This window comes from Lynx canadensis, chromosome C2, assembly GCF_007474595.2.
Source record: "Lynx canadensis isolate LIC74 chromosome C2, mLynCan4.pri.v2, whole genome shotgun sequence".
Lineage (NCBI taxonomy): Eukaryota > Metazoa > Chordata > Mammalia > Carnivora > Felidae > Lynx > Lynx canadensis.
Window position 1 is genome coordinate 45,315,481 of NC_044311.2, and position 72,089 is coordinate 45,387,569.

The following is a 72,089-nucleotide window of genomic DNA, read 5'->3' on the forward strand; positions in this document are numbered from 1 at the left end:
ATTAGACCCAACACTACCACACTGCTAGGTGATAGGAAGGTTTAATGACCTCCTGGTTTAAAAGCCTGATGCATCTGTCTTTATATTAGAAACATACCTATCAGCTTGAGCCTTATTGTTTACCCTAAAGAGCTCTTGGTTATGAGCCAATCTTTGCCCCTCGGGCTTTCCTTTTTCAGTGTTTCCAGGTTGACAGTTCTCCCTTGTTGATCAATTTTTTTTTTCTCCTCTGGATTTTACTTCCAATTATCTTCTATTCATTTATGCACAACTACTTCGTGAATACGTCTATTGTAAAAGATTCAAGCAACATATACATATAGAGAGAACAAACACATAAAAGTTCTCATCTTTCCCTGTCACATCCTTCTGCCACCCCCCCTCTCCTGTCCCATCTTCAGTGGGATACCAGGGAAGTAAAGCTACTGGTATACAGGAAGGCCTCTATATGGATCTGTGATCATTTCTGGCAGAGGAATTTGTGAGTGATTTTTATGTTTTCGTTACATTCTTCTGTATTAAAAAGGGTTTTTGTTAAAAAAACAATAGCTCATATAATTTATAATAAAAAACATATTTCTTATTAAAAGGTGAAAACAGCATGGCCTTTGCAATCTCACAGGTAGGAGTGTAAATTCTGGCCATAGTCCTTTCTCTCTCTGTGGCTGTGTATATGCTAATTTACCTCCTTGAACCTCAGTTTCCTAATCTGTAAAAAGTGAATATAACACACTCTCTCTTGCTTGTATGTTGTTATGAATAAAGTAGGTGAAAGCACCTGACACATGACTGTCACCAAATAAATTTCCTTCCATTGAGAAGAAAGTGCATGTCGCCCTGGGACCCCTTTTCAGATCATTTCTAATTATACAGGTGAAACATTCCAAAGCCCCAACATCGTGAAGATATTGTGTATGTATATGTGTAGGTGGGCGCAAGAAGGGAAGGAAATGTAAGAATAAAACTGTGAGAAAGATGCCCTATTATGTGCAGGTACCTAGTATCACTGAACTGTACCCTTAAAAATGGTTAACATGGTAATCTTCTGTTGAGTATATTTTACCACAAAAGTTAAAAAGAAGAAAGAAAGAAAGAAACTAACGGGAGAGTGAGAACACCTTTCCTTTCCCACACTCTTTGAGCCCTGGACTTTCTCAGGTAGAGATGCAAGCCACATTTTGTGTTTTCTTAGTTTCAGCCACAGTGAAGGCATTTTTCCCAAGGGGCTATTTCCGCCCATGTTAATTTCCTGTTGTAATAAATACAGGTCAACATGTGATACAGAAAGTGGCTTTTGTTTGTATGTTTTAAAAATACTAACTAAATGAAGAGACATGTGATGGCTGGCACATGCAGGTTCCGCAGTCAGGGCAGCAGACTGGCAGGTGGAACCGTCGGGGACTAGAGGCAAGGACTGGGAGTGTGGGGAGCACATGGAAGAGGAGACCCCTTTTAAGTTCCTTCCCTGCCGCCTGGCTTTCCACTGCTTCTTCCCGCATGCCTTTCATCATAGTCTTAACAAAAGTTATTTGAACACATTGGCTCCACACTTGGAGATGACTCTGGGGGAAGGAATTTCAGTGCTTCAGCACTTTGTTCCTCGGACAGCCATCTGCTGCCCAAGCGATCTGACGGGCAGTCAGAGTAGCCGCCATTCATCAGGGTCCATCTGTGCACCAACGTCTTCTTCGTCTCTGAGCTTTGTGTGTATGTTCCTCACAGTGATCCTCTAAGGTGGGTGTTATTATCTCCACTTTATAAATGTGGAAGCTGAGGCCCAGTAAGGCTAGTGATTTGCTGAAAGTCTCACTGCTAATTAGTGGCAGAATCAGGATCCAGATCTTGATCTGTTTAATCTCTAAAGTCTACACTCTTCATTATACTTGGTAGGTCACTTTGCTTTGCATTTTAACAGAAGTATAAAACAAGGGAAAAAATAAGATGGGGGTTAGACCAGATCAGTGGTTCTCAACTCTAACTGCTGTTGGGTTCTCCGGGGAGGCTGTAGAAAGCCGACAGAAACTCAGCCCTACTGCCAGGGATTCTAACTCTGGTGCTCTGGTCCCCAGGTGATTCTGAGGGGCAGGTGGGTTGAGAACCCTGATCTACACCAGTGCTTCTCAGACTTGGGATCCAGATCAGCCAGGATTGTGTGAGAATGCAGATTCCGATTCAGTAGGTCTAGGGTATGATGGGAAATGCTACATTTCTTTCTTTTTTTCTTTTTTCCTCTTGTCCTTTTTCTTTTCTTTCAGATCCAAGTTAGTTAACATACAGTGTAGTGTTGATTTCAGGGGTAGAATTTAGTGATTCATCACTTACATGTAACACCCAGGACTCATCCCAACAAGTGCCTTCCTTAATATCCGTCACCCATTTAACTCCTCCCCCCACCCACCTCCCTTCCATCAACCCTCAGTATGTTCTCTATTGTTAAGAGTCTCTTATGGTTTGCCAGGAGATGATACATTTCTAACAAGCTCCCAGGTGACGCTGAGGCTGCTGGTTCATGAACACACTTTGAGTAATGAGGGTCTGAATGATCTCTAGGTTACTGTCCTCTTCTAACATGCTGTGACAGTAGAGAAAGCAGTTCTCAAGCACAGGTGTTCTGTATCCAGCAAACATCTGCCTCCCTATGTCCTGGTCATCGCTATCTGTCGCAAACAAGCAGTATTGCTTTTGGTGGTCAAAATGTGTGAAAGCCAAACATCAGTAATGGTGCATCGTGTAACATGGTGAAGGGTCATGGACTCTAGAACCTGCTCATATCCCGGTTCCGTTGCTCACCAGCTGTGAACTTAAGCAAGTTGCTTTGTCTCCCTGAACTTTAATTTCCTCAACTTCAAATTGAGGCTAATAAACTCTTATCCTCTTTGGGATGTGGGGAGGATTTGATGGGTTAACCTAGATGAAGCACTTGGCACAAATAGATGCCCAATAAAAGGCAACTGCTGTTATCTTGGTGAACTTTGCAAGCTGATCTAATCTTCTAACACAGTTCCTGTAGGCCAAAGGGATCCTCATCTGTGTCCTCTGCAAGGATCATCAAACACTTTGATATGAATGTCAGGTGACACTATGACGTAAGAAATTTTATGATACAGGCCCTTCAGGCTAGCATTTCTGCCGTTGCCTAGGGAATGACTGGGACAGAGAGACTATTTCCTCCCTTCTCTGGACTGTTAGATTATCTCTCTATCTCTGTTGCCTGCCTGTCCAAGGCAAATCCCCCAGTGATTTTTGCTATAAAAACAGACAACGTTAACTCTTGAGGTGTTTTCTTCAATGCTGTCATCAGACTAATATTGGTAGTAACTTATTCAATCAGATATTCATGATGTGCCCAGGTACCAGGGATACAAGGATGAACAAAAGGTTCACAGTTTGTTGAGGGGAGGCAGACACTAAGCAAATAAAATATATAATTATGACTGTAGAAAGTGCTATGAAGAAAAAGAACAGGGTACCCTGAAAGAAAATATTAAAGAGCTTGTGCCACTAACAACTTTCATTTAAAAAGAGCCTCTGAAGGGGCGCCTGGGTGGCGCAGTCGGTTAAGCGTCCGACTTCAGCCAGGTCACGATCTCGCGGTCCGGGAGTTCGAGCCCCGCGTCAGGCTCTGGGCTGATGGCTCAGAGCCTGGAGCCTGTTTCCGATTCTGTGTCTCCCTCTCTCTCTGCCCCTCCCCCGTTCATGCTCTGTCTCTCTCTGTCCCAAAAATAAATAAACGTTGAAAAAAAAAATTAAAAAAAAAATAAATAAAAAGAGCCTCTGATTGCCCATGTGTACGTGTAGAATGGACTGGACCGGGGCAAGAGGGAGGACAAGCAGTTAGAAGCTCTTACAGGTGTCCAGGCCTGGGTGGTGGCAGGGGAGCCTGGGAGAAGTTGGTGGGATCAAGACTTGGAGCAGGGGCGCCTGGGTGCCTCAGTCAGTCAAGCGTCCTGTCTGACTCTTGATGTCGGCTTAGGTCATGATTCCAGAGTTGTGAGAGCTAACCCTGCAACAGGCTCCACGATGAGCTTGGGATTCTCTCTCTCCCTCTCTTTGTCTCTCTCTCTTTCTCTAAAAGACTTGGAGCAAATTCCCTTCATTTGCCTTATCATAAAATGTTGGCTTGTAGGTTTAATAGTTTTATAATTTTTCCCCGTTTGCTCAATGTAGAAGACACCATATTGTAGTCATGAAAAATTCCAACCGGTTCTGTGGCTTTCCCTTTGTAGGCCCCTCCCTCCCTTCCTCCCTCCCTTCCTTTCTCTGTTTCTTCTGTAAAATAGCGGTGGTGATAGCAGGCATTGGTATCACAGGGTCTAACATTTTTCCTTGCCCTGTCATTTGAGGACTCCAGTACAAATTAAAAGAATGCACAAGTACAAAATGTAAAGCTTCAAACTTAGTAGCTGAAGCAGCTTTAACAATACAGAGAGTTGGATTTCCTATTCTTTAAGAACTCTTGATTTCCTCTCTTTCAGGCCAGCATAGGTCAGTGAAATTAGAATCGTACTTCAAGCACAGGCTGCGTGAGTCAGGAAAGGTCAAGGCCACAGGATGCTCAAGCCAGAACTACAAAGCAAAACAGGTCTCTGTCCCCAGGCACTGTACCTGGCTCTAGACTGTGGGAATCCAAGAGGCAGCTGGAGCATGAGTCACCAGCTAACACCAATTGACACATGCTGGGTCACAATTATCCCAGAATCACCTCATATAAAACCTGGCTGGAATGATTTACACACCCTAAATAGCTCAATTGTCTCACAGAAATGAGATAGTAGAAACATTTCTACTAGACTACTATGATCGTGTATTTAGTAGATATAGAGTAGAAACATTTAAAAAACAAACCTTCTAATGTTGCAGGTTAGGAAATATGGGACCAGAGATGTGGTCCCAAATGTGGGACCAACCTAAGGTCACACTGCTGTCACTTGGCAACACCCAAGAACCTGAAGTTAGGCACAAGGAAAATGTCCTTGGACAATATGGTAGAGAAGTTGCGTAATTCTGCTGACAAGACAGAGACGCTCAGCCATTTGTTTGAATCTGTTGGTAGTTCTAGGTCCAACTCAATTGTTGATGCCTCAGTGGCCTTTCCTCGCAAATTCCTGACAATGTGCACCGGATAGTTCACTGTAGGGACATCACCTTCTTAATCCCCTAGATGTTAAGGAATCAGGGAAACCAAGACCTCATCCTGCTCACGGAAAGGCTGAGAGCCTCTGATCCCAAGGTCAGTTGGTTTAAAAAAAATTTAAGTATAGAATAATGGAAATAGAAACATGACATACACTCAGGTTCTTGCCACCCAGAATTAATAACTATGAACATTTTCTCCCAAAGAATTTTGAGCATCTCTTTTTCTTCAGAATGGCTCAGGCATTGGAAGGCACAGGCCGAATTTACTATCTTGCTTGATCAGCCCGATTTCTGTCAAATTAGAATATACAACTAGGACATGAAAGGGAAAGAGATTCTTTTTTTATATGGTGCAGAAGTGGACCATGTGATGAGTTTTGACAAATGACTACCACTGTGTTGTAAATTGCGTTTGCAACTGGAACTACATAAAAAGGCGCTTTAATTTACATAACCTTTTTTTGCTGTTTTCACTTCCTCTTAAAACAGGGAATAACCTGGGGATTTTTGTTTACGGGCAGAAAATGCTTACTTTCAAAAAAGAGAGTTAAAGTTAGGTTTACAGATTTCCAGTGACAGAGATTCAAGGGAGCTAAGTAGCTCTGGAAAGTAGATGTTCAGAGTTTTGTTGCCTAAAACTTTAATTTGTCAAGTTTTGGAAACATGTTTGAACTGGGAGTCAGGAAGTCTGAATTCTAGAATCGGTGTTGCCACTAATGCGCCGTTATGGCCGCTAGCCCATCACTTTACCTCCCAAGGCTGAAAACCTAACGTTTTATGCTTTAGGAAGAACTTGATTCCATAATGTCCGTCTTCACAGGGCTTTTGAACGTAACTTTCTTTACCTTTGGTACCTTGTTGACCAATTGGTCCTGATTTTCCCCATCACACATCACAAGAAGTCTTGGATACGGACACGAGTGGTGGTGAAAGAAGCTAGTGAAGCTGATGCACAAAACACATTGCCTGGGCATCATGTACACAATGGACAGCCAATCTGGACCAGCTCCAGCTCTGAGAGTCAAAGTCCACCTGCTCCTGGATCCTAGTTTTGCCTCCACAGATCCCCCCCGTGTAGTAAATGTGATTTTCTTGGTAACAAGAGCTATAGTTTTCATCCATTTACCAAACACGTTATAAGCACCTTCTTTTTGCTAAGGGCACTGTTTCTCACCTTTATTGGAAGAATAGCCTAGAAGAGAAGTTACTTTAGCAATTCCTAAGCGTGTCTGGTATTTTTGCTGTAAACATCTTTGCCACAAGCATTGTTGTCATGTAACTAATTGTCCAGAAGGCAATTTTTCTATAAAAGCCCAAATAACTGGTTTCATTCCTCCATTGATGAATCAACTGTCTCTGGCAGTTAATGTATTGAAACTACCTATCAGTTTCATTTCATTTCTCCATTGACAAAGTTCTCCTATAAATCTTAGCTAGCCCTCATAATGGTCTGTACAGGGCAAGTAGATGAAATAGTGAGTCGTAACAAGTACATGTATTGACTTAACAGAAAGTATGGTGATAAAACTTACAGGAAATGTGAAATGAGCATAAAGCCAGATGACATCCTATGTTAGAAAGTGATAGCCTATCACGATGATGACAAAGCTCATTTACAGTGCATCACAACATTAGCATTTCTTTAACATTTCCCATATAACTTTGGAAGGTCGGTCGATGAACATGTGACAATATGCCAAGAACAGACAACAGCACAAAGGCTTTCAGAACACAACACAAAGCTCCATTACAAACATGTAATCCTAGTATTGGGAAGCTGATACATTTCTTAATAAAGGAAGAAATTTTAGCAAAAAATAAATAAATAAATAAATAAAAAGCACAATGCCAAATGAGGAGACTAATCAACAAGCAAAAAATGTTAATACTATGAATGAAAGACTTGGGGACAAGCGTTTAGGTATAATCCACCAAGTAAAATCAGTTATTTGCACAGTATTGCCATGAACCTACACACATTTTAAGGGTATTCAATTATTTTGTATTCCACAATGAAGTCTTCTTAATTTTGTTATTTTTCATGTTTCATTATGCCCTTTTTTTTAAATTTTTTTTTTTAACGTTTATTTATTTTTGAGACAGAGAGAGACAGAGCATGAATGGGGCAGGGGCAGAGAGAGAGGGAGACACAGAATCTGAAACAGGCTCCAGGCTCTGAGCCATCAGCCCAGAGCCTGACGTGGGGCTCAAACTCACGGACCGCGAGATCGTGACCTGAGCTGAAGTCGGACGCTTAACCGACTGAGCCACCCAGGCGCCCCCATTATGTCCTTTTTAATGAATGTCCCGCTTTAATTTTTTGTCATTTTTGTCTCTTATGGCAAAATTGCCTAATGGCCAGTTAGTTATGCAGTGAAAATGTGGCAGAAACACTTGTGGCAGAAACATCTATGGCCATGCTGTGTATGGTGAAACTTTCTAGAACCTTCCTTGCCTGCCAGAACTCTATCCTGGATAAAAACGCAATACCACATCGCACCTAAAAAATCGAAACAACTCTAAAGCCATCCCTTCCACGAGGTGCTACTCTAATGCCATTGGGCTGCTAAGTTCAGGCAGTCTTTAGTCCTCATCAGGCATTTGGGGCTAATATTCCGAATTCCTTGGAGACTTCAGGGTCAGGACCGAGGGAGTGGATCACCCTGGCTCAAACCCAGGACTCTGGACATCAGCCCTGGCCAAGCCTCTTCTTCTGATTCTGTAAAGCAGGAGAAATACTCTTCTTCCACGGTGCTGGCACCTAAAAGAACATCTCCAAGGGAGAGACCTGTAACACCAATGGCAGTCCATGGTTCAAGGAAGTGAGTTTGGACCCCAGTTCTATCTAATATGGACCCGTGTCATGACCTTGGGCAAATGGCTGTTTCTTCGTGTGGAAATAGCGATAGCTCCAAGCCCAACGTAGCCGTGAAGTTTCATGTGCCTGCACGTGGTAGGCACCCACTAAATAAACATTATTCAATGGGGAAAAGAAAGCCGAATATTCATTTTTGGAAAATATTTATTAAAAAACTAAAGTGAATGTGGCAAAAAAACAACAACAACCACCCAACACATACCTTTAAATAGCAAGCATATGACACTGGTTATAAAGCTTTTCCAACTCTACTGATCTAGTCTTTCCCACCAGCTACAGTCAAGGATGGCCTCTGAGGGAAGCCACGTGTAAACAGGTCATCTGTACTAGTGATGAGCAAAACCTAATTAGGTGAGAACTATCAATGGCCATACCATTCGCTTTCCTAGGCAATCCACCCCAAACACAAGACAGTGACCAAATCTCAGGAGTGTGCTCATGGGGATCTGCAGTTCTGGTTTTAATTTGGGAGCGGCAGCTCGGGGGTGAGGAGGGAATGAAGCCGTAGAAAGACAAACGGTATCAGTAGAGGGCAGTCGTAAAGCACCTTTAAAATCTGGACCCTTTCCACAATTTAACTCAGTAATTCTCAAACTTTATTGTCGAACAGAATCACTTGACGAGATTGTTAAATGCACAGGCTCCACAAATCTGCATGTTTAAGATGAGTACTACGGGGGGCTCTGTGCATATTGGTTAGCCATCAGCCATCCAGTTTGAGAAAGACTAAAACAATTCCTACTCCCTAAAAACAAGATAAAGGTTAAGGTTAAGGAATCTATCGACAGTCACTGTGCTTTTGTCAACTTGGCGAGACCAATAGAGAGAGTCAGACAGGAAGGAGCCTCTAATTCCTAACATACTGGCCTACAGGAGCCCTGAGCAACCTGTCAAGTGCTGTTCAGGAAGTAAGTACAATTTCCTAAGAAAGTTGATTTCAGATCACAGAACCGACTCCAAATGACTAATAGGTCAACCCCATTCGTTCCTGTTTAGTGAACTTTGTTGGGCCAGTGCCAGATGGGAAGCTGCTGTTCAAACAGAACATGGGGGGTAACTGTGGGTCTTGACTTGTGAAGACACAGTGAATAAAACATCTATAAAAACCTTTATTAACCACAGAGCACTGCGCCCAAATAACCTCGGTGCCTCATGGACAACATGTAGAAATGGTCACGTTGATTCCAAGGTTGCCATTATCTGCAAACAGATGCGCTATGGCTGTGTCAAAAACAAGGCAGTCGCTGTTCATGATGGCCGCGGCCACCCCGTCGTGGATGGACCGGGGCGTGGCCTCCCAGGTCAGTCTCCGCCGGTTCCCGTTCAACTCCAGTCTGTAGGCAAAGTTCTCGGCTTGCTTGCGGGTGCCAATGAGCAGCACGATGGCGAAGAACTGCTGGTGGCCCTCGTACTTCTCTTGTTTCTCCAGCACCAGCATGAAGTGATGACCAAAGCACGACTGCATCATCACCCAGTCGACAGCCCCCGGCAGGTTAATGTCTGTGGCTAGAAAGACGATGTCTTCTCCCTGGAGGGTGGTAATGCTTTTGTGGGCGTGCATGAGATGGGACATCACGGCTTCCAAGGACCCCTGCCACTTGCAGGAAGCACCGGGACAAGGGCAGGAGTAGGGACGGTATTCACAGATGTCTTCGTGTTCTGGCTTCTCCGTGTGGTGCAGGGTCAGGGAACAGCCCGTGGTGGCATACTGCAAGGACAGAAAGATTAACACGTTGAGCCATCGCGCCTTCTCAAAACTCCTACTGGTGCAAACCTCTAAGACGATTCACCCACTTAGGTTTCCGGGGCTTAAACTGAATTCTTATCTCAACTACTTTCGCTTGAGAGGAGTTAAGACCACAAGTCTCAGTTCGTATTCATCCTCAGTCTTGCCATACATAAAACTGGGAATGTCCACCACCAGGAAGGGACGGCGGGCCATGTCCTCACTCCCACATTGTTGAAAACGTGAGAACTGAAGTGCTCCTTACTATTAACATCTCAAACGGCATTGCTGAGCCAGCCCTAGGAAACCTGGCCTTCCCCGTATTTTCTGTGAAACCTAAAGAATTTTTGAGAACTTCAAATTGCTTAGGTGTACGGCTGGGCAAGGAACAGGTTACCTCCAGACTAGTTTTCACCCAGAGACAATTATGAAAACAGTTTAATTCCTCTTGGTTGTCCCCTGCCCCTTCTTCCTAGCTCAAGCTGGTGACTGAGAGGCCGGCTGCGGGCCGGCTGCCCCCGCAGTTCCCTGCTCTTGCCTGCAGGAGTGAGCAATCAGGGCGGAAGGGGGCTGAAGGCCCCCCACATCGCTGGAACTATGACCTCACTCTCCTCACCTTTTGCCCATCCCCAGCCCCAAGGGGCTCCACATACACTTTTTGGGTGATGGGAAATCATACCCAAGAGCTACTGTACCAGCTGGGGAACCTGCCGGCCAGGTGGGTTCCAGCCAGTGGAGGTTAAAATGAGGAGGGCCCAGACCACTTCCTCAGGTTCCAGGGCAGGCACTTGTCCCAGACAAGCCTTCTGATAGTCTGTCCCTCAAATGCTGCCTTAATAGGGTAGGAACAAAACCTTTTTCTCCCTTGCACTTGGGATGACAGTCCTGATGAATAAATCACACCTATCTTGGGAAAAGACCACATGGCAAAGAACCAGACTTCTCCCAACCCTCCCAAGAATGACACTGTTAACTCCTAGATACCAGATGGGGCACCAGCCCACAGGTAGACACTTCCCCAGAGAGCTGTGCTGGTGTGTTGTAACGAATCTGGAAACCTGAATCACCTTTCTGGGTGAAACTAGAAGCCGGCCGCATCCCCCTCAAGCTCATGGTGGCAGGTACATCGGCTGCGTGACCCCGCTTGGATTCCCCCAGCCCGCTACCGAGACATAAAGAGAGCGAAGGTGGGCAGGGCCAGGCCATGTGTCTAAGACGCCATGCCCATTTGCTAACAAAACAAAGCCCCGTGTCTGTTTGGATGGTCGCTACACTGCCCAGGGGTAAACCCCTTATAAACTTGAAGTCGGTCAAATCCTAATCTCCGCAGATGAATCTGTCACTAGCAACAAGCAGGCACTGGGGACCTTCTCCACACAGGACCCTAAACTGGACTCACTGAGAGGAGGGCGAGAAGGCAGTCTCCATTCTTAGGGAGAGGAGTCTCCCCTCATGAGGAAGTGGGTGGCTTAAAGAAAGAAATGCAGCTGGTTTCTCCCGCACACCTAAAGTGGATTACAATAACCTTCAAGAGAACTTGGCAGAAATGTTTTCATTATTTACTTTGCCCATAGGGAATGCTTATTCATCTTTTTAAACCATGGTCTAATTTTAAAAGCATGGGTATAAAAAAACTTTATAATCAGAAGGAGAAACAAACTTATTTATCCATATGTATTTCTACTTTGTGTTCTTCACAGTTTAAGGCCCCTAAAAAAACAAAATCCCTACTGTGTTTTAAATCTAGGGTGTGGTTAGGAATACAGAGCCTTCTGGTGTTTTTCTGTGAGTGATGGGTAAGGCATTTCTGCCCAGCTTAAAAACACACATTACCCACAATAAAAATAGCAAGAATTAGTCCAGATTCTCTGGCAGATTCTCTGGCTGAAACAAGTCCCCGATCCTTGGATCTGAAGAAGTTTCGGAATGGGCCATTTATCGCAGCTGCCCACGAATCATTCCAAGAACGAGATGAACTCTGGCAAAGAGTGTAGGGAAGGATACCACCTGTATCCCTGACCCGAAGCCCCAAACCACTCCGTGTTCACGAACTCAGATGTACAACAAATATTTATCGTCTAGCAATCATTTTAGAACTTTTTCTTGTGTGGCTCAGGTAGGAATTTTTACATTCTGAATTATTTGGTCTGCCTTACAAACCACTCACTCTTCCTTCAGCCCAATATAGAGAACAGGGAACCTCCCCCAAGCTACACAAATAGAAAAGGCGCTACTTAGCATTCATGTGGAGAACGACCTTACAAAAAAATATCTTGCTACAGCCTCTATTAACTTAAATAAGTATATTTTTAAAGTGTTAGGTGCTTACTCTGCTTTTTCTAAACAGGCTGAACTTTAAAGGCAATCTATTCCTTCTCTTTTCCATCATGGGCGAGGGCGTGTCTTCATGACCACTGGTGCCACTTTTATGACGACTGGATAAGAGATGATCTCTAAAAAGAAAAGATCTAAACTTTAAATATGCGTGCACTCACACGCACACAGACGCATGCGCTCTTGTGCTACACTGCATACTTGTTGCGGCATTGTTCTGGAATAGGGGCTCGCATCCGGGGATCAGAGGGAGGGTTCAGAGTCTGAATTCCCTGACGCTGTAGGCTCTGTAGGTGCCTCTGAGCAGCAAACCCAAATTGTACCGGCCCCTCGCTTGTGTCTTCCTGACCAGCTCCGAGGGTTCCTAAGGGCTGCCAACCTCTGTCCTGGAGCACACAGAGGGAATCTGCTGCAGATCCCGCTCTCCTGGGGTTTCCCGTCGAGAGGGGCCATGCCATGCAACAACAAATAACTCAAGACTATCAGAAGTACAGACAACTATGCAAACAAAGATTGGTGGGGCGGGGGGGGGGGGGGGGTGGTGGTGACAGTCGATTTCAAAGTGGGGATGGGTTGAGGAGGAGATTGGGAAAGCTTTACTGTAGGCAAAGTGGACTATGGCTGGAACAGCTCCAACCGGTTCTAGCATTGGGGGAGCGGAGCAAACAGTGGGGATAAAACCTAAATGAGAAGGCAGGTCCAGATACCCTCGGGGACTTTACTGGCAATTTAGTTTGTTTTCTGGGTTCCTGTACGGTAGCACTCCAGGTTTTCCCCGCTATCTGAACGTACAGTGTTTCTACAAAACCCTTTGTGAGACAAAATGGCATAAAGCAAAGTAGCAATTGCCATTAACTTAGATGAAAAACTTTTCCAGCATTCCTAGTGCCAAGAAATAACCTCTCTTGGGCTTCTCTGATACCTTAGGACACATCTTGATAACAGATGCACAAAACCAATTGAGATAAAGCACAGATGCTCACAGATGCAGTTCAAAGCTATGGAGTCCTGATGCTGAGCGTAGGTCCCAGGGAAGAAGCTAGGTGAGGCCACTCCTGCTGCTCAGGATGCGCACTGCCCAAGAAATGCTGAACGCTATTTTCCCTTTCCACCTTCTTTCGTAGATGTGAAAATCCTCTTCGGATTTCTTTTGGTTAGCAAAAACAGGTCTTTTGTAAAAGCAAAATGATGTCAAATGGACTTTGAAAAAGTGGGGGATACCTGTACTGACATTTTAGACCAGATCATCCTTCATGGTGGGGGCTGTGCTGTGCACTGTAGGATGTTTAGCAGCATCCCTGGCCTCTACCCACTCGATGCCAGTAGCAATCCTCCCCCATTGTGACACCCAGGAATGTCACAGGCATGGCCAAATGTCTGGGGAAGGGCAAAATGGCCTGGGGTTGATTCTGATGAATGACAAAACCTAGCTGGGCAGCCACAATGCCAGTTGTGAGAAGGGGCCCACACCAGTAAGCAGGTCAGGCTGGTCATTCCCCACCCAACGGGCACTACCCAGGACAGCTCGGGAACGCCAGCTGCCAGTGACAAGACACACAAGGAGAGCCTGGTGGTTTGCAGATCCTGGAGGTAGGCCAGGGTGCTAGTTCTACCCGTTCTACAGACTGACTGACTCATCATGGCCACGTGGCCATTTCTGACCACACTCGGGGCACAGCCCTGCATTCCCGTGCTCCTCCTCGAGTGCTCTTTCAAGGTAGGGGATGTAATTCTGGAGTCAAAGAATCAATGTTCTCAGTAAAAGAAACAAAGAACTTACATCTGCCTTAACCCCCAGTCCCCAACCCGCCCCCCACCCCCAAACCCAGGGTCCGCAGACACACTGCTTCTGGAAGCAGGCAGGTCCTAATACTAACTTCTTCCTTGGATTGCAAGGAGAAAAAACAGCCCTTCATGACAACGCTTCTCCCTAAGGAATGAAGAGCAGAGCAGCACTTCACGAATAAGTAACCAGTAAGGAGGCCCTCCCATCTTCTCTGGTACCTGGCAAGAAAGTCCTGAGGTTTCACTTTTCACACCCTGGCTGGGGCTTGCCCCACCAAACAGTAAGGATCCAGAGGACGCCAGCTTTCCTTGAGATCCCCGGTTCTTGTTGCACACTCTCCTTCCTGAGACAGCGCCGGGGCTGCCTGTGTGTCCTGGGGACACGTCCACACCTATAAACGAGATTTCTCCACAGGGCCACAGCTGCTCACGGTCCCCCAGGGGGTGGGATGAGGTGAAGTGGGAATTCCCTTTAAGCAAACCTCTTTTGGGAGCGAGGGCGCAGGGATACACCCGCACACGGAAGCCCCAAGCTAAAGCAGAATGTAGGGAGGGGGAAGATGACCCGGCAGAATGAGAAACAAATGCTGACATAACATTTCTGACTGCTCTTTAGAAACTTTTCAGGTTGCGGTGGCTCAAAAGTCTTGTGCAAACGTGTTCTGCCGTGAGAGGCGACGTGTGACCTGGTGCCTCATTTTTAAGTCTTTGCAGAAAGCAGGAAATAGTGCCATTTTTTTCCCTGGGCATGGGGTTTGAAGGGTGTATTTAAGTTGGAAATTAGGTAGGGTTTTTCCTTTTCTGGCAGAGGAACCCATTCACACGCAAATCTGATGAGATACGCCAGAAAACAAACACTAGACACCTGTTATTTACCTAATAAACGCAGTCACATTGTATTTGTTTATGGAATGAGCACATAAACAGAATAACCCTGCTTAGCCAGAGTGCTAGTCAAGGTCATGGATCCTGGGACTGGTTTAGAACAGGTTACTTAATCTATTTCATTAAATGTGAGTCCCTGCAATTCAAGAACAATTTCCTGAGCTCCAACAACCAACAAGTTACTAGAATGGAGGCACCCTGAGCTCCAGCAGAAGCATGTCCCTGCTCAGGGACTGTGGGGTCACCGCCCCGCCCCCGCCCACTTACACCTCCTAGGAAACTGAAGTTTATTAGCAAACCATCTGCTGGCGCCTCAAAGGAGAGTGTCTCAGGAAAAACAAAGCACAATCAATATTTTGTTGTTGGTGCTCGTAAACGTTTGAATTAGAGAACGTCTTAGAGTAAGCAAAAGCAAAGTGCGCTCTTCTGTCCATGTAATAAAGTGTAATGATCACAAAATGCACACAGACGGCTAAATGCAACGTAGGACCCCAGACCGGGAAACCAGCACTGCCACACAGGGCATTACTGGGGCAGCAACTGAAGTTTGAATATGAACCGTGGATTAGACAATAGTATCTACCGCAGGTCACATTTCTTGATTTTGATAACGGGACCATAATTATATAAGAAGACCTCCTTGTTTTTAGGAGAAACAGTGCAGTATTTGGGGGAAAGGGGCAAGATGTCTGCAAATTATATTAAAATGGCTAAATAACTGTATGTATGAAGTAAGAACACACAAAATGAAAACGCAAATGGGGCAAAAAGGAAACAACTGCTGAGTCTGGATAAAGGGCATATGGGACTATTTTTGTACTATTATTACAACCGTTGTGGAAATTTGAAATCATATAAAAATAAAAACGTGTTACAGAATTCAGGGACTGAATTAGCATATTTATCCTCCATGGGGCAGAGATTCTTTCTGCAGGGTTGGTTGAATGAATTAAATTTTATCATACTAGGGTGTTGTTTGTTTTTTTTTTCAAAGAATATATACTTTTAACTGCATACCTACTGGTAAAAGCAACTAAGTTACTTAATTTTTCTTTTTTATTTACTAGAAGCTCTCGGGAATCATTTTAGTGAACCAATAAATTTTTACAATGAAGACATCAGTTGTTATAATAACCAACACTTCTTTGCCCTCTCTGCCCCTCATGGAAGACAAAGCTTTCTCCATTGCTCCTCTGATCCTTTAAAAGTTGTTGGCCCTGGACTACAGTCTCATTGTTATCCTAACTAGCCACTGCAGGTTCATTATCTACCACGCTCAGTGGTCCAAGGAAAATTCCTCTACTTGATTCCAGACATGTCAGAAAGAGGCTCCAGGACGAAGCTACCCATGCCCCCTTTTTCTTACACAGGTAAACCTCTTTTACTCCCGGGGAGGTGAACTCACACATGGAATCTGGGTTATACCAGTTCAGGTGGAAGGATGATCTCTTGGCGGTATAACTTACTATGTATGATCAGCAGATAATTAGGGGACTATTGGTAGAGGTCTTTCTCTTCTTGACATTCTTTCCCCCCGCCCCTCAACATTCTTAAGACTTGTTTGAATGAAAGGGGTGCCTGGGTGGCTCAGTTGGTTAAGCTCCCGGCTTGGGCTCAGGTCATGATCTCTTGGTTCGTGGGTTTCAAGCCTGGCATCGGGCTCTGTGCTGACAGTTCAGAGCCTGTAGCCTGCTTTGGATTCTGTGTCTCCCTCTCTCTCTCTGCCTCTCCCCCACTCATGCTCTGTCTGTCTCTCTCAAAAATAAACATTTAAAAAAGAATTAAAAAAAAACTTGTTTGAATGGCAGTTGTAGTTAAACCTCATATAGAACCAAAGCATGGTGAAATTACATTTTAACTGGCAGTTAAACTTAGATTTCACCAGTTTTTCTTAATGTTTATTTATTTTGAGAGAGAGAGAAAGTGCAAGCAGGGTAGGGGCGGAGAGAGAGGGAGAGAGAGAGTCCCAAGGAGGCTTCACACCATCAGTGCAGAACCCAATGCAGAGCTCAATCTCAGGCATCGTGAGATCAGGACCTGGGCCAAAATCAAGACCCTGATGCTCAACCAACTGAGCCGTGCAGGTGGCCCCAGATTTTACCACTTAAAAAAAACTTTAAGAGACACAAACAGAGTGCAAGCAGGGGAGGGGCAGAGAAAGAGGGAGACACAGAATCCCAAGCAGGCACCAGGCTCTGAGCTGTCAGCACAGACCCTGACGTGGGGCTCGAACTCATGAACCACGAGATCATGACCTAAGCCAGATGCTTAACTGACTGAGTCACCCAGGTGCCCCAATTTTACCACTTTCTAAAAGGACTTCTAGCAAGTCGAACTAGCTCTTTCATGACTAAAAGTCTGTTACTCTGCCCTCAAAATATCAGTGGATGATCACAGGTTATTTTCTAGTTAATTTATGGGTCTATTTATTTTGTTCATTGATTTACTGATTTGCCTACTTCCTGCCCACCTGACATTTGTTGGTAAATGAATAGACATTAGGTTTATCTGCAGATGATTGTTCTCCACCGTATTAATTTTACTTTAATTAAAAGTCTTACTATGGAACTTAGAATTTTAAAAAAAAATCAATATATCTTGAGATCAAGAAGGAAAAATGTCTTTATTAGACTTCGGTCACTATGGGTTTTGTTATTTTTCATAAAGGCATTTCACATATTTTATTTACATAAACTATTCGGGGTGGGGGTGTTTGAAGCTTTTCTGAAATCGTACATAGATGGGGAAACGATACGGTTGTCATTCGAGCGGCTCTATATCCCTCTTGTTTAAAATGAGTTTATTGGGGTGCCTGCGTGGCTCAGTCAGTTAAGCGTCCAACTTTGGCTCAGGTCACGATCTCACAGTCGTTGAGTTCGAGCCCTGCGTTGGGCTCTGTGCTGAAAGCTCCGAGCCTGGAGCCTGCTTGGGATTCTGTGTCTCTGCCCCTCTCCCTCTCCTTCTCTCTCCCCCCTGCCTCTCAAAAATAAATAAATATTAAAAAAAAGGGGGGGGTTACAACCACCAGTTAGAGTTCAGTTACCTTGCGTTCCGTGTAGCACAAATTGAGCCTACCATGTCACCTCTGCGTGGATCTACAAAACCGTTGAACACTCATCCGCGGACTCTCATTAAGGTTAGACTTGGGCAACAGGAGAAACTGAACTCTCTTCTTGTGCCTCAGTCACGATGCTCAACCTGCATCTGTCTAGCCACCATCCTCTAAGAACCTTAGGGGATCTGCACTAACCCAGAGGGCGGATTCCTTACCTCCACTGTGAGGCAGCGCAAAGAAAGAATCCTCAGCCAAAGGTTCCGTAACGGTTCCATGGATACTGATTATTATGAGAAGACGGTATCACTCAGGGCCAGCACCATCAAACGGTGGCGAGACTAAGAAAACACGGACATCTAACTTCATGAGCTTTCTGCTAGAGAAGGCAATGCTAATTAAAGTCGTGGGCTCTGGGGCGCCAGAGTGGCTCAGTCGGTTAAGCGGCCAACTTCGGCTCAGGTCATGATCTCGCGGTCCGTGAGTTCGAGCCCTGCGTTGGGCTCTGTGCTGACAGCTCAGAGCCTGGAGCCTGTTTCAGATTCTGTGTCTTCCTCTCTCTCTGGCCCTCCCCCGTTCATGCTCTGTCTCTCTCTGTCTCAAAAATAAATAAACGTTAAAAAAAATAATAATAAAAAAATAAAGTCGTGGGCTCAAGAGTTCCTCTGTTTGCCTGAGAGAACACTGACAAACCCCACGGTGCAGACGGCTTTTTTACGACAGGTGTCCTGGGGGCAGACTGGGGCGATGTTAGCCCAGTCATCTGAGAACATCCTGCCGTTGGGGAGGGGAGCGCATCTGGCCGTACAAAGCCTCCTTGGGCTGGCAGGGGGTTATTTTTAATCTCAGAAACTTTAAACAAAAGTTGACGTTTGACCAAACACGCTTCTCATCTGACCACGGCCAGACCAGAGTCAGCAGGCAACGACACAGTCTCCCAGAGAAGCAGTTTTGTGAGGTGCCTTCAGAGCGTGGGTTCAAGCAAACAAAAGCACCTCAGGGTCAGAGCCGGAATTAAAGGCTTTCTGCCACCCTACCAGTGCCTCGCCCGCTCTTTGTCACTATGCCCTTACCCCTCCAAGCCAGGCTCCCACCTGCATAATCACACTAACCGCTCCGACCCGCCTCCAACAGGGCTGCATCCCTCTGCAGTCTTTATTTCTCAACTAAAGCAATCTCATTCACTGGAAGACTTAAGTGGTAGGGCTGCCCGATCTAGCAACTAAAAACACAAGATGCCCAGGATGTCCCAGGCGACATTTGGGTTATACTTGCACCAAAAGAAAATTACCTGAAACTGCACCAAATATTGTTGACCTGAAATTCAAATTTAAGTGGGCACCTTGTAGTTTACCTGGCAACCTTAATAAGAGGGCCCTCCTGATACCGGGGTCATCCCTCCAGAAGCCATTATGTGAATTTGGAACGGGAGGGGGGATCGTTGTCCCTCAGGGAGGGGTGAAGCGGATAGCGGGAAAGGCAGGAGGCTGAGGGGGAAAAGACGCTGTGTGTGTAATTACAAGGCCCATCCTGGAGTTTCTGTTCCCTGAACTTACAAACCGTAGGACTTTGGGCAAATCTCTTAGGCAGAATACTAACTGTGTCCTGTTTCCTTTACAAAGTGATGAGGAGGAGATAACATGAGATAATATGCCTCATTCAGACAAGGTAAACAACACTCTGTACAAGCAGCTCTGCTGGCCTCCCTACGTAACCCCATCAGGACCGTCCATCCCTTCCTTCTTTGTGGGTAGATAGCTGCTTATCCTATATAATGCAGCTCTGTCCCCTAACACTGCTGAGAGGTCTCCAGACTCCTCTGCTCCTGCTGCTTGAGGAGGGCTCCGCGGGCACATCTGTCTCCTCTGTTAGACTCGTAGCTTCAGAAGGAGGGGGTTGCGGGGGAGGCAAGGACTGGCTGGTCAGATGGTTTGTAGGAGGGAGAGGCTGCAGGAGATTCCCAGGTACGGGGAGATATGAAAGTTAGTCGGTAATCAGGGAGAGCCAGCTCTGGCCCAAGGTTCCATCAGGGAGAAAAAGCAGGCAGTAGTGTTTAAAAAAAAAAAAAAAAAAGCCAAAAGGATAACACCCATTGTAGGTGATGCTGGAAAGAAATGGACCATCAATTGGGAAGGATTCCAAGTGAGAAAGCAGTTTAGCTCTGCTATCAAAAGCTTTTTGATTTCTACACATACCCTTTGGCCCTACCATCCAACTTCTAGGAAGTTACCGTTAGGAAATAATTACTTTCCTATGCACAAGAACTGCTCTAGCAGTACTTAAAAAAATTTTTTTTAACCGTAAAAAACAGAATGATTTAAATGACCGCAAATGGGAGCTTGCTTAAACATCTCTGGTACTATCAGAATACTATGCAGCCATTAAACATGAACTTAAAGACTATTTACCAATGTTGAAAAGCAGTCATGATGTTTTAGATGAAAAAATATGTTATGACATTGTGTGTGGTTTATCTTACCTGCTTTTCTTTGAGTGAAAAACCCCACTGATGTCGATGTAAGTTTGTAAGGACAAATGCAAAAATGGTACAGTGGTTATTTCTAGGTGGGAGGATTATAAGAGATTTTAACTGCATATACATATTATATATAAATATATATTTTAACTATATATTATATTTTGAGAGAAAGTGCAAGTGGGGGAGGGGCAGAGAGTGAGGGAGAGAGGGAAACTTAAGCCCATTCCATGCCCAGGTCAGAGCCTAATGTGGGGATCGAACTCACAACCTTGAGATTATGACCTGAGCTGAAATCAAGGCAGATTCTTAACTGACTGAGCCACCCAGGCGCCCCTAATTTTATATTTTTATATGTTCTACATTTTAAAATAATGATCATAACTTTTAAAAACATACTTTATAATGTGTAAAATAAAATATACACGTTAAAAAACATAGCCTAATCTAACCAGGCTTTCTCCTCTAAAAGCATTATAGAAATGAAAAACACTAAGCCTTGTCACTGAAAAACCGATGCCAGAGCCAGAGTAACTCAGCTGTATGAAAACCTACATGATAAGGAGGAGGGAAGAGAAACTCAGTAGGAGAGTATGTGGGAGAAAAGAGGTTCTTTTTTTTTTCTTTTTAAAGTTTATGCCTGGACTTGACCTCACACACTGACCATTTGTTTTCTGCTAGCTTCTAACCGTTCTGTGGTTCTTCAGTGCTGGGGCTGTGCTAGGCGCTTTGCATGAATTATTACCATGTTTGATGCTCACAACAACCCAGTGTGCACCCTATTTTACCAAGGAGCTGCTGAGGTTTGGAGAAGTCACCAAACCCCTCATGTGGGGATGCAGCGGGGATCTGGACTAGGAGGTTCGAGAAGGGCCTCCCTCAAAACTACTAGCAGAGGGGCGCCTGGGTGGCCCAGTCGGTTAAGCGTCGGACTTCAGCTCAGGTCATGATCTCACAGCTCATGAGTTCGAGCCCCGTGTCGGACTCTGCTGACAGCTCGGAGCCTGGAGCCTGCTTCAGATTCTGTGCCTCCCTCTCTCTCTCTCTGCCCCTTCTCCACTCGCACTGTCTCTGTTTCTCAAAACTAAATTAAAAAACAAAACAAACAAACAAAAAAAACTACTAGAGGAGAAGGCAGCCTGGGGATAGGAGTAACCCAAAGATACTACTTTTGTCCATTCGAAGTTTTAAAATAGGGCCCAGGCCCACACATTTAACACAGGTATATCTTTCATCCGTCTACAGTGTCTGTGGCTAAACACTGGGAAGGGGTAATCTTTTATCTCACAGACACCATATAGTCTAAAAATCACTACAGAAAACCTTTACCCAACTGGAGATGAGACCAACAGTTTCCCAATGTTTAAGAAAAGCTAATGGAGCTAGATGAGGACCTGGGTTAAAAGTGATGAAATTCTGCTAGAGAATTTTCACTATCTCTAGTAAGCCTTAGAAAGCACATTCTCAGGTTTAACATAAAGATATATTTAATCAGGACAACTTTTTAGCTTTCTTATTTTCCTCTTCAGGATGTGCAGAGCAGAGTCATATTCTGATGCCCCATGTATGATCCCACCCTGCACAACTTGCCAGTAATACACCATGTATTGCACCGGGCGTTCGCTTTAGCAAACGTGTACCTACTGTGTGTCCCTTTCAAGGAGTGAGGACCTTATGAGTTTGCGTGAAAAATGCCATCGTTCACAAATTTTGTCTGCACGAGTCTGGCTCTTACATTTTATAAGGTCCTACTGTAGTCATACGCATACGGTATTTTGTAGGAGCTTCAAAAAAAGCATACGGTATTTTGTAGGAGCTTCAAAAAAAGGGATCTAACACAGAACAGGAGGATCTAATCCAATCTCAGGTTAGGCATTTTACAGACCAGACCTGCCGTACCTTTCAGTCCTGGTTGTCCCAAATGTCAACTTTAAGTCACAGTGATTTACTCCTAGTTCTAGAAGGTGGTGACCTGTGAAAAATGCCTGCCAACTATGTGTAGAATCAGCATAAACTTTAGGGCTCCTATCCAGCATTCTAGTGCTTCAGTGCTTTTTTTTTTTCTTCCTTTTTTAATTTTTAAAATTTTAAAATTTTTAGTTTATTTATTTAACATGAAATTTATTGTCAAATTGGTTTCCATACAACACCCAGTGCTCATCCCAACAGGTGCCCTCCTCAATGCCCATCACCCACTTTACCTTCCCTCCCTCCCCCATCAACCTTCAGTTTATTCTCTGTTTTTAAGAGTCTCTTATGGTTTGCCTCCCTCCCTCTCTGTAACTTTTTTTCCCTTCCCCTCCCCCATGGTCTTCTGTTAAGCTTCTCAGGATCCACATAAGAGTGAAAACATATGGTATCTGTCTTTCTCTGTATGACTTATTTCACTTAGCATAACACTCTCCAGTTCCATCCACGTTGCTACAAAGGGCCATATTTCATTCTTTCTCTTTGCCAAGTAGTATTCCACTGTATATATAAACCACAACTTCTTTATCCATTATCCATTATCAGTTGGTGGACATTTAGGCTCTTTCCAGAATTTGGCTATTGTTGAAAGTGCTGCTATAAACATTGGGGTACAAGTGCCCCTATGTATGAGAGAGAGCAAGAGACAGAGAGTGGGGAAGGGGCAGAGAGAGAGAGAGAGACACAGAATCCGAAGCAGGCTCCAGGCTCTGAGCTGTCAGCACAGAGCCCAACGCGGGACTCGAACTCACAGACCGTGAGATCATGACCTGAGCTGAAGTCAGACGCTTAACTGACTGAGCCACCCAGGCGCCCCTCTAATGCTTCTGTTCTTAATTTTACACTCAAAAATTCTGTCAATTTGGTTCCTGAAAATCTGGAGCCTCACCGTAGATGTACGTGGACTCTGGTGCTTGCCTGCACACGCTTTCAAGAGTAAACCTAGCCAACTTTGGTCAGTAGTGAAGACCACAGGGGAAATAGCCAAAGTAAATGGTCTTTGTCTTAGAGGAGTTTTCAAGATGAAGAAAAGACCTTTGAAATGGTTTTGGCAAAGTGGCTTATCCTCTCAGACTTCTGGGCAACTGATCATCCATCACCCAGCAACCGCCTTGATCCCACCCACCTTCCATTTGATCTGGTGAAGCAAAAGACTCAGCAATTCTAGTCACATCTTGGAGCAACCTACCAGCTTGGTGTTATCTCCATTCTTGTTAACTGATGAACAGACAAGCTCAGGGAAGTATGTGACTGGACCAAGGTCATACAAAGCCAGGATGAGAACCCAGTTCTGTCTTTTGCCTAGTACTCTTTTCCCTAGATTGTGAAATTTTAGGGGGAAAAATTTTTCCCTAATGGTATAATGATTTAATAATGGTAAAATGATTTAGTCCAACCCCTTCTCTTAAAGACACTCAGGTCCAAAGACATAAACTGACCTGTTCAAAGTCAAATGTCTAGTCACTGGGACAACAGTTCAGGCTCCCCAGGGGGCCAGGATAGACTATTCTCTTGGCAAAACATAGATGAAAATAAGCTATAAAACCACCTACAGTTGGGACTGCTCAGAATTCCAAAGTTCATGGAGAGTAAGAGTTAAAGGCAAACTTCCAGGCTCAGCGAATGCTTTCTAAAAGAGAACCAGACCAGAGGTTGCAAGCTGGCAGCTGGAATTTGGTCTGCAGACAGGGGTGGTTTGGCTTGCACGTTCTGGCCTTCAATATGAATTTGGCCAATGTTAAAAAAAAAAAAATTGAGATACTTCACATTTAAAAAAAAAATGCAGATTTCTGGCTTTTCTTGAAAAAAAAATCCAAAGGTCTGGCAGGCTGCATCCACACTCTCACCCCTGCCGATCAGCCAGGGCTGAGCAGAAAGTGTCTCGACTGCTCCCTGAGGTCTCCTGAACCCTTGGCCACGAGTCAGACACCTCTCTCCCTCACTTCACCTGTCCCCGCTGCCTTTTAGGTTTGTCCACACTGAGGGGCTTTTAACTTTCTATTTTCAGGAACAAAAGCAACACTGTCACAACCCAACTGCAAGGGAAGACTTGTCTGACTGAGGCTTTCCAGTTCAGTGATTATCTGGAGACACGCTGTTAGAAACTTTTAGAGAAAACAAAGAAAAAAATGGAGAGAAAATGCTTCAGAGTGTAAGTGGGCTGGAGTGGTTTAGCATTCCCCACCTTTGTGGAGAGAAATACTTGGCTGATATTCAGATAACATACACTGTTGAGTGGGGGTACAAATGTGTCAACCTTCACTTCTCCCCCTACACCCACGCTCCACTGAGAGCTGGTGGGTTTGAGATATGGGAAGAGGATGTCAAAACTTCTCAGGCATAGAGCAAGCCATAGAATGGACTAAAAATAGCACAAGTGCAAGAGAGCCCTACTTTGATAGAGATCCTTTTCTTAAAAGGAGACCTGAGCTAATAATGCATGTGGTTCCCTCTGTCAAAGGTGCTGGCAACACTTTAGCCTTTAATTAAGTGGCCCCATACCTATGTAAGGAAGCTATTTGGCAACAAATCCATTTGTGAGCCAACTGAAGCATGAGCAGTTCAGAGCTGTGATGAAATACCCCCAAATGTTAGATCTGTGGGCTATTTCCCCCTGACTTGCCCATCCCACATGTCCTACAAAATTCCTACCAGTGAATTCCATAGCGAACATGTATGTTGTCTCTTTGGGATGTTCCCATCAGAGGCCCATCTGGTAAACTTATCCGATCAGATGGTTTTGTTTGTTCCTGGTGGGTGCCAACCTTAAGTTATAGTCTGGGGCCTTGCAATAAAAGGCAAAAATCCCTACGTAGCACAAAGGATGTGTGCCTTTGGGATGCAGGTTCATGAACAGGCCTACTGATCTTGACAAGTCACTTAACCCTAACCTCTCTATAGACATTTGTTTCTTTACCTGAAAAAAAGAAAGGCAAACTAATAAATGACCCTTGAAAGATAGCTGGGACACAGGCACCCAATAACCATTCCACATAGCCTTCCTTCTTTTCATGGTATTCTAGAAGCTACAGGTCCTTGGAAGTCAAGCAGTTCAATCCCTTTATTTACAGATGAGGAAATCAAGGCCCCAAGAGGTGGTCTCTCAGGCAAACAATGGCAGCGCCCGGCAACACTTGAGACCTGGGCTCTGGTATATCATCCAACATTGTTTTTCTCACATGAGCCAGCCCATAAGAGAAGTTCTGAGAGCAGGTAGGGGCAGTGACAAGGCAGTCCCTATGATTTCCAGGAGTAAGCGCAAGCCAAGGGCTCGCTACACAGACCTATCTTGCTGAAGTCTGACATAGGTCTGATCACTCCCTATTGCTCTCAACCCTCAACTGACCTATCTTTGGTGCTTGCTGTATAATATCCAAGTTTGGTTTATCTAAACTAATTGGCTGAGCTGTCCTGTCAATAGTTTGCATTACTGGTCAAAGTTGAGGCATGCATTCTCCAGCTTTATGAATCTCTCACACAAGAGTGACTCCAAGATCACTTTCTAAACTTGGTGCCTGGTCTGTAGGGGAATGGTTGACCCTGTTTAGTTTCAGCTTGCAACGTGATGGCTTTCCTTAAATGCATTCAAATAGAATAGGGACTTGGAAAACCACTGACATGTCTAGAAACACTGAGTACCCCTGATTCCCAAGAGAACTGTTCTTCCAAGAAGGGCTTCATATGACTAGCATATTACACATTAGGAACAAAAAACATGCTTCAGTAGGAACCAGAATCCTAGGTCCTGAAAGTGAAACTTCACACTTTATATAGCATAACTGCTTCCTTCCCTTCTTCTTGGGAGCAACACAATGCTCTTATGAGACTGCTTTTTAAAAATAAGTTATGGAATACTGACTGAAACCAAATGTCCCTCTGTGAACTGTAATTCACCTAAAGCCATTTCTTCTGTAAGCCACTGAACGTTTGGGACAAAGCGAAGAGCTGAAAAGGTAGCTCCTCTGAAATCCTATGGGACACCCCCGGAAGTCCCCACGATATATCTCAAACATCAAATACCCACTCTTATGTCAACTATCACCAAATCTTTTCTTGACCACAAGGCTTCCATCTTCTTCATCACCCTAAAAAAATTATAGAAACATCCAAATTTCATGAGAAACAACTACTGGGCTGGATGAATTAGTCAACATTATATGAGAGGTGGTTGAAAGCAGAGTAATTTATTAAGGTTAACTGAAAACCCATAGCCCAAACACGGATTCAAACCTGTATTTGAATATGCTATTTTAAACTTGATTTGTGGCAGGGCACAGACCAAATTAAATCACTCATTTTACTGACTTGAGTCCCAAGCTTCAATTCTCTGGTGGATTATTTTTAATTTAAAAATAAGCTCTTGCCCTATAAAAATAAGCAGCACCAAGGAGAAATGCAAGACAGCTTAGATGGCCCAAGAGGCAGAACAGTTACTTTAAAAAAAAAAAATATTAATGACATGATTTCCATTTCTAAGTTTAGAAAACGAACTTTATGGTCCAGCTCTAGATGATCATGAGGTACTATAGACAGGTATGTCTCAGAAACTGCTCCTGAAGATTTTTAATTACTAGATGTAAGTAAACATGCTATATAATATGTCCACACAACGAAAAACTAGGCAGCCATTTAAAATACAATGAGGTAGAGCTAGGTTTCAGACATAGAAAAAATACGTATAATAATACGACTTTACAACAGCAATTTGCACAAGTTATTTCTGGAGAAGAATATATGTCTGTGTTTAGGAAGCTTCTTGACACACGCTGACATCCAGGATTCTATATTCAGCTGTGAAAGTGTAAACGTGGCTACACAAATCCATAAAGATACACAGTAAGCCTGACCATGGTGGGAAAGGGGGTGAGAGGTCTTGGTCTTTCATGTGACTTTTCTTCAGTGGTTTGCATTTTTTTTGCAAGAGCATTGCTAACTTTTTAAACTAAATAAATAAAGTCATGGGCTTGGGAGAACTGTAACAGCTCCTATGTGCCCTTCCTGATAAATTCCTGATCAACTCTTGTTTTCACCCCCACTTAGTACAAACACACATCTCCCTAGTCCTTGGAAGGCTAGGAGAGGGAAAGGCGTGGTTCGCAGGGTTTTCGTGTTGCTGGAGGAAAACAGGCTGTAGGCGCCCTTTTTTTAGCTACACTCCCGAGGGCTCCCACGTGTCAGGCGTGCGCAGAGGGCAGGCGCGGGGTGCAGGGGGAATCCAGTACCGATCCTTACAAGCGGAGCGCTGGTAAAGGGTGCGTTTAGCTCGCTTGTTTCTTCCCTCCCCAACACCCCCCCCCCACCCCGCCCGCCAGCTTCCTGGTCCAAGTTTTACTTGTCCAGTCTAACCCTACCGAGCACACCAAGCACAGAGTCTACAGAGTTCGCAGGCACCTGGAGGGGAGAGCTGTGATGCGTTCTAAAAAACGATCGCGTGCCAATTATTCCGGGGTCAGCACTCGGGCAACTGTCAGCTCAGAGTTACTCCCAAAGTGGACAGGTGGGCGTGGGGGAGGGTGGACAAGTGTAAACATTTCTTTTTTTAAAATAAGAGAGATGCCACCTGCCTCTCAGCTCATACGAGTGGGCTGGAGGACACAGGAGTTCTGGGAGGTCGCCAGGCGGAGGTGCGCGGGTGGCACCTGGGCTTACCTTGCAGGGAAACAGGACTGCCGAGGCCACCTTCTCCATAGCCAGGTTCCTGATGCTGGGCGTCAGGGCGCCCCTGCACGTCGGGCAGCAGCTCAACTTCTGGCGGCATTGGTTACACACCAGGTGCCCGGCCTGGCACTGCAGGATGGGGGGCAGGACATAGTCAAAGCAGACCGGGCACTCGAAGAGCGAGGTCAGCTCGTGGTGCTGCGGGGACACCGGGCCAGCCCCGCCACCGCCGCTGGGGCCCGAGATCACCGCCGCCGCGGCGGGCACCGCGGACGAGCCGGGGCCCGCAGCCGAGATGGTGGCGGCGGCCGGGGGCGCAGCCGGGGACGGAGCGTGCTGAGGCTGCGGCGGCGGCTGCTTGCTGCAGGGTTTGTTAGCGCTGGGGCCGGTGGAGGACGGGCGGCTCATCGCGCTCCGAACCAACCATGGAACTGCGGGCGCCTGCCTGCCGCGGGGCCGCCGGGGTCAAGGCGGTGCGCGCCCCGCGGGCGGCAGGCTCCGAGGCAACGCCACCGCGCCCAGCCCGGAACCGAGCAGCAGAAACGGCCGGCTCCTGCAGGAGAGGGACTGGACTGCGCCGACGATCTCCGCGGCCCCCGGCGTTCCAAACAGTCTTCCGCGCCCCCAGACTCCTCCTCCCGGCGGCGTCGCGGGCCGCGAACCCGAGCGGTGCGCAGAACCCCGGCCCACCAGCTTCTGGAGCGGCAGCTGACGCAAGCCCCGGGGGCGCGCGCGGACGTGACGCCTGGACACGTGTGCGGCCGCTCAGGCGCGCGGGGACTGGCAGAGCCAACCTGCGCTGGGGCGCCGGCTCCGCCCGAGTCCAGCTGGCAGCGCGGGGGGCCGCCTAGCGAGGGCCTCTCCTGCCCAGGCTGCGGGCCGGCCCGCGCCAGTGAGCATGCCCGGCTCGCCGCGGCCGCGCGGGGTCTGCCTTCCGGGTTGGGGGGGGGGCGCCCTTTGGCAAGGCGTCGCTGAAGTCCTGTGGCCACACCCCGGGGAGCCACGCCGGCGCTTCCCGGGCGCAAACCAGAAGGACAACTTCGGGCGGGCGGGGGCTAGGGTGGTGGGCGGGGCGGGACGCGCGCCCCTGCCCAGGTCGGAAAAAACCGAGAGGTTTCTCTTTCCCCGGGTTGAGTCACCCGCGCGAGAGGGGAGGCTGGTGGCGCCGGTGGGCGGGCCGAGTCTGGAACGCTGGGTCAGCTTTGGGCGGGAGTAGGGCAGGGGGCTCCGGCTGGGTCTGCAACGGGCCCAGGACCTGGTGCTGGGCTGTTAAAGGTGGGTTTGGACCACTCCTTAGTCCTGCGTCCCAGGGTGGGAAGGAGGTAAGCTCTATTAATTTACCAGCGGACCTGGCGACGTTGAATTGAGAGCCACTGACTTGCAGGCCAGGGATGGAGATCATGGACAGCGTTGGCTAAAAGGAGAGTTCAAGATCACTGGAAGTGCCAGAAATGTGGGTTGGGGTCTTGAGGCCTCAGGAAGACTAGGTGACCCTCCAATACAAGGCGGTGCATCCTCATCTTTGAAATCCCCCGGAAGTCCAACGCAAGTTGTAGGCGCTGACTCCGCACACCCCGCGAAGCCCTAGAGAGGTGATGATACTCCAGAGTGAACCACATGTTAATTTAATGTATGCTGTATGCGCCGCGTGGAATTGCTGTTCTGCATAATATGAGCCACTGACGCTGAAGCTGGGGAAAGGTGCTACCGAAATGGGAATCGGATGATTCTTTGTAGGAGAGACAGTGAGTGGAAAGGAACAAGTCTGGACTGGGTGAAGAACGGTGCCTTCCATTTACCATCTGTGTGTCTTCGGCCAAAGTCTTTAATTTCTTTGTGCCTCAGTTTCCTCATCTGTAAAAATGGAATAAAAATAGTACCTACCTTATAAATGGGACAGTGAGGATTAAGTGAGTTTGATATATGTGAAGAACTCGGCCTATCCTAAGCACTTCTTCAGTGTTAGCTATTATTTTAAAAAAATTAATAGTGAATATGTAATGAATAAAATCATCCAAAAAAAAAAAAAAAGCTGTTAGAGCCCAGAAGAAATAAAATGTAATCTCATAAAGACATCTAGAAAGACTACATGCATAGAATTGGTGAAATCTGATCTAAATCTTGAAAAACAATTAATAGACATGGTGTCATTCAATCATTTAGTGTTTCCTGAACGTTTATTATGTGCCAGCCATTGTTTGGGTTCTGAGAAAGGTTATTATTCAGTTTTCATTCTAGTGAGGGAGCAATGCCAATAACCAGATACTCATGAGAGAAGATTTCGGCTTACTAGGTTGGGGGTGGGGAGTGAAAACATTGCATCAGGAGTTAAAGCACAGTGAGAGAATGCACTTGGGGATTTACTGAGACTTGGGCGAGTGGACAGCATGGGAACCTCAGTCGGCCTCTTAAGACCTTTAACCTCAAAGGGAGATAGTGACCACAGTAGATTTTTGAAAAACAATAATACGACTGAAGCTGAGTTTGTGGAAGGGTACTCTGGGGGGATACAAAATAATAGCTAATATTTACTGAGTGCCCACTATGTGCCAGGCGTGGATGGCTCTAAGGATTTCTCAATAACCCTACGTGATGGGTTATTATCTCCATCTTATACTTGAGGAAACTGAGGCACAGGGAGATTAATTCGCTCAAGATGAAACAGCTAATAATGTTGGAAAACGCTCCAGAGCCCCATTCTAACTACTAGTCTATAGCCCTTTCATTTATACTCAACTCCTACTTATAGCCTGGTTAAGGAGTTGAGATCAGCGCACTCAACAGTCAGAAAATAGTGGTAGAGCCTGTAATAAAGCACCGAATTTTGTGGGTACACTTTACATAAATTCGTTCCTTAGCTGATCTTGAGCGGAAAAAAAATTAAATTGTATTTATTTTATCTTTATCTTTTTAGAGCACATCGAACACAATAGTGACAACAACAGAAAAATTCACCCATAGTTTCACTTTTATCTGGGAAAATATAACATTTTCCACTTTTAATTTAAAACCCAAGTGTGTCGAATTTATTAGCAGAATTTGTTTTCCTTCCCTCCACCCCTGGCCTCTCAGTTCAGGTGCCCTCTACTCCCAGAGCTTATACTGAAGAAACAGGGTCCCTACTCTGGCCATGTTTACGTGAGCCTTCAGTTCTCCAGCCTGCTAGGCCATGGTTGTTCAAAAAAGCAATTTGGTTTTGGAGATGTTGAAACAAAGAACAGGAAAACCAGCTCTCTGCAGAGACAATTTTTCTAAAAATACAGCTAAGCCATCCATTCTTACCCTGTCAGATGCCTCCCGGGGTATGAAGAAATTTCTTCTTGTTTCCTCCTTTACGTCAATGCATTCTTGATTAAGTCAACTAGGGTGATTAAAGAAAAAAAAAAAAAAATCTCCTCTGGGCAGTTGCTAAAGGTTGGTAGGACAAGAGTGGACAGGCCTGCTGGTCGACCCACATTGATCACCTCTCCATGCTGCCAGACTGGCTTTTCTAGTCCTACTTCTTTCTTGCTCCTTCCATGGGGCTTTTGTTTTTTGAAAAAGTTTTTCAAATGTTTTATTTATTTTTGAGACAGGGAGAGACAGAGCACGAACAGGGGAGGGTCAGAGAGAGGGAGACACAGAATCTGAAACAGGTTCCAGGCTCTGAGCTGTCAGCACAGAGCCCAACACGGGGCTCAAACTCATGGACCGGGAGATCATGACCTGATCTGAAGTCAGCCGATTAACCGACTGAGCCACCCAGGCGCCTGCATGGGGCTTTTGAATCAGAGAAGGGTGGCCTTTGCACAGTGGGCACTGTGAGCTAGAGTACTCTGTCACAAGGGCATGTATGCTAAGATGAACTGTGTTATTTGCCCTTGGGGGTTCCTGTTGTTGCCAAGCTTGTGTTGTATGCGTGACTTTGTGGTCTGGGGAGTGGGGGGTGGGGGGTCCTCAATCTTTTGTCATCTCCTGATTATTGACTCATTTACCACATCTGCTGGATGACAGGCTGGCCTCCTTCCCCGCCCACTGAGCCCCGGATTGCGCAAAAGGGACACGTATGAAGCAGGACACCTCTCCTCATCCCGTCTCCCACTTTGTACTACCATTTAAAGATGAGGGCTGGGGGCGCCTGGGTGGCGCAGTCGGTTAAGTGTCCGACTTCAGCCAGGTCACGATCTCGCGGTCCATGAGTTCGAGCCCCGCATCAGGCTCTGGACTGATGGCTCGGAGCCTGGAGCCTGTTTCCGATTCTGTGTCTCCCTCTCTCTCTGCCCCTCCCCCATTCATGCTCTGTCTCTCTCTGTCCCAAAAATAAATTAAAAAAAAAACAAAAAAACGTTAAAGATGAGGGCTGGGGTGCCTGGGTGGCTCAGTTGGTTGAACATCTGACGTTAGCTCAGGTCATGATCTCGCGGTTTGTGAGTTCAAGCCCCGTGTGGGGCTCTGTGCTGACAGCGTGGAGCCTGGAGCCTGCTTCAGATTCTGTGTCTCCTTCTCTCTGCCCCTCCCCTGCTCATTCTCTCTCTCTCTCTCTCTCTCTCTCTCTCTCTCTCAAAAAAAAAAAAAAAAAAAGGTGAGGGGTGTGCTGAGAAACCTTTCTTTCCTTCAAATATCAGGATAGGTCTTGTTTAAAAAAACCTCCCAGGTGAGCCCCTAATCTCACCTAAACTGCTGAGCACAATGAAAACTGCTCCAGCTAGACAGACGAGCTCTTGCCCTTCTTTCTGTAACTTACAAATTGTGCGGTTTTGCAAATTGGGCAACTTCGGCAATCAGGCAAACGGTGTGCATTTTCAGAGCGAAGTGTGATTGGCTTCTTCTGTTGAGATTTAAAGATGACTCAGGAGTGCATTGAAGCTTGCTGCGTGGAAAGTTCTGATAAGGGGAAAGCTCGTGGGAAATTTTGGAGGTGACTGTGAGGCCTCTGGTAATTATGGTAGGAACTTTTACTTTTATAAAATACTTTTGTTTCTGGGGTAATTTCCACATGCTCAAACTTCTGAGTAATGATGGGTATTTCTTGAACAACCATCATGTACTTAGTACTGTGTATTGCACAGTGTAGGTGTATGCATTTGCATTATTTTTGTATCCATACTTAGCTAATGTTTCTCCAGTGCTCACCCTGTGCCACTGTTCTGAGCACCTTAATATTTTAATTCTTTTAAACTTCACCATGACCTATCAGGTATATATTTATAGATAATACAACAGGTAGAGAGAGGCCAGGACTCTGTAGTAAGTGACCTTTAAGAGGGATCCAGTGGTCCCTCCCCTTGGCGTCTGCCCCCTAGGTAATCCCCTCCGGCTGAGTGAGAGCTGGACCAGCTAATTCACTTTAAATGACTAGAATGTGGCCAAAGTGATAGAATGTCACTTCTGAGATTAGGTTACAAAAAGACTAAGACTTCCATCCAGCTCTCTGTCTGTTGCTGAGTATACTATGTGGACGAAGCCAGCTGCCACATTGCAAGTAACCTTAAGAAAAGCCTCACATCACGAGGCACTGATGTGTCTGGCCAATAGCCAGGGAAGATTCCAGGCCTGGCTGACAATTTGACTTACTTCTAAGACCCTGAGCCAGAGGACCCAGTTAGGCTGATGCACAGAAATGGTGAGACAATAGACGTGTGTTGTTTGAAGCTATTAAGTTTGGGGATAATTTTTTACAAAGCATTACATAACTTGTACACCTGTCCAAGGTCCAAAAGCTTGTCTGTAAAAAAAAAAAAAAAAAAAGCAAAGTATAGACCCCCTACTTTATCTTAAATTATTTTTATTCTAATGCTACTTAAGTAATATAGAACCAAATCTAGGAATAAATTTTTTATGATTATTGTTGTATATAGCTACAAAACAAAACAAAAAAAAAAAGAGAATACCAAAAAAATCCAGAATTCATACTTTTGTTTCTTATTTTGATTTGAATTCATACTTTTTAATGATAATTTCATAGGATGGAAAATGTGTTAGAATGAAATCATCATTTCATTTGGAAACAACCTCAATGTCCACTAACAGGAAAATGGACTATGTAAACCATCCTACAAAATCCTCTGCAACTTGGAAACTTGGACAAGGTCTCAAAGACAAACTGCTATATGAAAAAAACCAGTGGGGTGCCTGGGTGGCTCAGTCGGTTAAGCGTCCGACTTCAGCTCAGGTCACGATCTCGCGGTCTGTGAGTTCGAGCCCCACGTCGGGCTCTGGGCTGATGGCTCAGAGCCTGGAGCCTGCTTCCGATTCTGTGTCTCCCTCTCTCTCTGCCCCTCCCCCGTTCATGCTCTGTCTCTCTCTGTCTCAAAAATAAACTTAAGAAAAAAAAAAGAAAAAAAAGAAAAGGAAAAAACCAAGCTGCAACCAAAAAACCCTCAAACAATCCCATTTATGTATAAAGAAGCAAGCAAAACAAAACTGCTATTTCCTTGCATGCCTAACAGGGCATAGAAAGGCCTGGAAGGAGACGGTGAGCTGATGACAGTGATGGTTTCTAGGGAGGGGAGTGTGAGGGGATGTGGGGGAGCTTTTGTTTTGCCTTTTCTATGTTTCTGTAGTTTCACCTTTTTATGTGTCTTTGCTTCTGTTTCTTTATTCTTTCCCTTTTTTTGAAATGAAAATTTATTTGTGTGTAATTAAAAAATTGAAGTATTGTTCTTGCCCATCTGTCCTTGCTTTGGCTGTAGGGTTGGTGTCAAAAATGAATGATATATGAAAGATCAGCCAGCTAGCCAGGAAAGGTGGTCCTTGCATCTGGGAGATGACTTACTGAAATTGGTAATGTAATAAGAATAACTCGAAGGCAGTTTGTGACTGCAGCCTGGAGACCATGGAGGGAAGAAAATAGGCAGCTGGGGGACCCGGTGTTCCAAAGGACTCTTCCTGGCAGAAGCCAAAATTCAAAGGTTGATCAAAGGTAAAGGTGGAGTTGTGAGCCAAGTAGTTGTGGCCATCGGCCAGCTGAGCAAGTGCAAAGATTTATTTAGTTTGGAGGCCACAGATAAAATTAGACCCAGGCTTTACTTCTGGGCGAGTTAGTAGCCCAAAAGGGGAATAGTATTAACGAGAGCTCACTCTTGCACAGCGCTGACTGTACATCAGACACCCTTTTAGGCACATAACATTTAATTATTGTAAGAACCCTATGATGCATGTACTATTATCCCATTTTATAAGTGAGTAAAGTAAGGACCTCGGAGAGTTAATTTCTCGCCCCAGGTCACACAGCTGGTACATGGCAGAAGCAGGATTTAGATCCAGATAGTTTTAGCTCCAGTATCTGTGCCCTTCTTAATCACTCAGCCATCCTGCCAGAAATCCTTTTGAAAGTTTCAAACAGTGTGATAAAAACCATGGTAGAGGTGGGAAAACAAAGGGGGATGAAACTCATGCTTCCTGGATAAGTATGAGGAAGATATTAAGAAAAAGGGACATTATTCCAGTTGGGTTTTTTTTTCTTTATATACTTTTATGTAACATAACTAACAATGTACAGGATTGGGTGGTTTCTGTTCACTTGAGTCTTGAAGCAGGAGTAGGAGTATGACAAGCAAAGAAGGGGGTAAAGAATGCAGTCCAGGGAGAGGGAGCAGCACACATGAACGTATGGAGCTCTTAAAATTTTATTTACCTGGGGAGGCTTCTGCCCTGTCCCTTTACATACTGCCCCAAATCAGCCACCCCCCTCCCCCCATCCCCCTCTTTCTGAGCTGGCTATTGAGGTAGATTTGCCCGTCAGCCACCCTCCCTGGACTATTTATTCTCAGATCCCTCCCTTACTGAGACAGACACGGTTTAGTCCTTAGTGAGAAGTGAAGAAAGGCAGAGGGGAGAGACAGTTCTGAATACCCTCCCCATTCTCCCCAACTCCCTGGCATCATTTAGGATTCCACAGAGAGCCTCATTCAGGTAGGGCCCAACACAGAATGTGGATCATTGAGAACCAGCAAAATTGACATAACCTTGAGGCCTCAAATAATACATTCCTCTCCTTCAACATCAATTTCATCAGATTAAAAATCCAATAACAGGCTGTCATTGAGCCTGAGAAAAGAGATGGTAATAAAAGGGAGAATCTGACTCCATAATGGAAAGCAGGTGATTTTTAAAATTGGTTTCTCCAGCTGTCTATGCTACGGAAATTGAGGAAAGGTAGAAAAGCCTGTGCGTGTAGCTTCTCCCCAGTTCTCCTTACTTTCCTGCACGTGCTCCTTCCCCTTCTATTTGGTTGGACTGGGTGAGTGGCCTCGTTATGGCCCCTAGTTACCTGGCGGGGACTTGGAGAGTCATCCTCACTTCTCCCTAGTTCTGTCTCCTTAGCCTCCTACAACATACCCCTCCATGCCGTTCCTGCCGCCCTGCCTTTACCGAGGCTCCGCATGATTCACCTGGGGACTCTGCCACCTGCCAGCAGTCCCCCTCCTCCAGCACCTCTTTCGCCACCTCTAAAGTGCAAACCCTGGTAAGTGAATGGCTGGATGCTGTGTAATGAGAAATAACATGCTAATCATTTACCTTACTGTTGCATTCACCGAGTGTAAAATTAAGTGCTTATTGTATGCCCTGCCTTAGGTTAGGTCTGCCTAGGCTCTTTGACTGCAGAAGATGGAACTTACTTCAGACTAACCCAGGAGTCTCACATGGAAAAAAAAAAAAAAAGGGTAGGCAGTGCTAGAAGGTCTTGACATTGGAATCAGGAACCGAAAGCCTCCAGGAAGAGGCAACTTGTGTTCTTTAATTCTTCCTCATAAAGAGTCTATTTATTTTTCTTCCTCTTTCTGCAAACTGACTCTCACTGCTTTCCAGAACACAAGGTAAATGTAGCCAGCCTGTACATTTTTGAGTTTATGGTCTTCTCTATTCCAGCTCCTTCCCCTAAAGGATGAGGCACAGCCAGGTCTTGGATTCAAGCCCATGTCTCAGATGAAAATCTGATTGACTCGGGTTAGGTCAGCTGGAAATATCCTGTCCAATCACCAAGGCCAGCCTGGCACAGCCTCACTCAAAGTGAAAATGGCGGCTAGTTGCCCATTCTTGTTGGGGGGTAGAAAGAATCCTAAGAAGTGCAGTTTGGGGCTGTCTAGATGTTCTAAAAGCTGTCTATCATGTATTGTAAGGAGAAGCATGATCTCTAGCTTCTTAGCATGTAAGCCCCATTGGGGACATTGAGTGGTGAGTTGAGGTTACTTCAAACTAATATAAAATATTTCCTTTTGTGGAAAGAAGTTGGAGTTTGTGATGCAAGTTTTGAACTTGACTTTAAGGAAGCATAGGTTTTGAGTTTTGGAGCGAACAGTTATTGAGTAGAATAGAAGGATCATTGGTTCCTAGCAGGAATGTGTGAGAGCAGTAAAGACTCCTTTTGTAGGGTGGCTTCAATGTTGAATGGAGAGGGTTGAGATTAGATGAGTAAGGTGAGAATATCCATTGGAGGAATTTGAATACCAAGTAAGTTTAGACTTGACCTATTAAGGACAGTGAATGGGATGGTTAAATGGAAACTGAGTATATTGTGGAATCAGACACATCTCTGTTTGAGTCTGTCCCTTCTTGTAGTTTTATATAATTTAAACAGCTTTCTCAACTACAGAATCTTAGTATCCTCATCTAGGAAATAGGCATAATAGTACTCACATCTAGCGAGCATCTGTTGTTTTTGTCTGCCCAGCATCCATTCCCACTCCTGAAAATGCTCCTCAGTGTCACTTTGGATAATCACTCTAGTTTGGGTAGGACTGACCCCACCTCCCAGCTTGAGGATGGACACATGGCCCTGGCCAGGACAACCCATACGGTACCTTCTTCAGAATATCTGTTGTAAATTGTTGCAATTCATATACAGATCTATATCTAGTATGAAGGGCACCTTCTTACAAGTGGTTATTTTGTCTACTGTATAATCTGCCCAACTATACAGAGTTGCTCTGATCCTGGCTGACTAAAGCAGTCTACCCCCTGGCCACAAATCAGGGAAAGGGGAGTGACCCAAGTCTGGCCAGGGGGAGGTAATTGTACCACATAAAAGAGTCTGTCTGAGAACAATGCCAACGCAGCAGACAAAAGAGCTCAGAGATAAAGAGAGGTATGAATGCATCATGTGACCTCCTTGATCCTGAAGCTACAGACTTAATGTCTCTAGAGGAATTTATCAGCTACATTACCTAATACTTGTTGAGAGAGAGGCCTCCACGGGTCTCTCTCACCACTATACATTTTACGGCCAAGAATACAAGGCCCTGGCCACTCTTTACTGGGCCATTTCTCATAGTACTATTTGTAGTGAACAACCCTGAAGGATGAGTTGGTGTCTGCCTCCGGTACAAAAACAAAACAAAACAACAACAAAAAGAACAAAGACAAAAACAACAACAACAACAAAACCACCAGGCTTTCTTACTGCTTGCTAGAAAAGTGATAGATTTCCTAAGCTCAGTGTTCCTCAGCTGTGGTGCAAACCTGCTGGGTGCAGAGCATCCATCTGAGCCATTTTGTGTAACCCTGAAGGACTCTGGGTTAAGGGAACCAAAGTAAGTGTGCTAATGCTTGTGCTACTTGTTGTACCATGAGTAGTAAAGTCCTGTGTCTCTGATCCTAGAGCTTTGTGTCTTCTGCCAGCATCCATGAAATACTAAAAGGCTAATTTATCAGCTTATAAGTAGGGTACAATTAAATACCAGGTCTGACAATAATCCTCTCCTCATTTTTGTGTCTTAAATCAGAAGGAATTAAGATTCTGTCACTTGCAACAAAAAGTTCTAATAAATTGTCTCCCTCATCAATTGAGCTAATGTATGTGAAAATTTCTAATCTGTACTGGGCTCCCAAGTATCTGTGGTCCTATAGTAGATGGTTTTATCAAACAGCTTTATTGAAGCAAACCAAACATATTTAAAGTTTACAGTTTGATAAGTTTTGACCTATTTATGTACCAGTGAAACTTTATCACAACTAAAATAATAAACCTAAAGATAGATTATTTTCCTTTTTTTAAAAGTTTATTTATTTTGAGAGAGAGAGGAAAAGAGAGAGAGAGTGGGGGAGGGGCAGAGAGAGGGAGAGAGAGAGAATCCTAAGCTGACAGCACAGAGCCTGACGTGGGGTTCGAACCCATGAACTGTGAGATCATGAGTTGGAAATGAAGTGCTGGATGCTTAACTGACTGAGTCACCCAGCCACCCTGAGAGTGGACATTTAAAAAAAAATTTTTTTTGATGTTTGTTTATTTTTGAGAGAGAGAGTCAGAGTGTGAGTGGGGGAGAGTCAGAGAGAGAGGAAGACACAGAATCTGAAGCAGGTTCCAGGCTCTGAGCTGTCAGCACAGAGCCCGATGTGGGGCTCAAACTTGCAGACTGCTAGATCATGACCTGAGCTGAAGTCAGACATTTAACCGACTGAGCTACCCAGATGCCCCATTGTGAATGGACATTTTAAATGTGGTTTATCTGACTTGATATGACTATAAGTATAAAATGCCAGATTTCAAAGACTTATTAAAAAATGGAATATTTTATTAATATTTTTATATTGATTGCATAAGAAAATGATAATATTTTGGATATATTAGTTACATAGAATATATTGTAAAATTAATCTCACCTCTTTATTGTTGCCTTTTTAAATGTAGCTATTAGAAACTTTAAAATCACACATGTAGCTTGAATTATATTTCCGCTGGACAGTGCTGGCTGAGAGGCTGAATTAGATTTAGATTCAGTTTTTTTCTTCTTTGACAAGATAATGTGGTATGCCAAGATAATGTGATGTACTTCTTCTTGCATCAAATCTGGCGACATGTGTCATCCAGCTGCCCTGTCTCTTAATAATGTTAAGATTGATCAGAGGTGAGGTGAGAAAGAGAAAAGCAAGCTCTGTTGGGCGTGGGACTAGTTGGCACGCCCAGCTAAAACTTTGCTGGGCACGCCCAGCTAAAACATCGACAATTTCACAGAACACGAATATCATGCAAGACACTCTGTGACCATAATGGGGCAAAAGAAAAAGATGACAACCTCATAATCGTGTCTGAGCATACGTAAAAGGGAGAACATTACCTAAACCACAAAACTCCCCCCTTTATGGGCTAATATGAGTGGCTGTTGCTTCTTTACCAGTTATAGCTCTAGCTTCATTTTGCTCTTTCTGCCTTTCAGATGAGAATTATTAAAATATCCAATAATAGAATCATCCTGCTTTCTGACAGCACTCAATTAAGTTCGAAGCTCCGTTTCCTTGAGCTATCCCCCAAATCATTACCAAGCCCAAATCTTTCAAGTCTTTTCGAACACCCTCTTACTGAGGGTGAGACCTCATGATGGCCTTTGGTGTGCCTTCTCCCTTGTTGCAATGAGACAATGCGCACAGCTTTGTTTGACTGTCCGTGTGTTTCTGGCAGACTTTGGCTAGAGAGCACTGACAGTGGTTTAGGTAGTGTCAACCTCATCCTTTCCCGATCGAGTTTGTTGGGTAGATTTTTAAGCAGGGGTGCAACTTAACACAATTAGATATTTGGGGAATTACACAGTTATTTGCTATTTACAACCCTTGTGAAACTGGACTTATCAGCCCAAACAATTATTGAAGTCTTTTTACAAACAGATCTATGCCTATTTGGTCATTGTATTAATTTGCTAAGGTTACCGTGAGAAAGTACCACACACAAGATGGCTTAAACAACCGTTTCACAGGTGTCTCACAATTCTGGAGTCTCGAAGGCCAAGGTCAGGGTATCGTCAGGGCTGATTCCTTCTGAGGGCTGTGAGACAGAATCCGTTCCATGCCCTTCTCCTAGCTTCTGGTGGTTTGCTGGTAATCTTTGTATTCCTTAGTTTATAGACACATCCTCCTCCTCTGTGCCTTTGGTTCACATGCGTTCTTTCTGTGCCTGGATCTGTCTCCCTATTTCCCCTTTTTGTAAGGACACCAGTCATATTGGATTAGAGCCCACCCTAACGACTTTGTTTTAATTTCATAACCTCTGTAAAGATCCTGTCTCCAAATAAGGTCACATTGTGAGGTAGTGGGAGCTGGTACTTCAACATGTGAATTTTTCAAGGATACGATTCAACTCGTAGTAGTCACTCACAACTCTTAGACTCTTCCTGGTGTCAGTAGCTTCCAATAAGAAGTAAGTGACAGTGGACACTTCCTGACAATCTCACTATAACTAGTTTATATATAAAGTGAGTGTTCAGCCATATTCTACCCACATATGGACATTAATTTAATAAACATGCATTAGTAAGTAGAGTCAGGAAGAGTTCATGCAATCTGTTCCATAATCTTAGGAAGCCCCAGTTCTCTTCTCTTTAGGAGCTCTAACCACATCTTAAATGAAGGATTCGCTGGGGCAGATGTCCCAGCTAGAGGCAGGATTCAGTTGCCCCTACAGTGGTATCAGCCAACCGGAATCTGAAATCAGGGCTGGACATAGGGCCATTTCTGATTCTGACCCCAGATGCCATCCTTCTGGGCAAAGGTGAAGGGTTCACCTTGTTTGTGAAAAGGTGAGGAATGTCTTGAAAACATTTTCTCTTGAACCTCAGCAATTTTACCAGTGGTGGTCCATTTATAGTATCCATTATGCTAATAAAAGAGTCACTAATTTCACCAATGAAAGCCTATTAATAACATTTATGATAATTAGCAAAGCCTCCGGTGTTGATTGAAGGTAGCTAGAGCCTTGTGATACTCTCCTTTGGTGTGTGGCATTTGGATTAAATGCTAGCTGTGACTTCTTGATCAGGGCAACCAAGTGTCCCCGAGAGTGTGCACTGAGACTAACAAACACACACGTTTATATCACACTGTCTGAGCTAAAGTATTTAAAAGTAAATCACAGACCTCATAACCAGGCCACCCTATTTTCAGACTTGTGCTTGGGAGGGTGCATCATAAATGGATGCATGTTGGGGTGTAAAGACCATGGAACTGGGTCAAGTGTGCCCTTTTTCAGCTATCTTTGTGACCTTGGGCAAACCATTTAAATGTTCTGGGTTTCACTGTCTTCATCTATAAAATGAAAGGCCTGGATTAAATGATCCTTTAAGTTGCCTTCAGCACTTAAATTCTACAATTCCATTCCAAGAGCTAATAATTCAACAAGTATGAAATCCTATAACAGACTGAATACATGACTGCTCAGAGCAAATGATATGAGGGGGAGACTGGATTACTTAAGGAAGACTCTGAGGAAGTAAGGCAAAGCCAGTTACCAGTGAATTATTTCACTGGACAGTGTGTGTGTGTGTGTATTTTAACCCAACAGCCCATTGACCTGTGTAGATCTCAATGACCCTTGGCACTCTAAGACTCTATATGAGACATTATGTAGGGTGATCTTGTTAGCATTCAGAGTTTGTAGTTGGTGAGGGGGCATAGCATTGGTTTTGCTTGCTTGAAGTTGACAAGTACCTCAATGGCAGATTTGGCTACAAACTGAAGAGAGTCACGTGTCCCCACCAGTTAAGTTTTGTGCCTTCTCTAGGGACAAAGCCATTGGAGTAAAATGGCTATTTACATGACTAAAGTCTGAACAAAGATGCACATTTCTTTCTGGTCAGTAAGGAAAGGGAAGAATGCACTGATTTCAGTGTACCTTGATTAAAGTAGCCTTCAAAAACTTCTTAAAGTTTATTTATTTTGAGAGAGGGAGGGAGAGAGAGAGAGAGAGAGAGAAAGAGAACTTGAGCGGGGGAGGGGTAGAGAGGAGAGAGACAGAGACAGAAAAAGAGAGAGAGAATCCCAAGAAGGCTCCATGCTGTCAACACAGAGCCTGACAGGGAGCTTGATCTCACAAACAGTGAGATCATGACCTGAGCTGAAACCAAGAGTCTGACCCTTAACCAACTGAGCCACACGGGCGCCCCAAAGTAGCATTCCAATTTTAAACATCGCCAAAAGCACACAATTTCAAGAAACCCCACAGGCAAATTAGCTGTACTTTGACAGTGTGTATTTCCCAGTACTCCCCAGACTTTCTGCCCAGGGATGGTAGAGGAGAATGCGACAACTGCCTTTTGTCTGGGATGAAAACACATGCTGGACGGAAGGGAGATGGGGCAAACTGCAGTGTCCACAGGAACCAGGCAAGTAAGGTTAGCAAATGAAGCACAGTTGATATGAGTTAGTGGGATATGAGAGGGTAGATGTGGCCCCATGAAAGACGGAAAGCCACCATCCGGCATCTATGGACAGAAACGATGGCAACTGCACGTTCAAGGTTGGCAGATAGTGTAATATTTTGTTTTTCTCCCAAACTGGAAACCCAGATTTTTATGTGATAATTATTGGTTATGGGACGTTTGTAATGAATTTAACCTTTTGAAGTTTCATAGGCTGACTGACCAAAACATCTCTTTGTGCAGGGTGGACATTTAGGCCATTGATTTGTCGTGGAAAAAAACAAGGGCTTTGGACATACCTGGGAACAAAGTTTGGCAAAACCACTTGCCGGTTACGTAACAGGGGGTGGGTATTTAAGATGTCTGAATCTCATTTTTCTTATATGTGCAAATGAGGGTATGTTTACATATTTGGTAGGGTTATTGCAAATGTTGAAAGAGACAAGGTATTTGACAAAACATGCTTGTCTTGTCACCTGGCATTCAGTCCAACGAATGCAATACTTATGTCTGCTCTTTTCCGATATACCCTTTGGACCAATGGTTATAAACTGGGTGAGCACAGGTGAAATCCAGCCAAAAATCATTTTTTTTTTAAAAATTTGAGATATAATTGACATATAGCATTATATTAGTTTCAGGTGTACAGCATAATGATTTGACATTTGTATGTATTGTGAAAGGATCGATGCAGTAAGTCTAGTTAACATCCATCACCATACATAGTCACAATTCTGTTTTCTCATGATGATCACTTTTAAGATGCAAATCCTTTAAGAAAAACTTTTGTGTGTGGGATTTTTTTTTCCCCTGGGCTTTGGCATGCCCTTTACCAGTCTGCTTACTGCTAAGGCTGAGAATAAACAGAGTAGCTTGTCCAGAAGAACTTCAGTCTTTTCTTCTTTGCTCACCATCATCTGACTATGTTTTAGGATGTCAATTCACTGTAATTATAGCCAGTCATGTGACATTTGGAGGAAATAGTAGTAATAATAATAACAACAACAATAATAAACCACTACTTAGGACACTGCAGACAGCTACTATGAGAGGTCTAAAATACAGGCACTGCCATTGGACCATCTTAATCCTGATATCAGCGTGTTGAAGACTTCACCCTGTGTTTCCCTGCCTGCATGTAGTTATGCTAACACTTTCGACCCTCTAAATTGTTTGTGACCCATCAAAGTCTCTGAGTGTCTCTGTTTAAAGAGCAGAATTCCATGGCAACTTTCATCTCTGCGTTACTAAATAATTACATTGAGGACATGTAAACTTTGCTGGGAAATGTGGGACTAGACAGTTTACGGTAACCCATCCTTTTCAGAGTTTCACAAAGCATGTTTCAGTATTCCTATCTCATTTGATCTTCAAAGCAACTCTATTTCTATCCCCCTTTGTGATGTGAAAAGTGATATGCAATGGCTGCAAAGCTCACATGTTGCTTTTTAGGGAAGGCTCCCCTTGTCTGGAGTGGAACGTCAGCTTCCTCCCCTGATAGGAGACATGAGCTCTTTGGTTGGTCCTTGTCCCCATCAGTCTGCTACTTTCAGTTTTGCCTGATTCCTTAGCCATCCAAATCTGTGACCCCAACATATAGGATATTCACCGGACCCTGAACGCCGTGTGATGTATTTCCGATCCCTGCCATATCAAACTCTGTTCGGTGATACAAAGCTTCATACTGCTGACTGTGGAGAATCAATAGACACATTATCATCTGTATAGAGGCTAGCCAGTGCGATCAGGATAATAGCAAATTTCGTGTCACGTCTCAGACTTCTCTGGCTTCTGCTTTGCATGATATTTAAATAACCTGGTGGATTTATATGGCTTCAGCTGGTCATGCACCAAAGCATAAATGCTCATTTCCCCCAACATATTCTGTGCTGAAAGCATGATACGAAAATCCGGCAAACAATGTTTCCTTATCAAATAATAATTAAAAGGTTATGTCGCAAGGGTTCTGGAAATATCATCGCTTCCCCAGGAAATAGCTGTGGAAAGATTTCCCACTGTGGCTTGACGGTAGGTGGCATGGAAATGAGTGCAGCAGCCGTGAAAATATGCACAAGTCCCAGATCCTGGGCCTCAGCGATATATAATGGGTGGCTGGTGGATCTTAACATTTGCGAGCCTGGAAAATTATGATTTGGGGAGTTGTAAGCAGTTTATGCTTCCTAGGGTAGAGCTTGCAATTTGTCTTCAGGGGTGTATCAATCAGAGTCATCTGGTACAAGCAACAGAAACAGACTTTGGCTGGTTTTATCAGGAGGATATGGGGTAGCTCAGAAAAAAGGAATAAAAATGGATGAACCGTGGTTTTTGCTAGAACTAGGAATCAGATGGCAAGAGCTAGCCGACAGTCTCTTTGGGTCTGCTTTCAGGGTAAATGATCATTCATTTTCAACCTCGAAGTCACTTAACTCAAGGTTCAGATTCTAGGGAAATATGCTTGATTTTCTAACATGTCCCTTACGCCTGGGAGGAAGTGCATTTTGATTGGCAGTCCCACCATAACTGCCTGCCATCGGGCTGGATAGTCAAAATCAAATTCTCATGCTGATTCCAGAACATGCAGGCACAGTGCCAAGAAGACATCTGCCCCGAGCAGACCTTCCCTTTGTTCCAGGAGGAACTGCTTCCCCAGACCTACTGGTTAAGCAACTTTAAGACAAATATCTAGTGGTTAGGGGACTAGGATTCAACCAGACATGTGTGAGACATCCAGGGAAGTGCATCCCAGTGTCTAAGACAAGGTCATATGTCCCCTCTTGGTGCAGGGTCACTGCTGCAAACAGCTTGTTACCTAGAGAGGTAAACTGAGTGATTAAAAAAGCAATAAGCAAGGTAACTAGTAAGAAAGGGAGAGGACTTTCAGTACTGACAGAAACCTGTTTCACTCTCCAGGAGGGGAAGAAATATGGATTTTGATTATTGAGACTAAGAAGGAGCTGGCCATGCGGAGTTCAGCTTTCCTTTCTTTCTGGAAGTCAGTGGCAGGCAGGAAGTAAAAATGAATCTGGCAATGCATTCTAGTACAGAAGTTCTTAAAGTGTAGTCTTCAGAACACTGGGTCCCCAAGACCCTCTCAGGGGTCCCCAAGACCTGCTCAATTCAGCAAAGTCAAAAGTATTTCCGTAATAACGCTAAGACGTTATTTGTCTTTTCCACCGTGTTGATCTTTGCATTGATGGATGAAACTGCTGTGTCTTAGCATGAATCAGGGTGGGGGCACCAAATTGTGTTCGTAGTCACTGTGTTCTTTCCTGCCCCACTCTCAGGAAAAAAGCCAAAAACAAGAATTCAAGAATGTCTTCAAGGGTGCATGTATGGCTCAGTTGGGGAAGCATCCAACTTTTGATCTCAGGGCTGTGAGTTTAAGCCCTACGTTGGGTTCCACGCTAAGTGTGGAGCCTACTTAAATGTATGTGTATATATATCATTAATTTTATAATTAATAAATTATAATTATTTTTATCATATCAACCATTGTGTGTACTGATGCAAGATCCTGGAACACAATTGTTGTCTATAGGAAAAGCACTTGTGCTGTTGTTTGTGTTGCGAGCTAAAATAGATTTTCCCTCCAGAACAGCGTTGTACCTTCCAGACACTGCTGGAAAACAAACTATGGTTATTCAGACTTGGGCATTTGGCAAACATTTTCTCTACGTAAATGACTGTCATTTCAAGCTAACTGGAAGTATTTGTTGCTAATAATGCAATTTTTGCTCATAAGCAAAAAATTAGAAGTTTAGAAAGCTTGTCTCTATCACAATAGGCTTGACAGCTTTCCAATACTTAAAGACTTTTCTGATGATATTGGTGGTGATTAGTGAACATGGGTTTGGGGTACTGTCTAATGAAATGAGGCAACATTTGGAAGATCTGCTTATCTCAGTTAACCAAAACTTCCTAAATATTCGATAGATGATGTTACCAACATCCATTCAAACTGCAAGATTGGTCAGAGAATTTTAATGTAACAGAGTTTGAAAAGCTCATTGATGTGGTTTGATATTTTATATTGCAATTAACTTTTAATTGCACTTTTAAATACCACTTGTAGAAGTTTGGTGTTGTATCAAAACAGAATACCAACAATTATCTGAACATATAAAATATTCCTCCCTTTTCCAATTATATATCTCTGTGAGGTTCCATTTTCTTTAAAATTTTTTTTTTCAACGTTTATTTATTTTTGGGACAGAGAGAGACAGAGCATGAATGGGGGAGGGGCAGAGAGAGAGGGAGACACAGAATCGGAAACAGGCTCCAGGCTCTGAGCCATCAGCCCAGAGCCTGACGCGGGGCTCGAACTCACGGACCGCGAGATCGTGACCTGGCTGAAGTCGGACGCTTAACCGACTGCGCCACCCAGGCGCCCCAAGGTTCCATTTTCTTGATTAACTAAAAAAAAACATATTGCAAAACAGGTTAAATGCAGAAGCAGCTATGAGAATCCAACTATCTTTATATTAAGCCAGACATTAAGGTTGTAAAAATATATAACAATTATACTCTTTTTTTAAAAGATGAAATTTATTGTCAAATGGGTTTCCATACAACAGTCAGTGCTCATCCCAACAGGTGCCCTCCTCAATACCCATCACCCACTGTCCCCTCCCTCCCACCCCATCAACCCTCAGTTTGTTCTCAGTTTTTGAGTCTCTTATGGTTTGCCTCCTTCCTTCCCTCTCTGTAACATTTTTTTTCCCCCTTCCCCTCCCCCATGGTCTTCTGTTAAGTTTCTCAGGATCCACATAAGAGTGAAAACATATGGTATCTGTCTTTCTCTGTATGACTTATTTCACTTAGCATAACACTCTCCAGTTCCATCCATGTTGCTACAAAAGGCCATATTTCATTCTTTCTCATTGCCAAGTAGTATTCCATTGTGTATATAAACCACAATTTCTTTATCCATTCATCAGTTGGTGGACATTTAAGCTCTTTCCAGAATTTGGCTATTGTTGAAAGTGCTGCTATAAACATTGGGGTACAAGTGCCCCTATGCATCAGCACTCCTGTATCCCTTGGGTAAATTCCTAGCAGTGCTATTGCCGGGTCATAGGGTAGGTCTATTTTTAATTTTTTGAGGAACCTCCACACTGTTTTCCAGAGCGGCTGCACCAGTTTGCATTCCCACCAACAGTGCAAGAGGGTTCCCATTTCTCCACATCCTCTCCAGCATCTATAGTCTCCTGATTTGTTCATTTTAGCCACTCTGACTGGTGTGAGGTGGTATCTGAGTGTGGTTTTGATTTGTATTTCCCTGATGAGGAGTGACGTTGAGCATCTTTTCATGTGCCTGTTGGCCATCTGGATGTCTTTAGAGAAGTGTCTATTCATGTCTTCTGCCCATTTCTTCACTGGATTATTTGTTTTTCGGGTGTGGAGTTTGGTGAGTTCTTGATAGATTTTGGATACTAGCCCTTTGTCCTATACGTCATTTGCAAATATCTTTTCCCATTCCGTTGGTTGCCTTTTAATTTTGTTGATTGTTTCCTTTGCAGTGCAGAAGCCTTTTATCTTGATGAGGTCCCAATAGTGCATTTTTGCTTTTAATTCCCTTACCTTTGGAGATGGGTCGAGTAAGAAATTGCTGCGGCTGAGGTCAGAGAGGTTTTTCCTGCTTTCTCCTCTAGGATTTTGATGGTTTCCTGTCTCACATTCAGGTCCTTTATCCATTTTGAGTTTGTTTTGTGAATGGTGTAAGAAAGTGGTCTAGTTTCATCCTTCTGCATGTTGCTGTCCAGTTCTCCAGCACCATTTGTTAAAAAGACTTTTTTCCATTGGATATTCTTTCCTGCTTTGTCTAAGATTAGTTGGTCATACTTTTGTGGGTCCAATTCTGGAGTCTCTACTCTATTCCATTGGTCTATGTGTCTGTTTTTGTGCCAATACCATGCTGTCTTGATGATTACAGCTTTGTAGTAGAGGCTAAAGTCTGGGATTGTGATGCCTCCCACTTTGGTCTTCTTCTTCAATATTACTTTCGCTATTCGGGGGTCTTTTGTGGTTCCATACAAATTTTAGGATTGCTTGTTCTAGCTTTGAGAAGAATGCTGGTGCAATTTTGATTGGGATTGTATTGAATGTGTAGATTGCTCTGGGTAGTATTGACATCTTAACAATATTTATTCTTTGAATCCATGAGCATGGAATGTTTTTTCATTTCTTTGTATCTTCTTCAATTTCCTTCATAAGCTTTCTATAGTTTTCAGCATAAAGATCTTTTATATCTTTGGTTAGGTTTATTCCTAGGTATTTTATGAGTCTTGGTGCAATTGTGCATGGGATCAGTTTCTTTATTTGTCTTTCTGTTGCTTCATTATTAGTGTATAAGAATGCAACTGATTTCTGCACATTGATTTTGTATCCTGTGACTTTGCTGAATTCATGTATCAGTTCTTATAACAATTATACTCTTACCTTTTTTTGGTTTTAGAAAATATAATTGTTTCTGATAAAAAAGTTATTTATGTCAATATTTAATGGATTTGTTCTTGTTTGTTTGTTTGTTCACAGAGAGTGAGAGCGTGAGCCAGGGAGGGGCAGAGGGAGAGAGAGAGAGAACTTTAAGCAGGCTATATGCCCAGCCTAGAGCCTGAGTTGGAGCTCACTCTCACAACTGTGAGATCATGACCTGAACTGAAATCAAGAGTGAGATATTTAACTGACTGAGCCACCTAAGCACCCCATATTATTGTTTTTAAAGGAACTAGTGCATAAATATTTAAATTTTTATATAATTCCTACTTTGGTAAATAGGTATCAGTATAACCCAGATAAGTGAAGGCTTTTTGGAATCCTCAATAATTTTTAAGAATTTAAAGGGGTCCTGAGACCACAAAGTTTGAGAGCTGCCATTCCAGCGGAATTCCTTTCCCGCGGAAGGAAGTATCTTGAGTAGGAAAAAGTTTCCCTCTTTAACAAAAAGAAACCCATCTCAGTAGTTGTTTCAGAAGACACCATTAACTGGCTTCATTCGATAACTGGGAGTTATTCACATTTCACTCTAGAGGCTGGCGAACTGAATACTTTGCAAATAGCCACTGTGTCCAGAAATAGCCATGTGACCTAGTTTTGGAACATAAAATTCTAGAAGGTGCTGTTGGTGGCCTGTCCGGTTCTCCTTACTGGGACAATGTACCTGTCCCCCAGCTTCTGTGAATTGCCCTCAACCAGGGCAGCCTCCTTGCTTGGAACTGACTGGAAGGTTGTGCCACATACCCAAGGCTGAGGTGAGATTTCATCAGAATCCATATCTTTGCCCAGCTCCTTCCCTCTGCCTTATACTCCATTCTTTACTCCCTTAAAAGTTTTACTGAAAACACTCCCTCAATCAGTCACTCACATAAGGACCCCCATTTCAGGCTCTGGAGAACCCAGTCAAAGGCAGACATAAGCAGAAGTCAGTGGGAGTGCCTTTCTGGCAAAGCATTTGCTTTCCTGATTAAAAAAAGAGAAAGGGGAAAATATCCAGTGGTCCTGGCCTCTTGCCCTCTAGAACATCACTGTGACGTCTGGATCTAGAGCTCCCATCTTGTGGCTAAGAGGCAATAGGCATAAAGGAAAGGCCAAAAGAGGCCTAGGATCAGTGCCAGCAGCTCCTACTTTCAGACTTTTATATGTGAAACAAATTCATTCTATTTGCTTAATTCAGTGTTTTTCTTAATTGCAATGGAACACATTACTATCCGATACAGTTGCTGTGACAATATAACGAGAAAAGAAAGGGCCTAGCATATTAGCAAACCCTCAAAAAATTGTAACCTCCACCCATCTCTACCCAAATTAATTTTCCTGGTTGGAGTTTATGGAAGTCCAAATGAAATGATAAGATACCTTTGTGTTGTATATTATATGTCAAGGTTAGCCTTTTCTGAGCTACTTATATTTTTAAACGAATGCCTTGATTAAGAGAGGGATAGCCTAATAATAGGCAGGAACAGGGAATTTTGTCTCTCTTTCCTTACATTTCAGCAGTGGGTGGTCTTGTGTGTTGGGAGGGTTGACCCAGCTCATTGCTTTAATATCGCTTAAAGACTTAAGGAAAAATAGCTTTCTATTTCATTAAAAAAATGTCTTATATTTTAGGCTTGCATCGGCTAACTTTTCAAGTTAATTATAATAGCACTAATATTTGTACCAACGCAGAAGAGTATGGTTGAGTGGCTTGGGCGTCAGAAACAGCAGGGTCTTTGTCCGGATTGTGATCCTATGTACATTCCACAGCATCTCTTTGTCTGGGGCGGGGGAAGGGGGGGGAACCATTCTTGCTCTGTGCCTATGCATCTTATTATTTATGGAAATAAAGCTTGTCCTTGGAGTAGCGAATCCCCTGGTGACAGGGACACATTGTTTGAAATGCACCGAATGCCTCAGGTTTACATGCTGTCAAATAATGCAATTCATAGCAGACATATACGCAGATCACGTCAGGGTTGGTGTTACGATAAAGATGCTAGCAAGGTTCTGTGAGACTTTTGAGGGAGGGAAGGAGAGATTCAGTCCATCCACTTCAGGTGCGGAATAGAGAGGCGGGTAGATGTCCTTGAGAAAAGCAAACGCTCTCTGTTTGTGCTTGCTATTTTCTTTCACCTAATTATATCTTATGATTGTTAAAATAGAAAATCCTTTCCTGTAGTCTAACTTAAATGAATCCCTACACCACCACCCCGGGTGGGGGTGGGGGGTTGTCGTGTCAATTTACACGTGAAGGTGTAAACTCGGCTCAGCCAAGTTTAAAGCACTCATGTGGCCTTACATGATGAAAACAGGTATTCTAACTCCAGATTTACTTCTTTCCCCGTAGACTGGTGGTTTTTATGGTCCACAGAAGTGGTTTGCAAACCAGGCTGCACGTTCGAATCTGCCAGGAGGTTTTAAAAATCCCTGTGTCTAGGCTGTACTCCAATTAATTCAGACTCATGGGGGGGGGGGGTGTGGGGCCTAGGCATCAGTGTTTTGTGTTTTTTGAAACTATCATTTATCTGTATAGTTTTAAATTGTGGTAAAATGCACATAACATGAAATTTATCATCTTGTGCCATTTTTAAGTGGAAAATTCAGCGGCATAAGGCACATTGACATTCCTGTCCCACCATCACTGCCACCCACCCACAGAACTCTTTTCATCTTGGACAGTGGAACGCTGTACCCATTGAGCAGTAACTCCCCATTACCTCTTTCCCCCAGCCCTTGGCAAACCCATCCTACTTTGTGCCTCTGAGAATTTGACTAGGTACCTCATAGAACTAGAGCCAAGGAGTAACCATCCTTTTGTGACTGGCCTAGTCACTTAGCATAATGTCCTGAAGGTTCATCATGCGTCAGAATTTCCTTCCTTTTTAAGACCAGATAATATTCCCTTGTAGGTTTATACCACATTTCGTTTATCATTCATTGTCCATGAACAGTTGGGTTGCGTCCGCCTTTTGGCCGTCGTGACTAATGCTGCTCCGAACATGGGTGGCCCTGCTTTCGATTCTTTGGGGTATATATCCAGAGATGGAATTGCTGGATCCCATGATGATGCTATTTTTAATGTTTTCAGGAACCACCACATGGTTTTCCATAGTGGTTGTACCATTTCACGTTCCCACCAACAGTGCATCTGTGTTTTGTATAAAGCTCCCTAGTGATTTCAGTAGGCAACGCAGATCGAGAACCCCTGTGAGAGACTGACCTCCTCAGGGACAAAACTCTGTTTTCTTCACTTTTGTAGCCACAGCCCTCTGCACCACGCCGCACAAACTGTCGCAGCACTCGCGTCCGATGGAACTCCACGGTGTCGTGTCCTTTTATTTCTGCATAACTTCTGCGAATCTGCGGCTAAACCAGCTTTCTCTACAATGCACACGTAGTGGCAGACCCCCGAAGCGTTCCTCAGCTATCGACAGATATTTCTGCCCTTGTCAGCTTTATTCTTTGGTGGTAGAAAGTGTTGCTTCCACATCAAATGGAAGAGGAGAAATAAAACAAGAGAAAGGTGGCTGCCAAGTTTTGTTTAGGTCTGAAGCACATGGACCCTCTATTTTCCACGACTGACTAAAGATCTTTTAGATGTGACTTCTTAATTAAACATCTCCCCTGGGCTCTCCCCTGTCCTGCTTCTTGCAAACTGAGAAGGAGCCTTTACTACTTAGATTGTACTTTCCTTCTTGGAAATAGACAACGATCTCCTCAAACTAAGAGGAAGTTTGGGGACTTGACTTTAGTCATCTTAATCTAAGAGACCCCCACCCCCACCCCGACACACACCTTCTTAAGAACGAGGAGGGAGAGAAACACAGGATGGGGAAAGGAGGCCAAAAGTCATCACATTCGGTGTGTCTGTTTTCTCCTTGGGTTGTGGAGAATGATTTATTTAATCGTCTTAATTTAGACGACTTTTAGTGTCAGCGAGTGGTCTTTTTTATTACTTTTGTCTTCTGCTGGCCTTTCCTGGGCCTCTTATATTTCCATCGGGCTATTGGCATTCTGTCTGAATCAGTAGCAGGCAAAGAACTCTTTCTTGGATATTCAGCACAGTATATTCTACCTGGAATCAGAGATGAAGAATTACAGTTGTTTAGAATCAGTAGAGACTTTGAGAGATGTCTGACCCAACCTTATTTTCATTTTGGCCTACGTGTACTGTGATGTAACGGCTTAGGGGCTGAGTAGAAACAAGGACTCAGGTTTTCTCTCACGGAGCGCATTACTTTTGCCCTATTCTGTTTGCATTCACTCATTTTTTTTCATTCAGTATTTACTGAGCATCTGTTATATCTTAGACACAGTGCTGGGCATCGGGAAAAGAGAAACACAGACCTGTTTCCTATTCTTATGATCTCTAGTGGAGGAGACATGTAATCGATCATACAGAGCAGTACACAGGGAGGCACCTAATCCCCTTGAAGAGGGAGATCAGGGAGGAATCCCTGGAAGGAGTGATGTTTAAACCAAAAACTGATGAGCCAGTAGGGGTTCGCTTGGGGAGAAGTAGAATATGAAGAGAAAAAAAAAAAAATGTGTGAAGACCCCAGTCAGAAGAGCGTGGTGCATTTGAACAATTGAGAGAAATTCAGAGAAGGGAAGAGAAGCAGGGCTTCGATCGGGGTTTGTCCTTGTTGGCCATGCTGAAGAATGTAGATTTCATTCTGAGGTCAGGGGATCTGTTGAAAGGTTTAAGCAGGATTTTAAAATGATCAGAAGTGCGTTTGAGAACACTCACTCTCATTGCCACGAGCAGGATGGGTTAGAGGTGGGCCAAACTGAGGGAAGAGAGACCAGATAGGAGTCCCTTGTGATAATCTTGTTGAGGGAGGACGGAGGCTTGAACCTAGTTTGTGGCAGAGGGGATAAAGAGAAGTGAGCAGGTTTCAGAGGTGTGCCTGGGATGGATGGACCATGGGAGGTGGTGAACCACATGGGCGCCATACCTTGGGAAGGACCTGTAGACAAAAGATGAGGTGCCAGGAGTAAGGATGGAGACGATGGTGACCTCTTGATGCTGAAGAGCCTTTCAGACTCACACACTCATCACAAATTAACATACCAAGTGATGCCTGTTATGGGCCGAGTTGCATTCTCTCCAAATTCGTGTGGGGAAGCACTAACCCCCAGTACCTCAGAATGTGACTGTATTTGAAGACGGGGCCTTTAGAGAGGTGATTAAACTAAAATGAGGCCATTAGGGTGGGGCCTAATCCAAGCTGACTGGTGTCCTTACAAAAAGAAGACCCTTGGACACACAGAGATATACCCGTTTATCTTGATGACATCCTGTTGTGGAGCTTCCAGCCTCCAGAACTAGGAGACCCTAAACTTGCATTGTTGAAGCCACTCACTCTGTGGTATTCTGTTATGCCAGCCCCAGCAGACTAATACATCAGACAGTTTAATAACTTACCTGCCCTTTTTATTTTTTCTTAAGTTTTTATTCATTTATTTTGAGAGAGAGAGAGAGTTGGGGAGGGGCAGAGAGAGGGGGAGAGAGAGGGAATCCCAAGCAGGCTCCACACTGTTAGCCCAGAGCCTGATGAGGGGCTCAAACTCACGAACCATGAGGTCATGACCTGAACAGAAACCAATGATGCTTAACTGACCGAGCCACCCAGGCGCTTGTCCGCTTTCTTTTTAAATGGAGATATCCACAGGCAGTTGGACACAGAAGTCTGCAGAGAGGTTTGAAGTCCACAGCACACGGACATAACTGAAGCTATGAGAGGATGGGGTCACCCACAGTGTATGGCTAGAGAAGAGAGAATGATTAGGCCTATATGCTGAGAAAGGCCAGCATTTCAGCACCAGAGACGTAGAGGAATCCCAATCCCTTGTGCCACAAAAGCCGAGGGAAGGGAGTGATACTTGGGTCTGAGGCTTACAGACTTGGGCAAATGAGCCCATGAGCTGGGAGAGCACCTAGAGGGAAGTGATTGGAGGGAAGCCAGGCTACAGGGCTTGAGGGGCTGGAGGTGGTGGGACAGACATGGCTTATAAGAAGCTTGGCTAGGTGGGGAGACATATTAAGAGCAGAACCTGGAGAGAGGAAGAATATTTTTTGTTTCTAAATTTCTTTTAATGTTTATTTTTGAGAGAGAGAGAGAGAGAGAGAGAGAGAGAGAGAGAGAGAGAATCCGAAGCAGGTTCCAGACTCGGCACTGTGAGCACAGAGCCCAACACGGGACTTGAACTCATGAACCATGGGTTCGTGACCTGAGCCAAAGTCGAACGCTTAACTGACTGAGCCACCCAGGTGCACCGAGGAAGAATCTTTTTTTTTTTTTTTTTTTTTTCTTAAACACTTGAGACACTTGAGCCAGCCTAAAAGCTGATTAGAAAAGGGGCAGGTTCACTGTTCAAGTGAGAAGGGATAGTCAGAAGAGCCCAGTCTTCAAGGTCATAGTTGAGGGCTCTATCACCCTGGTCAGAAGGGGTCCTCGTCCAGAAGGAGGGAGAAGGTGAGGACCAGGTACAGTTGCAGAAGGCCAAGAGAGCTGCCTTTTGGATGCTTCCTTTCTCCAAGAGCAAGAAGGGGTCATCAGCACACAGGACAGGGATGCCATTGTGGGGGCGGGCGGGGACATCCTATCCCAGATTTGAGGAGCATGGGGACAGTCTCCCTGAGTGATACAAACCGTGGAGGGAATGCAGACCCCACTACCAGCCAGACCATTGCAGGTGTTTTACAAACACCATGGAAAATCTGGAGGATAAAATTACACTTGTCTTACAGATGAGAAATTAGGGACCCAGAGGTCAAAATTCTGCCCAAAGCTACACGATCTGTAAGCGCCCCAGGCAGGATGTAAACCCCGAATTCTTAACGCCTTGGCCCTATGCCCTCAATACAGTATCCTCCCTGCCCTGGACCTGGATGCCTCGATAGACTAATAATTTGTCTACTCTTAAAACCTACACACATTTGAAATTTATTCCAAGTCTATTTGGAAATTCTGTGTGCAGGAATTGCAGGGAAGAACCCCATGGTCCCCAGCCTGCACTGTCCTCTCAGTACAACGAAAGGCCTCAGGTTAATGGTACCCACTGTTCTTGAGGATGCAATTCACAGGTCACCTCTGGAATTTGATGCCTGCCTGGCTGGGACTGAGGGGCTGCAGGTCGATTTTGAGGGTGGGAGGAAGTGGGGGGCCTCCACACCCTCCCAACCTAGTAGCTTATCAAATTGCAGATGCTTCTTTATTTACAAATGGTTTAGGTTTGAAAGGTAGTCCCTACATCCATTTGTGTATAGGTCCAACAAGACATTGATTAGACAAGCCACTACCACACCAGAGGGGTGATTTTTCTCTGATGTGTAGCTTTGTTTTTGTCCTCTTGATAAGATTTAGAGGCGAGTAGCATTTGTATTTCTTCGAGCCCTGTACAGTGACCCCAGGAGGAACTCCCCAAGGAGGAACTCTGGAAAATTCTGTCTTTTTTCTACCTGGTTGCATTTCCAATGACATTTTAGTGCCTTTGTGATATTTAGCAGTAGGGATGTGTCCCAGACAGTGGTCCGGCTGAACTGCCACTCGGGCCAGCTCTGGCCATACTGAGCCTTAGTTTCTCATTGAGCGTCAAACGATAGATCTGACTTGTTATGAGTGTATAGGTGATTCATTGCTGAAATCATGAGAACCACATAGACCTCATGCTGTAAGGACCCACCAAAGCTGCCGTAACCACGTTTCTATGAATTACTCATGATTTGTTAAGCCACAGGACGTTTAACTTTGGAAATGTTGAGGTGCTACCTTGCCTGTGTCTGAGAAAGTTTTCTTTTCTCACCATGGATATTTCCACTGAAGTAAAATCCTTACTGCCCCGTCCTGTTTTTTAGGTCAGTTATGGGAAGTTGTAAGCTTTCCAGGCTTAAAAGAAATGAGGCAACAAATAACTAAAAACCTCGGAAAGGGAAATCTACAGTAGTTTATTGATGCATTCTTAGTGCCTTATAGGAATCTGCATCGTGGAGGGGGCTAGACTATCGTAGGGTAACTGGCCCTCTTGTTTTGCTGAGACAGGCTTTCCAGGAATGCCAGACTTGCAGGACTGAAACTGGGAAAGTCCTGGGAAAACCAAGATGAGATGCTCATCTTACCTCTTGTTATTTCAATGTCTATTTATTTATTTATTTTGAGAGAGAGAATCCCAAGCAGGCACTGTCAGTGCAGAACCTGACATGGGTGGGGCTTGATCCCACGAACCTTGACATCATGACCTGAGCTGACGTCAAGAGCCAGATACTTAACTGACTAAGCCACCCAGGGGCCCCACTTTTTTTTTTTTTTTGGAATAAATTTTTTCTTTTTTTAAAGTTTATTTTTTTTAATTTTTTTTTTCAACGTTTATTTATTTTCGGGACAGAGAGAGACAGAGCATGAACGGGGGAGGGGCAGAGAGAGAGGGAGACACAGAATCGGAAACAGGCTCCAGGCTCCGAGCCATCAGCCCAGAGCCCGACGCGGGGCTCGAACTCACGGACCGCGAGATCGTGACCTGGCTGAAGTCGGACGCTTAACCGACTGCGCCACCCAGGCGACCCATGGAATAAATTTTTTCTTATAGACTGCTCTTGGATATACCCCCAACCCAGTTTCCCCTGCTATAAATATATTAGTATGGAACACTTGTCACAATTAATGGACAAATATTAACACGTAATTATTAACTAAAGTCCATCTTTTATTTAGATCTTCTTAGTTTTTATCTAATGTCCTTTTTCTGGTCCAGGGTCCTATACATGACAACTAGTTGTCATGCCTCCTTAGGCTTCCCTTGGCTATGACATTGTTCCTTGTTTTGATGACTTTGACAAATTTGAGGAGAGCTGGTCAGGCATTTTGTAGAGCATCTCTTAACTGGGATTTGTCTGATGTTTTTCTCGTGATTAGCCTGGGCTAATGGTTTTGGGGGAACAAGACCACAGAGGTAGAGTGCCACTCTCATATCTTATCAAGGACTCATACTATCAACTTGTTACTGCTAACACTAACCTTAATCACCTGCTTTAGGTAATGTCTGTCAGGTTCCTCGACTGTAAAGTCACGCATCCTTTCTTCTCCCTTTCCATCCCATACTCTTTGGAAGGAATTCACTGTGGGGAGCTCACACTTAAGGAGTAGGAAGCTGTGCTCTCCTTCCTCAATTAACAAGTGCTTACATAAATTATTTGGAATTCTTTGCCATGGGAGGTTTGTACATTCTCCCCAATTTATTCATGCCATCATTTGTTTATGTCAGTATAGAGTCATGACTATTTATTTTATGCTTGGGATTATAGTGCAGTACTATCTTATTTATTGTGTTGCGATTCCCTAATGACAGGTGATGTCACGCATCTTTTCAGGTACTTATTTGCCATCTGTATATTTCCTTTGGTCAGGTGTCTGTTCAAATCTTTCCTACTTTTGAGAGCAATCTGGGACTTGAGGCCAGGTGTGTGTGTGTGTGTGTGTGTGTGTGTGTGTGTGTGTGTGTGAAAAACCTGCCAACTCTAGATTTCTTCAGCTGCAGCCTCTGAGACTCTTCTTCCAGAGGCTCCGCCCACCCAATCCTGGGTCAGATCTGACCAGAGCAGGGTGGGGTTGGGAGGTCGACTGTGGAATAGACCTAGGTGTGGTTCAGTCAAAACCATTTGCCTCAGTTGTCAACTTATTTACATCCCCTGCTGAAAACTTCATGAAATAGACTAGAATCTAAAATATTTCACAGTCCCATAAACACCCATTTCCTTTCTCCATCATTTAGAACTAATTTAGACAGCATCAACCACAAGACACATGAGATTTACAGGACTGTAAAAATATTCTGGTTTCTAAGTGTTCCTATTTTACAAAGAGCCTGGAACAAGGTGGGTTTGGATGGATGTGTGGACATGTGAACAATTCCTTATCCTGAATGCAATTCTTTACTCCTTTTTTTTAAAGACCTTAAGGGTTTGGAACCTGAGTTTACGGTCAGGGGAGAAAATCAATTCGGCAGAAATGCCATGTAGCACGGTCACACACAAAGGGTTGCTTGTGTTCTTTGATGTTTAGGCCTCTCTGGTAATTTCTCTAAGGTTTACTCGATTTAAAGACCCTCTTAAAGTCGAAGACCCATTGCTTTGATAACTTACAAATGTCAGTGTTTCAAAGGAAATGCCGCTTAACCGTCAGCAAATTAGAATTTTGACAAACCATCAAATAAAGGAAGATCATCTGGTACAGCTGAAGACCGTGTGACCACTAGGGGTCAGGTGATGTCCTGATAAAGGAGGCACCGTCTGGGGAGAAAGAAGGAGAGCAGCCTCTGGCCAGCTTGCATTTTCCGAGAGAGAGGGGTACGCCATTCCTGGATGGAACTGAAATGTAGGCATTCCAAGCTTTAGCAGTAAGGCTTTTTGTTTTGTTGTTTTCCCATTGTTTTCTTTTTTCTTTTTTTTAATGTTTACTTATTTTTGAGAGAGAGACAGAGTGCGAGAGGGGGAGGGGTAGAGCGAGAGCGAGAGCGAGAGCGAGAGAGAGAGAGAGAGAGAGAGAGACTCACAGAATTGGAAGCAGCCTTGTGCTTGAGCTGTCAGCACAGCACAGAGCCTGATGTGGGGCCCGAACTCACGAACTGTGAGATCATGACCCAAGCTGAAGTCAGACGCATAACCAACCGAGCCACCCAGGGGCCCCAGTGTTTTTCTGTTTTGAAAGCCAAATTCTCTGAAGAGAATTTTGCCTACAATTTCTCTTTGCAGATTTTCAAATGCCATTATATTTCTCCCTTACCAGCCATATCTGGCCATTTTTAATGGACTGAGGGTGTGGCAAATCTCAAGGTTCTATTTCCCACAACATTTTTATTAAGGTGCATTCTGGATAAAATGAAAGAAAGTGTCAAAGAAGGGAGAGTTGGGTGGGGGGGTTGGGGAAGAGGGGTAGGATTACACTGACCCCTGCAGCCTCAGTGAGCAGGAGGAATGAGCAGGAGGGTGGGTGATGAGGGTGATGTCTTTCTTCCTCCCCAGGTCAAAGAGCGCCAGGCACCTTTGAACCCCAAGGGCCAATCCAATTCTTTTCCTACCTGGGCACAATATCAGGGTTTCCCTCCTGGGATATTGCCCCTCCAGATTCTCGTGCCTAGGCATACGTTGCTACCCAGTCTCTGTTTTCAAGTGAGCCGTGATCAGCCCCAGAACCTTTCTCAGTCTGGTGCTTCAGGCAGTCACTGTAAACTTTGCCTCTGTTCCAGGTTTGGCAATGCCTAGGTGTCAACAACAAGTTTATGTTGAACTTGACACTCATCTCTCCTGGCTGTGTGGTGGCGGTCATGATTTGCAGTTTTGGTGTCCCTGGAGGTTTGAGAGTTTCCTTTCAAATGTGGTCGAGGTGTTATTGCACAATGGCCAAACCGTGGATCGGTTTCAGGCACAGGTTGGTTTTTGGCCAAGATGGTGTTCCAGGTCATGTGGCTAGAGACTTAAAGTGCCATCTCCATTTTCATCAGGAGCATATTGTTTGTCCAGAGTAAAAGTCAGACCTACTAACTAAAGTTTACTGAAGAGATGAATCACCTGACTAGCACTCAGAAATGCAAATGCAACATGAGGTACCCAGTTTTTCCTCATTAGGTGGCAAAAATTAAAAAAAGGTTGAGAACACACAATGCTGGTAAGGGAGTGGAAAATCAGCCCTCCTCATACGTTGTAGCTCAGAATGTAAATGGTTACTATCTTTGGGAAGATATTATAGCAGTCTATTAAAATAGAAAATACATATTTTTGCCTCGAATCTCATGTTGGGGAATATATTCTTCAGGGATAAAAGTGGAAGAACATAAAAATAAACAATCAAGGATGCTTGTTGTATATTTTTTGGTGTCAAAACAAAACTTAATTGAGATACCACCGAAATAGGGTATATTTTGGCAGAAGTATAATTTGGTATATTTATAATTTCAATTTAAGTGAGTGTAAATGAATGAATGAATGAATTAGGTCTATGTGAATTGTTCTAGAGGCCATCCATGTAAATTTAATGAAAAAAGGAAGCTAGAGTCTTGAATATAGTATGATGCAGCTTTTGTGAGAACAAAAAAGTCCAACTCTACACGTAGGAATAAATGTACATGGCAGGATAAAAGGTATAGGAGGGTGTCCGTTAAGTTTTTGAGCTCTGTGACGTGGGATGAGAGGGGTGTGTGTGTGTGTGTGTGTGTGTGTGTGCGCGCGCATGCCTGTGCACATAGGGTGGGAGTATTATAAATTTTCTCCTCGGTGCATTTAAAAAATAAGATTCATTTAGGGATGCCTGGGTGGCTGAGTCAGTTAAGTGTCCAACTCTTGATTTCGGCTCAGGTCCTGATCTCATGGTCCCAAGAAGGAGCCCCATGGCAGGCTCCGAGCTGGAGTGGAGTTGAGACTCCGAATGGAGTCTGCCTAAGATTCTCTCTCTCCCTCTTCCTCTACCCTTCTCCCACCCTCTCTCTTTCTCTCTCTCACTCTCTAAAAAAAAAGATTCATATAAATGCTTTTAGAATAAAAAAATTCAGTAAGAAAACATGGTCCCTACAAGGTTAAGGCCATTGACCAAAATCTTAACAACTGGTTAATGACCAAGCAGGAGCTACAGTGCAGGTCAGCTGCGCCCATATCCCCAGTGTTCAATCCCCTGCACCGGTTGCTGTTAAAAATATATAACTGGCAAAACTCATTACTGCTTCTGTTTGATGTTTTTGTCCCTCCCCTCTTTTCTCTATTGAGTAGCCAAGCTAAGAGAATGAGTGTTTTTCATTGTAGCCAGATCCTCTGATGTTCATTCTCAGGCAGACACTTTCCTTTTGACTGGATAAGTTAATTTCCATGACTAGGTTAGCTATTGAATGGCAATCCCCAGAGTTACAAGGATTGAGAAGGTGTCTGAAGAGTTATATATTTCCTCATTGTCCAGTCAAGATGTTCTCCTTGATCTGACAATTTTTCAGAAGCCAGCATTTTATTTCATTTCCAGCTTGACATAAAAGTGATTGTGTCCTTGGGGTTATAAGAAATATAATCTCACCTGTGACCTCCCTTTCATACTGCAAGCCCTCCAAAGACTCCATGGAACCTATACAGTTTAATTTGGGCTTTGCTCAGGCTTCTTTTTGGTTAAAGTTAACCTGTTATCCCTTTTGAAATAGTTCATCATTTAATCCAGAAAGAGATTGTCACCCATCAAATGGAACACATTGCTGTATCTACTTAATTTTTTTTCTTTTTATTCCTGGGAAATACTTTTCTTCCCTGACATTCTTGAGCTCTGTCAACAGTTTAGAAATATACAGCCACAAAATGTAAATCTGAGACTGAAGAAATTTTGAGGCATTATGGTGGACAGAATAATGTCCACCCAAAGCAGTCTATATCTAATCCCTGGAACTTGTGACTATATTATTGGCCCTCCTGCAAAGGGGACTTTGCAGATGTGATTCGGTTAAGAGCTTTGAGATGGGGAGATTATCCTTTATAGGAGGGGGCCCAATCTCATCACATGGACCTTTAAAAGCAGAAACCAGGGGCGCCTGGGTGGCGCAGTCGGTTAAGCGTCCGACTTCAGCCAGGTCACCATCTTGCGGTCTGTGAGTTCAAGCCCCGCATCAGGCTCTGGGCTGATGGCTCAGAGCCTGGAGCCTGTTTCCGATTCTGTGTCTCCCTCTTTCTCTGCCCCTCCCCCGTTCATGCTCTGTCTCTCTCTGTCCCAAAAATAAATAAACGTTGAAAAAAAAAAAAAAGCAGAAACCGTTTCCTGGCTGTAGTCAGAAGGAGATGTGACTACAGAAGAATGGCCAGAGAAATGCAACATGGCTGCCTTCAAGGTGGAGGAAGGGGCCATGACCTAAGGAATGCAGGAGGCCTCTAGAAGTTTGTAAGGGGAAGAAAACGGATTCTCCTCTAGAGCCTCCAGAAGGAATGCAGCCCTGCCAACATCTTGAAACCCATGTCAGACTTCAAGAGGCATGGTAGACCACAAGTGCTACTGTGAGCGTTCTGACCCCAGTTCCCACCATTCTCTTGACTTTTCCCTCTTTCATGTAGAAGTATCTTGAAGCTGACTTTCTCCCATGGTAGCAAGATGATAATCAGCAGCCACTGGACAATAAGCTTGCTTGTTTATATCCATGGGACAGAAAAGAAAACCTGTCCCTCAAACATAAAATAAGGTATCGCCTGCAGTCTGATTAGGCCAGTTGGATCACATGCCCACTCCTGGACCAGGCATGGGATTGCCATCTACTGATGCGTTAAGCCTGACTTTCCAAACCGGCAGCAAGCTGAGATGGCTGTGACGGGCACACATAGAAGAGGGAAGAGCCAACAGAAGAGTGGGAAATAGAGCTCAAACCTTCACCGCAGCACATTTGGCTCACCTGCCTCCCAAGGTCTCATTAGGTGAAATAACAGAGTTCTGTATTAGTCAGTCCGGTTGAGTTGGGCTTCTCTATTACTTGCTGCCCAGATTACTCTAGTAGCCACGTACTCTCTACACGCAGAGGCACAAGCCCCTCCTGCCTGCTTTAGTCTTTCATGGTACCTGGCGGACTCCTGCAGGCCTTTCAGTTTGTGACTTTCTACACCTGACTGTGTCTGGTAAGAAACGCTTTCCTCCTGAGAACTGGCCCCCCGGGCCCAGAGCCAGCAGTGCGTTGCATGCCCGGTGCCTCTCCCTGCTCCTCCGCCCACAGCTGGCATTGCTAATTGAGCGTGGCACCCCTTCTTGCTGAGTCCACATGTGGCCTCGCAATGTCCAACACTGCACTCCAGGCAGCCTCGACTGGCTGATTGGAGCTGGCACAGGGGATGGACCCAATCTGGCATCTTAGCGTAACTAGAGATAGTCTTTTTTTCCTTTCTAAGTAGTTGCTTTGCCTTGTCAGTTCGTATTGAGATAATGACCCGTTACAACTCTCAGGCCTCCCTCACTTGTCGAAGTCCACATTTCCCTAAGCCCGGGCTTGGCACAGCCTGTTGATGGCCAGCCAGACTTTCCAGGACCTAGACAGTTAGCGTTCACACGTGAGCCTCCACCGCTCTGCCGTCTCAGTGTAAAATATCCTTCAAGGTTAATGTCCCTACTCCTACCCTCTAACATACTTTATAGTTTTGTGGTATCATTTACATTACATGAAGGGAATCTAATTCACTAGCATTCTGGATTGGGGAGTGTTTCTCCCTTTGAGAAAAAGTGTCAGGAGACAAGTGGCAGGGTGGTCACTTATCAAGCTTTATGGCTTTTGAAAGAAGGGTACCTCAGGGAAGGATGAAACAGAAGCCCAGGCTTGGTGTTGTGGGAACCCTATGGAGAAGGACCGTGATGAAAGCCCTAACAGCTGCTCAGAGGTGGGCTCGCAGGCAGTGATATGCATCCAAAAGAGGGCTCTTAGAGACTTGTCCTGCCATCCTACTAGAATTCCCCTTCTCTTGCCTCCTCACGAGACCTGCTGCAGCAACTTCCACTTTTCTCTCATTCCTCCTAGAGGCAAACTTGAGTTTCCTCTGGAAGCAACCGCATGCTGTTCCGCCCTAAGGCTGGGACATGGAGGGCCAATTTTATTCAGGTTACGGCTTATTTTACGGTGTTATCTTTTGCGTATTTGAGCCTTTTTATTCTATTTGTTTGTGCCTCAATAGTCATGGCTTTCTTTTGAAGGGTACCAGAATATGCCACCCCAAAATATGCATAAGAATTCTTTTGGGGCACCCAGTTGGCTCTGTCGGTAGAGTATCTGACTCTTGATCTCAGGGTCCTGAGTTCAAACCCTACAGTGGGTGTGGAGCCTACTTAAAAAGTATATATTTTGAGCTGAGGGCAATTGAGAAGAAGGTACAAGAAAACCTCTCTGCCCTCTGCCTATTTGCGTAGAAAGAGGACATAAATTTGTAAAAATTTGTAAAGGTGTCCCTTCTACCAGGAAGGAGAAAAGTTAATCACCAGAGACAACTCTAGATCCTTAACATCCCAGAGACCACACCAGAGGAACCTACTTAGCAAACCTTACTAACTAGCCCTATCTGCCATTAGTTCCCCTATACCCTTACCTTCCCACATGTGCCACCCTAGAAACTCAAAGCTTTTTCTTTGTCTTGTCACATCTTTAAAAATTTATTTTTCTTTGTGACACCTGGGTAGCTCAGTTGGTTAAGCCTCTGACTCTTGGTTTTGGCTCAGGTCACGATCTCACAGTTTGTGAGTTTGAGCCCCCCCCCCCCCCCCCCCACCATCGTGTTCTGCGCTAACAGCGCAGAACCTGCTTGGGATTCTCTGTCTGCTTCTCTCTCTGCCCCTCCCCTGCTCTCTCTCTTTTTCTCAAAATAAATAACATTAAAAAAATGTATTTTTCTTTGTTTTTAGAGGATGTCATATAAGCTCAAGTTCTAACCACTGTTTTGAGTTACTCGCTGCTGAGTACCCCTGTATGTATGCACAACGCACGTTCATAAACTTCTCTGTGTTTTTCTCTGGTTAATCTGTCTTTTCTCAGATTTACTTGTAGAATCTATCCAGAGATCCTAGGAATATGGAGGGAAAAGTTATATTTCTCCTCCCCTACACTTTTCTTATTTTACACGACCTTCTTTTAGCTCACTTTGACATTTTGCTTAGCTTATATTTATCTCGTTTTCTCTCATTGCTTTTACGTTTGTTTTCCCCCGTTTTTTTTCTTAATTGTTCTTTTTAATGTTTATTCATTTTTTTTTCTTTTACAGCCCTTATCACACCTGCTACCCCAGCGGGGTTACCAAGACTGCCCCCCTCCACTCACCAGTGCCCTGGTTTAGAGGGTTGCATATGGGGTTCTAGGTGGCCTACTGCAGTGTCTCCTTGGCAGGACAAAGCCAGGTGTGGCCCTCTGGTGTCCATTCCCCACCCCCTCCAAGCCCAGCTCCTGCTCTGCTGTCTCAAGGGTCCTTAGAACAGGGTGTGTGGGCGCAGGGCCTGGAAGCAGCCAGGAGTTCATGAACTTGCCCAAAGACTTGCAGAAACCCCTCTCCAGACAGACCTACAGAATGATCACTTTCAAGAGGGAGACCCTCTCCTGGTCGATCCCACTGGGCCAAAGGCCGGCCACATGCTCATCTCCATGCACACCTCATGTAACCCTCACGACAAGTGTCATTTTATAGACAAAGAACCCAAAAACCAAAGTGGTTAGTACCGTGCTCGGCATTCCCAGCTAGAAGCCCAAAGGTAGGTCTGCCTGCCGCGTGCACGTAAAAACTGCCTCCCGGGCAGCTGTAAAGCATGTTCGGCTACAAACCACTGAGTGCTCACTGTTCTGAGCACTGAGCGTGGAAACGGCCGCTTCCTCTTAGCCCCAGTGTCACAGGTGCAGGAGAGCAGCTGCATCTGAGGAGCCGGCAGGTCCAGCATCAGCAGGGCAGCCGTTCCTGCCCGTCCAGCCCCCAATATCTATTCATTTTTGAGAGACAGAGCTCAAGCAGGGGTGGGGCAGAGAGCGAGGGAGACACAGAATCCGAAGCAGGCCCCAGTCTCTGAGCTGTCAGCACAGAGCCCCATGCGGGGCTCGAACCCACAAACTTGGAGATCATGACCTGAGCCAAAGTCTAACACTTAATTGACTGAGCCCCCCAGGTGCCCCACATTCCCCCTCTGTTTTATCACAATTTTTTCTTTTTATGATTTTTTTTATAACTATCTTTTTATGATTTTTAACCATCTTTTACATTTCTTTAATTTACTTCTTAAAATTTTTTTATTGTCAAGTTCCAGCTCTCTTGGCTTACTCAGTGGTGAGCAGGGAGGGGTAGCACTAAGGCATCCTGACCCTGAACAATACTTGAATTCCTCCTGGCGGCGTTAACATTTTCTCCATCAGCCTCATTTAGACTTTGAGAATCCAGAAAACACGAATTCCTTCCCGACTGCAATAGTGAAGGTTGTTATAAATGCATGTCAAATTCTGGAATGGAGTTTCTTTCTCAGGTCAAGCATCCCTCTATCCCTTTATGTGGAATTAACTTATTTAGAAGCAGTTTGCAGTCACAGGTGGGAACTCAAGTCAGAAGTAAGCACACAAAAGAAAGAAGTGGCTGGGTGGGGGTGGGGGTGGGGGGCGGCTATGGAACTAGCCAGCTCACGCCAGCAAGAAAAGAGCTGGTAGGTTACACCTTGGCCCAGGGCACATTCCAGCAATATCTGCAGACATCAGCCCCATGGCCCTGTGACCAGCTCCAGGCCCCATGGGACAGTGTATCTGGAGTTGCTAGCCATTTTCTGCTCAGATATGGGGCGGCCCAGGGCCTGGGCCCGTCCAGCTTGTGGTTAAAGGAGCCAGCAGAGGATGAGACATTTACCTCCTCCCTGCTCAGAGAGCAGCGTGTTTCCAGGAGGTGATTCTGGTCTGCTCTTTCCTGCCTTGTCATGGGCAGTGGCTACCTGGTACATGACAAGAAGGGGATGTGGCTGCTTGCGAGTCAGACTTTGTAAGTAGCAGGAACGCCTGTATGTAAGAAGCTGATTTCTTACAGGGACTTAACAAAACTGAAAGTAGGGAGAAACATTCTTCCTTGGGAATGTGCTACTTTTGTTGAAGACTCTTTGGAAAGATTTTTCTGCTCTCTGTAATCTTTATTTATTTAAAAAAAAATTTTTTTAATGTGTATTTATTCTTGAGAGAGAGAGACAGAGACAGAGTGTGAGTGGGGGAGGGTCAGAGAGAGAGGCAGACACAGAATCCGAAGCAGGCTCCAGGCTCTGAGCTGTCAGCCTGACGCGGGGCTCGAACTCACAAACTGCGAGATCGTGACCTGAGCCGAAGTTGGACGCTTAACTGACTGAGCCACCCAGGTGCCCCATCTGTTCTCTGTAATCTTGACTGACATTAATTGGCACCCTCCAACTTGGTCAGTCAACAACTTCTCCCCTCTTGTTTGCCATTGACAACAGACATTTTTGCTATCTTTTACTTTTGTGGAAGAAGGAATGTTGGCCAAAAGACTAGCTTATTATACAGCTTTTTATGCCCAATATTTAAAAAATATGATGCGACCAAATTAAATGCAAAACCTTACTGTGCCTCTTGGTCTCCACATTTGCCTGCCTAAGGATGGCTAAGTCTCAGGTGCTCTGTGCTTGTCCCCGCTAATGGAAACTTGGTGGGACTCCCTTTGTCTTTGTCTTTAAGAAATCTGACACATATTGTAAATACCTCAGGCCACGGTGAACTAAACAGAAAGGAACTCTGGAAGCACCACGGGGTTGCTGGCTGCCTGCCACCACAATCTGATTTCTCTCTCAGGGATTCACTTGGGCCTCATTTAAAGCCAGTCAGCTTCCATTCCTTCTGTTGTCACCGCTGTTGGCTTTATAAACCTAGATAGATGTGTTTGATGCAGTGGCTCTTGGTCATTTAGGGAGTAATGCACTTTTTGAGGATTTGATGAAAACTGGCCTTTCCCCAGAGAAGTTCACGAAATGTATGACTGCTCCACATGTTGCCTATGGTTTCAGGCCCTTCCCTGATCCTTGAAGCACAGTCTGTGACCTCAGGTTAAGAATCATTAATAAAGATTGAGGCTATGGCATGATGTTAATTTTCTTGGGTATTCTGTTGGTTCAGGGTTAACCAGAGAGACAGAAGAGGAGGGATATATATTAAGACATTTATGGCACGGAATTGGCTTATATAATTGTCAGGGCTAGCAAGGCAATTGCTGTAGACTGAATGTTCGTCTCCCTTAAGATTCATACATTGAAACCTCGAAGGTGATGGTGTTTGGAGGTGGGGCCTTGAGAGGTGATTAGGTCATGACAGTGATATCCTCATGAATGGGAGCAGAGCCTCCAGAGAGGGCCCTTGTTTCTCTGCCGTGTGGGGACATGGCAACAAGATGGCTGTCTATGAACCAGAAAGCGGGCTCTCGCAGCCCCAAATCTACTGGTGCCTTGATCTCGGACCTCCCAGCCTCCGGAACTGTGAGAAATAAATGTCTTTTATTTAAGCCACCCGTTACATGGTATTTTTGTTATGGCAGCCCAAAAAGACAAAGACAGCAAGGCTAGAATCTGCATACCAGGCTGTCAGGAAGGGCAGGCTGGAACTCTTGGGCACGGGGTGAAGACTTCTGCAGGTGGGATTCCTTCTTCCAAGAAAGCCCTAGCTCTGTTCCTACCAGCTTTCAACTGGTTAAACCGAGCCCACCAGATTAGCAAGGATATAAGGCTCTCCCTTCCTTAAAGTCAACTGACCATGGATTTTAGTCATATCTGTAAATTATCTTCATAGTAGCACCCAGGTCAGTATTTGATTGAATTACCCGGGGCTACAGCCTAGCCAAGCTGACACATAGAAGTGCCCATCCCAAGTACGATGGTATTATGGTTATGTAGAAAGACATCTTTGCTCTTAGAAGATACATGTTGAAATATTTACGGTGAGGGATCGTGCTGTGTGTAACTTAGGTCCACTTAGCTTACAAGATATACATTAAGAAAGAGCAAATATGGCAAAAAGTTCCTAATTGTGCAGTGTAGATGGAGATACGGTATATGAGAGTTCACTGCATCATTTTTTCAATTTTTCTGTATATTTGGAAGTTTTCATAATGAGATTTGTGAACTAAAGTAGCCCCCCTCTCCTGCCTGGCACCATGATTAGTGGAGCACAGCATATACTCAATAATTGTTGCATGAATTACATTGAGCAAAGGGCAGCGTTTCACTCACAGCCAAAGAAGTCAGCAAGATAATGTGGCCAGGGTTGTAATAATAAGAGCCCTTCTCCTGCACATCCTGTGTTCTTGTTCACATAATTCCACTGATAATTAACTAGTAGTTAAGGCATTTCTTGAGGTGAGTGGAGGCTGTATGATTCAGCAAAGGGAATGCTAAAATAGGAGCCAGGAGTTCCTTCTGAGTTATAACTACAGGCTGTGAGGCTTTGGAGAAATTGCTTACCTACTCTGAACGTGTTTCCTCCTCTGAAAATGGGGATGATTATCCCCGCTTTTTTCAGGATTGTTCTGAGGAAGAAATTCAATAAGAACTCTAAAAATGACCTGTAAACAGCTGATGTGCAGAGCTGTCCTACCACTCACTATCGCATACAGAGTCTAGACCCACATCCTTTCACATGTAACATCTGTGACTTAGGAAATATCTTAGACTCGATGGCACATCATAGTTTGATTGGCAGCGCTTTTTTCTTTCCTACTGGTACTTAAAATAATAGTGGCATCTTAGATTTGATGAAATACTGTGGCTAAGTGGTCTTGGTCAATGACTTAAACCCTTTAAACCTTATCTTTTTCCTCTGCTTTGGGGATAAGAGTATTTTCAATGGTTGTTATGATTAAATAAGATTATGCAAAGCACTTAGTTAGCATTTAATAAATAGCAGTGATGGGGCGCCTGGGCAGCTCAGTGGGTTAAGCGTCTGACTTCAGCTCAGGTCATGATCTCACGGGTCCGTGAGTTCGAGCCCCACGTAGGGCTCTGTGCTGACAGCTCAGAGCCTGGAGCCTGCTTCAGATTCTGTGTCTCCTTCTCTCTCTGCCCCTCCCCTGCTCATGTTCTGTCTCTCTCTCTCTCAAAAAGTAAAATAAAAATATTTTAAAAATTTTTTAAAAATAGCAGTGCAAAGTAGTATTATTGTGCAAATATAAGTTAACATCACTTGCTGTAGAACTTACACAGTCTCTGAAGATCCTGCCTGTAAATTCCACCTTTGCCACCCCATTCTTAAAGGAGAAAATAAATACAACCCTACCAAGTTTACTTTGGAAAAAGTGACCCCAAACTCAAGGCGATTGCTTTAAGTATTGGAGCTAGAGAAATAGATCTGAATGCAGGGTGTCAGGGCAGTGACCTCTTTTTGTACTTTTGGTTCCTACTGTCTGGATGCTGGCACTATGTTCACAGTCACACTTCTGGGGACTCTCTTAGGCGCTCGTTGGCTGGAGCCTGGGGTAGCGCCATCTCTGTGCACACAGAAGTTGTGAGAATGTTGAGGTCAGCCCTACCTGGGGTGAACTGTGCCACAGGCTTCCCTCAATAAACCTCCCAGGGGCTTCTCCAGCACTGCTGTAGCCAAGCTCTGAGGCCTCTGGGGTCCCGGAACCCGGGTTGGTAAACACATTACCTGCAGTAGAGGCTTTTATTTTTGTTGACCTGCAGGGAGAGGATTTAATTTGCATGATCCCTCCTGCGGTGGGAAGTGTGTGAACCCTGCCAGGCGGCGTTAAGTGCTCGCAACCAGAAGGCACAAATCAAATCCTGCTGCAAACACTCCAGCCTTACCTTCTCAGCCAGTGCCCCTGCACACAGTTTGGGGAGCAGAGAAAGGGAAGAAAAGCATCTGGCAGGAAAGCAAATCTTGAAGAAAGTTGTCCTGGGCGGCTGTCAAGAACCATTCACCTGTAGGAGTGGCGTCTTCCTTTCTTTGTAAACATCCGGGAAGATGGTGGCAACGGAACGCTTGGAAAGGAGTCTAGGGTGCCAGGTTTTCTTCTTCTTTTTTTTTTTTTAACATATGAAATTTATTGTCAAATTGGTTTCCATACAACACCCAGTGCTCATCCCAAAAGGTGCCCTCCTCAATACCCATCAGGTTTTCTTCTT

At 44.5% G+C, this 72,089-nt stretch overlaps 1 protein-coding gene and 1 non-coding gene across 2 annotated transcripts; both read right to left on the minus strand.

The window, feature by feature from the left end:
• Window positions 1-8,140: 8,140 nt before the first annotated feature.
• On the minus strand, window positions 8,141-28,572 carry SIAH2 (siah E3 ubiquitin protein ligase 2). Its single transcript, XM_030329674.1, has 2 exons — window positions 27,890-28,572; window positions 8,141-9,722 (listed from the first exon to the last, which is right to left on the minus strand). The coding sequence occupies exons 1-2, from the start codon at window positions 28,304-28,306 to the stop codon at window positions 9,165-9,167; spliced, it is 975 nt and encodes a 324-aa protein (XP_030185534.1). The 5' UTR covers window positions 28,307-28,572; the 3' UTR covers window positions 8,141-9,164.
• A 38,178-nt stretch (window positions 28,573-66,750) lies between these two features.
• LOC115524372 lies at window positions 66,751-66,884 on the minus strand. Its single transcript, XR_003972074.1, has one exon. It is a non-coding gene; the product is annotated as a small nucleolar RNA SNORA43 (small nucleolar RNA).
• Window positions 66,885-72,089: the final 5,205 nt, after the last annotated feature.

Coding starts and splice junctions, on each gene's coding strand:
- SIAH2 (XM_030329674.1), bottom strand. CDS start 28,306: ATGAGCCGCCCGTCCTCCACCGGCCCCAGCGCTAACAAACCCTGCAGC. Junction 9,723..27,889: donor CAGTCCTGTTTCCCTGCAAG/GTAAGCCCAGGT, acceptor CTGTCCTTGCAG/TATGCCACCACGGGCTGTTC.